At 37.7% G+C, this 72,089-nt stretch overlaps 2 protein-coding genes across 4 annotated transcripts; both read left to right on the plus strand.

The window, feature by feature from the left end:
- The first annotated feature begins 681 nt into the window (after positions 1-681).
- sbk2 (SH3 domain binding kinase family member 2) lies at positions 682-27,762 on the plus strand. 3 transcript variants are annotated; one of them, XM_031905378.1, is made up of 5 exons: positions 682-787; positions 13,469-13,645; positions 14,022-14,072; positions 23,545-23,696; positions 25,384-27,762. In XM_031905378.1, exons 2-5 carry the CDS (start codon positions 13,480-13,482, stop codon positions 25,945-25,947), a joined length of 933 nt encoding a protein of 310 aa, XP_031761238.1. In that variant the 5' UTR covers positions 682-787; positions 13,469-13,479; the 3' UTR covers positions 25,948-27,762. The 3 variants fall into 3 exon arrangements, with proteins under 3 accessions (XP_031761238.1, XP_002938316.1, XP_031761239.1); XM_002938270.4 differs by lacking the exons at positions 23,545-23,696; positions 25,384-27,762 and adding an exon at positions 15,912-18,290 and having other exon boundaries at positions 14,022-14,224; XM_031905379.1 differs by lacking the exons at positions 682-787; positions 23,545-23,696; positions 25,384-27,762 and adding exons at positions 10,874-11,794; positions 15,912-18,290 and having other exon boundaries at positions 14,022-14,224.
- Positions 27,763-67,604: 39,842 nt separating this feature from the next.
- On the plus strand, positions 67,605-70,771 carry LOC100494342 (P2X purinoceptor 7). Its single transcript, XM_002938277.4, has 3 exons — positions 67,605-67,854; positions 69,501-69,704; positions 70,436-70,771. The coding sequence occupies exons 1-3, from the start codon at positions 67,784-67,786 to the stop codon at positions 70,566-70,568; spliced, it is 408 nt and encodes a 135-aa protein (XP_002938323.1). The 5' UTR covers positions 67,605-67,783; the 3' UTR covers positions 70,569-70,771.
- The last annotated feature ends 1,318 nt before the right edge of the window (positions 70,772-72,089 follow it).

Genomic DNA, 72,089 nt, shown 5'->3' on the forward strand with positions numbered 1-72,089 from the left:
ACACTTGCACCCCTTAATAATATCTGGAAAATTAAAAGTAAAAGTCCTTTTGTTCTAGACTAGGACTCTAACCTAGACTGGTCAGATACTGATTTGCCAACTGAAACCACATTCTGCTATTTAGAAAGTAAAATAGATGCATGCTGCAAACTAAAAAGATTTATATGCAGCTATCTGAATTAGTTGCAAAGTAAGCATTCCTTATGGATGTATTATTATGTATTTTGTATAGGGCAACGGTGCACGGCAAGTTTTTTTTACCACCCCCCACTCAAGCACATGGCATTTTTGGCCCCAGTGGGAAATCAACTGAAAACTCAGCAATGTAACTGCTGAAATGAAATTGGATTCCTATTGTATAACTGCTTCATTTATAAAAGGTGTGGCCCCTGACAAAACTGCTAACAGTTACATGCCTCCAGTCAGTCCCATTACTTTTTCCATCTAGTGGGACATATGTTTATGGACGCTCTGACCGTATGTAGGCATGATTTTTAAAATTTTTATTCACCAGCTCCTATAGCATATAAGTGAATATGCTCCATGCATGCAATGGCCTGTTCGGCATCCACACAGTTAAAGTGGCATGCGAAGGAACTGAAAAACAGGGTCTCATCAAATCATGGGTAAAAAGAGGTGGGGCTGGTCAGTAGCCTCACTCCCTGGGTAAAGCTGGCAGCAGACCAGAATGCACACTTTAGAAAGATAGATTGAAGTCACTGTGAGGACCAGACACACAAGAGCACAAGCCAAGTCACAGCACAGCCTTTGAACCCCAGGAAAAGAGGTGAGAGAGGTGACTGCATACACAAACATACACACATATAGTGAGAGCGACAGGGAGATACTACACAGCATGCTTTCATTTCATTTCACAAGTACATGCAGGTGTTTCTGAGAAGACGCAAAAAGCTAATAGCATAACATGTGACATGGCGTAGTAGCATTATTGCAACAGGTACTGAGCTGCCGTGTTAAAGAAAGCACGTTATTGCCTACCGAAAATGAGGATAGTGCCAATGATTTATGCATCTGACAGTGTGAATTAAAATTACAGTTTATGTCTTTCACAATGTGCAGCAGGAATTAAGGAACGTGTAAAAATAATCAAGAGCTGTTTCTGGCATTCTGTTGCAAAGTGCAATTTAAAAAAAAAACAAAAAACATTATTTCAAATAGTAAATGTTTCTTTATCTTAATGAATATTATGATTGATAATATGAATGAGTTTTACTGCTTGCAATGCTATAATATGTAATGTGTGCATATTGTATGAAAACCACAGTAAAACGTGTATAGTTTTTTGATGTTAGTAAAAGTTTAATTTTAAATAGAAATAGTGTGAAAGGAAACATTGTGTCAGCTGCAGATCAGCATTCGTGGCTTTCCAGCAATCCCGGCGTGACAACCAAGGAAAAAATATTGTTTCAGAGAATGTGCATGAGTGTATATTCTAACACCTGTTTATCAGTGTGCCTTGCGTTTGTGTAAACACAAATTAAATGTCACTTAGGGCTCATTCACATCAGGGTTTTAGCTGTGTGTTACCCTAAGGAGGCCATCTGCACCTGCAGTATATATATCCATCTGAAAGAGCCCTTAAGACATTTAGTAATATTTAATTATTAATTTAATGGATGCAATGATAGTTTACTAAAATATTTTGCATAGTAAATGATCAAAAGTAGTTTTATTTGCCTGTGTAAAATGCATTGATAAGTGTATTTTGGACAGAAAAGCCACTTTTTATTTGTATCTCTGTTTTGTTACATATCAGAAAAAGCATAACTGTTGTTGTATTTTTATTTGTATCCCTGTTTTGTTACATATCAGAAAAAGCATATGTAAAGTTGTTAATGTCATTAATGGCAAACATGTTCTGTCACATTTCAAGAAGAGACACCATTTTGTACGTCATGGAGGAGAGAGAGGTGATTTAGATTAAACCTATTTAATATGTAATTGGAGTAATTTACAGAAAAAAAGCTGTTTAGAGCAAGGTGGAATTTTTGAAAAGAAGTAAAGTCTGGAACAAGATGCAGTCATTTGAAAGAGACAGGAAGTGCAAAAGCAGAGCCTGCAGGGCAGAGAGGCCAACACAGGAAGTGCTCAGTGACACAGTGAGAGGGCATGAACCTAACTCTAAGCAACAATAACACATAGAATAGCCAACAGTGCATTGTAAAGTACATCATTCTTTTCACCATGATTGCAAAAAATTGATACACAGATTTACCTCATCTTGTTCATGATGATATCTATATATACATTTCTTAGTTTAGCTGTGGAAATGTGGGTATGAAGCAGAAATCAAATCCAGTCAGACTGAAAATGCAGCTATGTATTTTAATTTTTTAGCTCCATTTAGTTTCCCACATTTGCACTCTGTGGCATCTTTTTTAATAAAATAATACAATTGTGTTTCCTACCTTGATTTTTTACCCCAAATGAGCTCAATTTGCTCTTTCCATTACTCCTCCTATTAGTTATGTAATTACACTTCATTTTTTAGTATCATATTTGGAAAATGAAGTATATTTTATTCCAAGACTGAAATACTGACTTACTGATCTACAGTAACCTCTGCCATATGAGGCTCCATAGCACTGCTTGAAAAGCTGGACAGCACCATTGGCTTTCATTTGTTATTTGTCATTGAACAGCTCTGTATAATACTGAATCATGTTCTTTTCAGAAATAACTGAGTGCCTGGTATGCCATTATGTTGTACTGTAGTTGATACCACAATGGAAATTCTATTCATGGAACATTCCACTGATAAGTTTGCTTTTGTACTAACCCTTTAACCAATGCGCTTTTCCAAAACAATATATATACCCTTTCTCCATCAATGGGCCAATCTGCTGGTTGTAGTTTTACTATATCAGCATATTGCTAATATAGAAATAGTCCAATCTTTGCTCTTCATCAGTTTAAAGAATCATTTCCCTAATCTGAAAGCTGAGTAAATTTAATTTAGCTATTAATGGTTAACTAAATTAACACTGAAATTACTGCCAGCAAGTGTTAATTAAAGAAATTTAAAAAACATTGCCCTTGTCCAGTTCTTATGGATTCTAATGCACGGTAGCTTTTGTCAGCCAATAATAAATAGGGGGATCTGTCACCAACACATAAAAATCTGTATAAAAAAAAAGAAGCAAAATAAACATAAAACCCCAAATCTTTTATTAAAACATAAATACCTGTTATAAATGTATTCAAAAATTGCAGCTGTCAGTCATATTTCAGGAAATTACCTTCATTTTCCATTCAGCACTTACTAGATATCATTGCATTGATGTATCCTGTACATGGGCATGGGCATCAGGTGCCAGATTGTGGAGCATAAACAAGACTTTGGGATGATGCAAAGCTTGTCTTAATAACAGTGTTTACAAAATGGCAGCTGCCTGCTTGCTGTGATTGTGTACTTACAAGACTAAGGGGAACAAGATTTATATAATTTATGTAGGGTAAGTAAAGTTTATTTTGCTCAACTAACATGATAAAAAAAAGGCCAAAAGCACATAGTACAGCAAGGTAGATAAAATAAGCAAATACCAATAAAAACATTGTTAGAATTGGGAAAAATTGAATATGGGAGATTAAGATTAACTTAACATGATGTTAACATTTCTGTAAGAAATACAAAGCCTCTAATTATCAATAGTGACTACCTGGTCCAGTGTTCTACTTGTGCTCTAATTTTTAAGAAACAGTGAAAGCTCCTCCTGCTTTAAGATATGATATTATTCACTAGTAGTGACCAGAAGTCATTAATTTCCTTTTTGGTTTAGTTTAAGGATTCCATAAGGCAGACATCACTTTAGAACTTTCTCCATTCATTTTGGAATTAACATTACCCTTAACAGGCATTAAACTTGTTATTAACCTTGTTTGTTTAAATAATACAGCAATTCTTGGATTTTTACATTCTTTATATGTTATTATTGCAGACTTAAATTATATAAACATATGGAACAAGGTAATCCCACCCCAAATAAATGTCTGAAACAGTCACCCTTGAAATTGTCAGTGCAACTATATGGCAGTGGGTGCAGAAGGTCATTAGGAGTATGCGTATACTTGACTGTATCTATTTTTGAACCTTATGCTTCCTTCCCTACAGAAATGCATTTACACATTAGGAAACATACCAGACAAATTAACAGATAAAGAAAATTTAATTTTAATTGCTGTTAAATTTTACCATTGCTTAAAATGTTGTGCAGGGGGAAAATGCACACTTTTTCATTGTACAAACTATAAACTCAGTACCCTCATAAACTCGTAGGAACCATCTTCTAGGGCAAAAAGAGATTCATTTATGTATAAAATATGGTGGTGAAATACGCCTAAAACTGAGCAATAAGTGCAGCAACATATTTGGTCAAATATAACCCGGATGATCATATATGGTGTTATGGAGGTTAAGTTAATATGGGCATGGTGCTATTTTTACACCACATGGTTCCACCCCCTCGAAAAACACAGTTGCACATGACGTTTAAGTGCTTTAATGAAATTTAATAGATGACAGGACTAAGGAACAAAAATACCTAATGGCACTTGTCTATCATTATTAGTGTGTAAGTGTTAGCGATGACCCAAGCTCATGCAAAAAACAAGGCTCGAGAGAATATTGATATATTCCATTTCCGCATTTACATCCACTTTTCAGGTCTCTTCAAATGTATTAATTAATGCTTCCAGTAGTCTGCTGCTGACACAATAGAACTGCCTTGTGGGCCCATTACCCAAGTAATGCGTTTTCTACCGTGTTATGTAGCTGCTTTTTTTGGGATTAGCCGCCTGTATGTCTAAAATGAGGCAAAACACACTTAGGGCTGTGGCACACGGGGAGATTAGTCACCCATGACAAATCTCCCTTGTCACGGGCGACTAATCTCCCCGAAATGCCATCCCACCAGTGAAAATGTAAGTCGCAATGGCATACGCGGCCACCGTGATTTCCCGAAATCGCGGAAGTTTCCTCTCAAGGCAACTTTCGCGATTTCGGGAAATTGCAGCACCGCGTATGCCATTCCACCAGCAATTTAAATTTTCACCGGTGGGATGGCATTTCGGGGAGATTAGTCACCTGCGACAAGGGAGATTTGTCGCGGGCGACTAATCTCCCCGTGTGCCGCAGCCCTTATATGTATAGATGTTAGATACATAAACAAAAAAGAGATGACAGTGTTTTATATATACATATAGAAATGCATTTCCATATCAAAGAGCACACAGGCATAAGCAATATATGCAACGATACAAACAATTTAATTATTGGCTTAAGATTAAAAAATAACACAGCCTGTGATATTTTGCCTTTGGAGAATTTACTCTTACTTTGTGCAAACTATACATGCAGTGATAGGAAGCATGAATTAACAGTTTAAGTTCTTGGAAAGTAAGATTATTAATATCCTCTTCCTTAAAATAACCGGTTTTCTGTGATATGATTCCTCATTATCTGTCCCCAAGTATTAGGTCTCCTTTGCTTTACACAGATTGCTTGGATACAAAGTCGAGTGCATTTATATGTTTAGGACACTTGGTTTGTACATACCATTATAATTATGTGCAAACATATCTTTTAAAGTACTAGCAGCTGCTAGACTGTCAGATGATTGCTATTGCAAGTCTGTCATTCATTGTTGCACTATGGGAAAAAAAACTTCTTATGGTAAGTGTCAATACACACTTTCCTTGTGGTTTAGTAATAAGTTGTAAAATGTGCATTTATGCCCCCAGAGTTTTTAGAAGTAAAGTACTTTCCTTTTAACTTTGAAACGATAAAAAACACAGTCAGGCCACCTGCTTAATGTTTTATTCTCTCTATTTGTCAGCAACTTTAAAGTGAGAATATGGTTTGCAATAAGATATTCACAATGTGTACATTATTAGTAATAAAAAAATTTTATAGCAATATGTATAACGCAAACAAAATCTGTTTAGCAATATTACCATACCAGTATAAAGCTTATACTATGACAGGAGGTAATGTATTATTCTTAGGTCAAGTGAGGTTTGTAATTTTGTTTACAGTATATTTATACATTATTAATATAAATTATTTACTTTTAAATGAAAGCTCCACTATGTGCTAAACAACGATAGTGGTACAAAAATGCACAACCTTAACGATTTTTCCTGTGTCCTAATTATTTTGCCTTTGTGCAAATTTAAGATATACTTTGTGAGCACATTACAACTTAACCAAAAAAGATTGTGTGATTTGATGTATGACAGTGAATATAATAAAATGTCTTAATGAAATGAGTTCTTTTGAGCACAAAATATTATGACGCCTTCAAGCTGGTCTTAACATACACAAATTAGCTGTATAATAAAATGCACAATGAACATTTTTTTGCATTGTGGAATGCAAAGTTAATTCGGTTTATATCTGTTATTACACAGAGACCATAGTCTCTTAAATGTAAAAGCAACAGTTACTGAATCTTTTATTGCTCCTAACTATCTTAAATATATATTATCCAGCATCCTGGTGATAACATCTCCATGTTTTTCATGCTAAAATAGCAAATAGATCTTAGTTGAATCTTTTATTGCTCCTAAGTATCTTTAATACATATTATCCAGCAACCTGGTGATAGCATCTCCATGTTTTTTTATGGTAAAATAAAGGATACAATTGGCAATGCGACTTTTTGGGAAAGCACCAATAAGGTGTTTAAAAGCATAAAACTTTAATTTGACCTTTGATAACACCTGGATTTCATTATCACAGCCCAGTTTTCAAAAAGGTTCCCTAGACAATTAGGGCAGATTTATGAACATGTGACATTAGAGCTCAGTACAGTAAAATTCCACTGTTCTCTATTCATTTTTATGAGATTTTTTGAGGCATATTTAACAAATGGTAAACTCAGACTTTCACCCATTGATACATCATCATATACGCATCTACACACAGAGCGTTGGTTGTGCTGACCGGCAATCACAGCTTCCGCCTGCATCTAGCTAAACAGAGAGGAGATCTGAAAATGCCCATGTTTCTATCCACTGCCACTCCGTGTAGCTACACGCAGGGAGAAGCTGTGATGTCAATACAGCTATACAGAGAGGCAGAAGGTAGAGGATTCGCTTCTCTTAGCCTCCAGGAAACAAATAGAGAGGGCAGTGGAATGTTACTGTGGGGAGCTCTAATTTCACACTTTGATAAAACTACCCCATAGTGTTATAAGAGCTGTTAATATCAAAGTACACTCAAACATTCTTTTTCTTGGTGTAAAACTGTCTATTAATCTAATAAAGTGTTACACCTTGTAGTCCCATTAGAGAGATATTATCACCCTTTGCCCATTCGCAGGCTGTCAAATGTCATACAATCACATTTTAACTAAATAAAGCATCTAGACTTACAGGTCACTAACGAAACAAAAGGATGGATACACGAAGGTTAAAAGATATACTGAAAGCATATTGTTCCCAACAGGTGTGTTTTATGCATCAAGCTGTTAACATCACATACATAAAAGGCTGGGCTTGTGTGTAACAGACCTCTGTGACTTTGAGAGCAGGTTGGTTAATGAGGCATGTTTAGCAGGAGCTGCAGTGACAAACACTGCTCATATTTAGATTTCACGAGGATTTGTGGCTAACGTGATGCTGGCATGTGCAGTGAAGCTGAACGAAGACACCATGAATTAGATGGAAACTGTAAGGCAGTTGAACTAATACATTACATTCAGTTCCCAATTTTATGGTTTACAAATGTTCTAAAGAGTTCAGCAATTGAAGCAATATAACATGTCTAAATGTAGCTTACTTATGGTTACCCATACAATAAATGGTGAGAAAGATAATAAAATTATATGTACATTGGAGGAGAAGATGAAGTGACAAAAGAATTGCCATTTATTGTGTAAAAGTATTTGTAACCCACATTTAAGAGTGATAAATTACACTAAAAATTGGCTAAACAGTCCAGTCATTAAATTAGGGATAGTAATATAAATATGAGCTTGTTTATGCAATATATTTTTTATAGAGACCTACATTGTTTGGTATAGTTTTCCCTTTAACATATAAACTGTTTGAAGACACTGTGCTAAGAGTGAGGCATGGCAATGGTCCCTTTAAAATTCATGGTATACATATTAAAAGAGGCATGTACATATAATCTAATATTTAGTTGCAATACTTAGCCTTACACACACCAGACAGACATTAGCCCCTTTTCCCATAAAAACGTCCACATAACTAAACAAATGTCATCTAACTGCCCATAAAAGTATTTTACATAGGCATTCCTGCATGCTATTCTGCTCATAAAATCAGACAGTTTAATTGTTGTTGTAGATGACTGTTTGAGATTTGCAGTGGGACACTTTCCATTTACCAGCTGGATTCTGTTTTGTCAGAGATATCAGATTTACAGTTTTCACAGCAATTAAGTCACTATTTTAGATATGCATTCTGTGGCCTGTTAACTGTGTAATTCTGTTAAGGCAAAGAAAAAGGAATCCCTAGAGCTGGAGAAAGCTGGCTAGAAGTGTGCATGACGGCGAGGAAAAAGGAATAGGTGGTCTGGAAAGTCTATGAGCTCACTTTAGATAGATGAGGAGCAGAACATTTGTGTGGACAGATAAGATGTCAGCTCAGCGGGGGAACAGTAGCACAGATGAAGCTGTTATGAACTACTGCTTTATAAGACTCTTAATAAAGTGGTAATGGAGGGAAAAGGAATGCAGCTCAGTTATTCTCAGGATGACCTTGGTATCATGTTTTGTGTTTTCTTGCTGCCGATGTCAACGCTCATTAAGTTTATATATGTTTTTCACTCCAGATGATGGTTTGTGTGTGAGACCAAAAGTCAAGTAATAAACATTTCTTTTTTTTTTAATTGACTTTTTTGTTTGGCAATTCTATAAGCAATGGATGGGTCAATGCACCCACAGCAAAGATGGGACCCAGTAGTGCACCAAGCATGGCGCCTTAGATTAATGGTATTAAATTTGCTAGAAAAATTAGGTTTATCATTATCAGCTGATATTGGACGATTGGAAAACAAAATTTCTTTCAAAACACTGATGCATGTGAAATCATAAGTAAAGTGTGTACAATACCATCAAACAGAAGGGCCCATTTACCAGCAAGTACATTTATCTGTGTTTTTGCAGCATAATAGCAGTCACAAGGAGGTGATCAGAAAACATTTAGGTCTAAATCCTGCTATCTATGTATAATGTCCTCTAATATACAATACAGTCCTCTAATGCAATGTCACCTTGAAAGAAAGAAAGAAAGTTTCTATTAGAAAGTGCTGTGCAGAAACCTCTTGCTGGTGTTATTTAAGTCCTTGACATGTCTTTTCTTGCCTGTTAGCAGTCATACTGACTTGCTGCTCTTACTGCAGTTGGAAACAAAATCTGGCAAATCACGAGGACCTCTTCTTCATTTTAAAGGGCGAGGTGTCTGCCAACAAGAAATAAAGAGCCCAAATGATTCCCATCCTAAATGTTGTAAATAGAATGTGTTAATTACTTGTTACCAAATATTTGCTTCTTTAGTGGCAAGTGGGATAATAATTACCAGTGACGGACATTATTTTCCAATCACACAATTTACTGAAGTTGCTTTACCTGTGAGCTCATTGAGCTGCTAATGACTCCTGTAGCACTATCTGCTCTGGCATTGTAATTTACAGTGACCACTACCTAGCTGGTAAATAAAAAATGAGATTTAAGAAAACTCATACTGGAGAATAACACTTGTTATTACAATGTGAATGTCATCACATTTATTAACACTTTCCTGACAGTCAAGGAAGTTGTTTTCAAGTCCAAAGTCCATATGAGCTCTAAATGGCATGGTTTTGCTCCCCTTTGCTGATGCTTGGGGCAGGGTATTATGAGTAATGTATCAGTGTTTGCAGATGACACAAAACTCTGCAGACCAGTCAATTCTATCCAGGATGTGACATCCTTGCAGCAGGATCTTGACCAACTGGCAATCTGGGCAGCTAAGTGGCAGATGAGATTTAATGTGGATAAATGTAAGGCCATGCACCTGGGATGTAAAAATATGCAAGCCACTTATACCCTTAATGGGACTGCACTAGGCAAATCCATAATGGAGAAGGACCTTGGAGTCCTTGTAGATAATAAACTTGGCTGTAGCAAGCAATGCCAGGCAGCAGCTGCAAGGGCAAACAAGGTTTTGAGCTGTATTAAAAGGGGTATAGATTCACGGGAGGAGGGGCTTATTCTTCCCCTTTACAGAGCGCTGGTAAGGCCCCATCTAGAATATGCTGTCCAGTTCTGGTCTCCAGTGCTCAAACGGGACATTATTGAGTTAGAGAGGGCCCAGAGAAGGGCAACAAAGCTGGTAAAGGGTATGGAAAGTCTCAGTTATGAGGAAAGACTGGCCAAGTTAGGTCTGTTTACACTGGAGAAGAGGCGCTTAAGAGGTGACATGATAACTATGTATAAATATATAAGGGGATCATATAATAACCTTTCTAATGTTTTATTTACCAGTAGGTCCTTCCAACGGACACGAGGGCACCCACTCTGTTTAGAAGAAGGGAGGTTCCATTTAAATATTCGGAAAGGATTTTTTCTGTGAGAGCTGTGAAGTTGTGGAATTCCCTCCCCGAATCAGTCGTGCTGGCTGATACATTATATAACTTTAAGAAGGGGCTGGATGGATTCTTAGCAAGTGAGGGAATACAGGGTTATGGGAGATAGCTCTTAGTACTAGTTGATCCAGGGACTGGTCCGATTGCCATCTTGGAGTCAGGAAGGAATTTTTTCCCCTCTGCGGCAAATTAGAGAGGCTTCAGATGGGGTTTTTTGCCTTCCTCTGGATCAACTAGTAGTTAGGCAGGTTATATATAGGCATTATGGTTGAACGTGATGGACGTATGTCTTTTTTCAACCCAACTTACTATGTTACTATGTTCTGCACATGTGGAAGGAGCAGTAGTAAATGGCTTCACATGTTTTTATTGCAGCAATAGTCTCAGGGAGAAGTAGGTTGGTCAAAATACCTGACCTAGCATTTTATCTGAATGTATGGGAAATGATCTCTTTGCTACATGATCCACCAATTGAGTATCAGCAGATTAAATTTTCAAATATTTGATTATCTGCAATCATAGGATCACAGGGTGGTTTATCAAGAAATGGACCTGGCATATATGACAAGATGGTAAGGGACAAACTGCCCACCAAATCTAATATATGGCCAGCTTTTAGAGAGTCAGGCAAACAAGAGTTTTAAAAGAAAGGAAGAGGGTAGATGATAACATGCAGACTCTGGCAGATTAGCACACCACAGGGAGAGTGGGAAACTGAAATAATAATAAAATACAATCAAGGAAATGTACGGAAATATAACATAATCCGGTGCCCTTACTGAAACTGTGCTTCATTCCTCACATTGCTGAATGTGTCAGTAATGTAATTACAACTTGTCCAATTGGTGTCCATGTACAGCGAACAAATATGTGGAACGAATAATGCATGTGAACTTAAAGGGCTCAAGTGTACTTCAGTAGGGCTATCGGATTTCTCTGCGTATAATGCCCTGAAACCAATCTGTGAGATTTTTAGCTCTCTATGCAATAAACACACTGTAAAACAAAGTTTTCCTTAAGACCTGTATCCTTTAGACAATTTAGCACATGAAAATGGAATGTGCCAACGTAAATATTTCCCGTTACAAGGAGAAAAAAAATAAATCCATAATCCCACTGCAAAGGCGATGTCGCCCCTCTCTCACGCTGAGCATGTGACGTTCTATAGTGGTCACTGAGGTACGACTCTGTAGCCAATATTTTCCTTGTTAGATTGTTAGTTCAGCTAATTATATCAGAATGCTTTGCAATAAGGGTGGAAAATAAAACTGCAAAAGAACAAGTATAACAGAATGCATGAGATGCTGCTGCAGTATAGGTATGGGACCTGTAATCCAGAATTTTCAGGACCTGGAGTCTTCCAGATAATGGGTCGTTCTGTAATTTGGATCTCCATAGTTTGTATACTAAAGTATAATTTAAACATGAAATAAACCCAATAGGATTGTTTCTCCTCCAATAAGGATTAATAATATCTTAGTTGGGATCAAGTACAAGGTACTGTTTTATTATTACAGAGAAAAAATAAACTTGTAAAAAAATGTAATTATCTGAATGGAGTCTATGGGAGATGGGCTTTGTACAGGCTTCCTGTAATTTGGAGCTTTCTGGATAATGGGTTTCTAGAAAACAGATCCCATACCTGGAGATCTGAAGCTAAATGCAGGACCAGAAGCCTTGTCCGTATCGCTTTACTAGGATAGAGCAGCCAGTGCTAGAATAGAAAATGCAATGTTTTGCCTACAACATCTCCCTTCACTCCACTACTCTAATTACTTACTGCAAAGATCTTTTGACAGTCCCTGGCTGCACTACTGCGAGACCATCATCGCTGCTCCAAGTACTGGACAGCAGGAGAGCAGTGTGCAGGGTAGTTTCCACCCGAGGTTAGCCTTAGTGAGAAGCAAACACATGAAACAACCCCGCACACTGCCAGAACCAAGAGCAGCACTGATTTGAAGTAGTTCAGCTGTCTAAAGATTTGTGTGCTCAATGAAAGGGGGAATTGCAGGCAAAAGATTGCATTTTTTATAAAAATTGTGCAGATTTTTTAATGAATGTATATCTAAGTTTTGTCTTTACATCCTCTTTAACATTTCATTTTCTAGAACTAGTACCATAACAGTGTTGTGACTAGGATTACCCCCTAGAACAGTGATCCCCAACCAGTGGCTCATGAGTAACATGTTGTTCGACAACTCTTTGGATGTTGCTCCCAGTGGCTTTAAAGCAGGTGCTTATTTTTGAATTTCTGGATAGGAGACAAGCTTTGATTGCATAAAAACCCAATGTAATTGCCAAACAGAGCCTTCTGTGGGCTTACAGTCAACATAGGGGTTATCAAATAGCCAATTATAGCTCTCATTAGCACCCCCAGGAACATTTTTCATGTTTGTGTTGCTCTCCAAAACCTTTTCCATTGGAATGTGGCTCACAGGTATATAAGGTTGGGGATCCCTGCTCTTGGAAGACATGAGACATGACATATCTTATAAATAATTCTACATAATAAGATCTATGCAATATGTTCCTATTTCATTGAATGATTTGGCTACGTATGGGATCTTATGACCAGCTAAAATTTAAATTTAACACTGATGAATGAAAAGAACAAAATGTGCTGCACACTGTATGCTCAGTGTGTTTTATTCGGGGATAGAAGGATTTTGACGATGTAAGAACTTTGCCTGCCAGGAAGTGTATGTGAAGGCAAGAGACTGACACAATTATTATATTGCCATTGCAGTAAAATCTATATTACTATTCATACAAACTCTATAAATGCACATATTGATGGATTATAGATGTTTGAATAATGCCAATGGTAATACCATCTGTCCTGTGTGTTACTAGGTCATATCACTATGAATCTTAACAGTGGTCTTGAAGCAGCCAATATGCTGGATGAGATGATGCAACTGACTGCCCAAACGCTGACCAGTATGGAGGTGTCGGATAACTACAAAGTCATAAAAGAGCTAGGAAGGGGGAAATATGGACAGGTGATATTGGTGATCCATCGCCAGAGAGGTAACATCCAAACAAACAGATACTGAGGCAGGGCCTAAAAGCAATGACCCAATGGTTAAAGTTCATCTCATGTTCCAAAGTAAGAAAGACTACTAGCATGGTGCTATTCAGTTCTCTGTGTTAAAGGTCTAGAAAGCAGTTTAATGTTCATACCCAAATGATCAAACCATTTAAAATGATAACTCTATTAGGTGCTAAGCTGTTTATTAACCACTGCACAGTGAATGTACTACTATTAAATGAAGGTAAAATGAAACATTTCTATAAAACACGAAAATGTAAAAGAAAATTTGTATGTAAATGTAATTGCCTATTTCTGAGAGACTTGTATATTTTCTTTTTTTTTTTAACAAATAACTCTATTATTTTCTTTAAGGAACACCAATGGCTCTGAAGCTTCTTCCAAAGATGCACACCAAAAAGCAAAATTTCCTCTATGAATACTGTGTTGCGCTAACCCTCTCAGCCCACACAAACATCATTGGCATGTTCGGAATTGCATTTGAGTCTGCAGAACATTATGGGTTTCTGTATGAAGCTGCTCTGCAGAGGGATCTGATCTCCATTATTAAACCCAGAGTAAGAATCACTACATATATATATATATACAGGTGTGGAACCTCTTATTCAAAAACGCTCGGGAATCTGGGGTTTTCCGGAGAAGGGGTCTTTCCGTAATTTGGATCCCAATCCCTTGTCTACTAAAAATTATTAAAACATTAAATACACAAAACTGGATGGTTTTGCCACCAATAAGGATTAATTACGGTATATATTAGTTTGGATCATAACAGGTTTCCAGGTAACAGATCACATACCTGTACTGCATGTATAACATACAGTTATTTAAATAACATTTTATTCTAGGGTTGACATGGTCATCCCGTGATCATACATCTTAAATCTTACAAGGGGTAATTATAGGTGACTGCAATGTTTATATTCACAAATAAAAAAGAATCATGTACATGATCTAAGTAGCTTGGTATTAGATCCTAAAGACTAAGCACCATTGATGGTATGTTGGTGTATTATATAAACCATGCCATACACACATCCAGCATGCTGAAGTACACTTAGGGACCTATTTATTATGCTGTGTAAAAATTTGTTACACATTGCCAGCCTTTGCTGTGTAAAAATAAAATTGGAATCATTTTTTTACATGTTTTTTTCTTCCACTGGAACAGCGTAAAACCTGGCGTTCGGATGGCAAACTTTGCCATTTATTTTACACTATTTTTTCATTTAATTTCATTTTACACAGCATAATACATAGGCCCCTTAGGCTTCTATGGTCACTAGACAGGCACCATTCGGTATCACTACTATTATTAATGTTTGTAGTGTTTGTATGGGTATGCAGTTCATGCAGTTATAATATGCAGTTAAACCTTGCATTGAAGCTATGGACAATGGAAAGAGTCACAAAGAGCTCAAGGTATCAGATGATTTACCCTCACTTTCAACACAATTCATGATCAGAGACTTTGTAACACTCATGAAGCAATCTGCAGCTTGCTTCCCAAGCAATAAGCTAAGAAGAAAACAGGTATACAGTGAAACCTCAATTTTACATATCTTGATTTTAAGTTTTCCTGCATTTTACACCATTGTTTTGTGGTCCCACTACTACAGATATGGGACCTTTCTGTAATTCATATCTCCTAAAGTCCATTAAAAAAACGATTTAAACAGTGATCAAACCAATTAGGATTGTTTTGCCTCTAATAAGGATTAATAATTTCTTAGTTGGGATCAAGTACAAGGTACTGTTTTATTACTACAGGGAAAAAGGAAATCATTTTTAAAAATGTGAATTATTTGATTAAAATGGAGTCTATGGGAGATGGCCTTTCTGTAATTCAGAACTTTCTGGATAATGGGATTCCGGATAAGGGGTCTGATACCTGTATATAACACATAATAAACTTCCCTGATTTTACATTTTCCCGGATTTTGCACCATTTTTTCTGGTTCCCTAAAAAACTTAAAGTGGGGGTTCTACTGTATATACCCAGAAAACTGCATGGGACGTGGTTTGTTAGTTATAAGTCTTAGGTAAGTATAATAATAAAGTAACCTGAATGATTATGGGGATGCTGCAGCCTTACTATTTACTATTTTTTTGTGGGGGATTTATATATAATTTAAGTTCTCTAATTATAAGAAATGCTTCTTTTAAATAAGAAGGTCTTGTAATCTGTTGGATTTGTCTTTGTAGTACAATAAACTGTACATATATAGATTTTTTTCTTCCCCATAGGAAGGAGTACCTGAACAAGCAGGCAAGCAATGTACTAAGCAACTGGTCAGTGCCCTTGAATTCATTCATAGCAGAGGACTGGTCTATCGAGATGTTAAACCAGAGAATGTGCTACTCTTTGGCCGGGACTGCCAGCGCATCAAGCTCACAGACTTCGGTTTAACTCGACCCCGAGGCACAATGCTGAAACTGGTATCAGGAATTATCCCTTATACTGCACCCGAACTAAGTAACACCAGGAATGGGGAAGGAATGCCCATAGATTTTGCTCTTGATTCTTGGGCTTTTGGGGTTCTTCTCTTCTGTCTCATGACAGGATATTTTCCTTGGGAGAAAACACTTCCTTCTGACCCATTCTTTGAAGACTATGTGGTGTGGCAAGAAACAGGCAGCAGCGAAGACTTATCCCGTCATTGGAAGAAACTGACTGCAGAGTCTATGGACATGCTCAGCAAGTTAATGGCTCTGAATCCATCTGAAAGAAGCCCTGTCAACAAGGCCTTAAAATATTTGGACTCTCCATGGAGAGTTGACAACTGGAGAGCAATAGAAGGACTGGATTGATGGCTGTCCGTACCTTCACATTAAATACAATAGGAACTCCTTGAAACATATATGCATTAATTAAGGGCTATTGTAGTTCATTGTAGTCCAAGTAAAAGGAGTTTTAGTTTCCCAATTTTACCGGATTACTTTTCCTTAACTAGCTGTTTCTTTGGCAGTCATTCCTACCAATTTACAGCATTCTAGTCAGTCACACTTAAACCTAGCACTGGCCAAATCAGTCATACTGGGAATCAAACATAACTGTCTCAAAATCTAATTGTGTTATTTCTCATATTTAATAAGGATTTCAGTACAGATTGTGCAGTAGAAGGTAGGTCTTGTTAAGTTGCCACTGGGTTTTTCATGTTAGCAGCACAGTATATTAAACATGCAATCTTTTAGAAAACAGAAAAACTCATTTAACTGCATACAAAGCATATTAACTGGCCAAAGAGGGCAGCTTTGTAGTTTTATGTTATAAGGTATTTTTTGGGTTATAGACAGGTGTTTATGGAAAATACAATGGGATCACTTGGTACAATCACCATTTGTACAGCAAGCACTTTCCGTCTTGTTTCTTAATACCTGTGTGAAGATATTCTTCAAAGTAGAATGAAGATCTAAAATGTATTTTATATATATATATTATATAGAATTGTGCAGTTATGTATTACTTCTTCTTGCGCTTGAGAATCCACATATTTTATTTTAGCCTACTGCTTCAGTTCCTCCTTTGTGAGAACTAACTTATACATTATCAGTTGAATGGGACTCATGTCTTGTTTCCATATGTAACAATTATAGTGCCTACTTAGCATAATGATACAGGAATGGAATCCGTTATCTGGAAACCTGTTATCCAAAAAGCTTAGAATTACGGGAAAGTCATCTCAGATTCCATTTTAATCAAATAATTCACATTTTTAGAAATTATTATCTTTTTTTAAAGATAAGGTATAGTAATAAGACACCTTATCTGTAAACCCCCAGGTCCCGGGCATTCTGGCTAACAGATCCCATACCTGTACTTATTTGACCAGAGAGGCTGTATAACTGGATTTGTTTTCTGCAACATTTACAGGGTACAATATTCAAAATATTCTTACCTAAATGACTTGTGCACATATGCCTATGTTTTGCATGAGTGTATATTGATCCAAACCAAAGATACCTGGGCAGCAATATATAATGGAATTCATGTCTTGCAATGTTAAAGGGTAAACGATAATTAACTCTGGCAGTGGGAGTCTGAAAATTAAGGGTTAAATTGTAAAGAAAAGCCTAGATAATAGTCAAGGAATACAATGGTTTTATTTAAGCATTGTTATGTTACCTGTTCCTGAAGCTTGCCATACATGCTTTGGCTGATATCAACCACACTGCTTGACCATCAGGGCATGTATAGCAGGTTCAACAGACCATCTTACAATTGTGTTGGATCTAGATCAGTGATATTCAACCTTTTTTACTTAAAAAAAGCATGTATGTAAAAAGCATTGGTGGAGTAAAACTGTGTCTCTGGGCTTCCAAAACTTACCTCCAAGCCAGAAATGTAAAAATGGGCACCTACTTTAAGGGCACTGGGAGCAACATAATAGGGGTAGTGGACAGCATGTTGCTCACAAGCCACTGGTTGGGGATCACTGATCTAGATGATCTGACATAGTTAGAGAGTGCATGGTGCATCAGCAGATAATGAACAGTATCCATACATATGTATGCCTATTTCTATGGTATTGATAAAGGACTTGATAAAGGGCCTAGGGCGGCAAAAAACGTTGCCCGTCATACATGTGTATGAGCTAAATAAACACACTTCTACACTTCTGTAAATTACTGGTGTGCTACGGGATTTTTTATATATATTTGTATGACAATGGTCATCTATATCCAAACAAGAGGTGGAACAGTATCTTTGTTGTAATCTTGCCTTGGACTACAATAGTTGCTAAAGGCCTAGTATAAAGGAGCCAGTGGTGGTCCTGACTCCTGCTTGGGTTCAATATAGGAATGCAAAACCAGTCTCTTTTTTGCTTACCCTTGTCTTTCCACTATTGTTAATTATGTTGCCTTTCAGCAATCTGCAAAAATATTTCAGTTCTTCAAATACCTACATACCATTGTTGTCACTGTTTACAGAGAAGCAGACGTCCATTTTGCACTGGTAATCTGATTATCTCACACGCAAGATTCATCCTGACCTATCTATCCACTCACATACAGACCCACACTGACCTATCTATCCACTCCCATACAGACCCATACTGACCTATCTATACACTCACATACAGACCCATACTGACCTATCCACTCACATACAGACCCACACTGACCTATCTATCCACTCACATACAGACCCACACTGACCTATCTATCCACTCACATACAGACCCACACTGACCTATCTATCCACTCACATACAGACCCATACTGACCTATCTATCCACTCACATACAGACCTATACTGACCTATCTATACACTCACATACAGACCCATACTGACCCATCTATACACTCACATACAGACCCATACTGACCTATCTATACACTCACATACAGACCCACACTGACCTATCTATACACTCACATACAGACCCACACTGACCTATCTATACACTCACATACAGACCCACACTGACCTATCTATCCACTCACATTCAGACCCATACTGACCTATCTATACACTCACATACAGACCCATACTGACCTATCTATACACTCACATAGAGACCCATACTGACCCATCTATACACTCACATACAGACCCATACTGACCCATCTATACACTCACATACAGACCCATACTGACCTATCTATACACTCACATACAGACCCATACTGACCTATCTATCCACTCACATACATAAACCCACACTGACCTATCTATACACTCACATACAGACCCACACTGACCTATCTATACACTCACACACAAACCTATACTGACCTATCTATACACTCACATACAGACCCATACTGACCCATCTATACACTCACATACAGACCCATACTGACCTATCTATCCACTCACATACAGACCCATACTGACCTATCTATCCACTCACATACAGACCCATACTGACCTATCTATCCACTCACATACAGACCCACACTGACCTATCTATACACTCACATACAGACCCATACTGACCTATCTATACACTCACATACAGACCCATACTGACCTATCTATACACTCACATACAGATCCACACTGACCTATCTATACACTCACATACAGACCCACACTGACCTATCTATACACTCACATACAGACCCATACTGACCTATCTATACACTCACATACAGACCCATACTGACCTATCTATACACTCACATACAGACCCATACTGACCTATACACTCACATACAGACCCACACTGACCTATCTATCCGCTCACATACAGACCCATACTGACCTATCTATACACTCACATACAGACCCACACTGACCTATCTATACACTCACATACAGATCCACACTGACCTATCTATACACTCACATACAGACCCACACTGACCTATCTATATACTCACATACAGACCCATACTGACCTATCTATACACTCACATACAGACCCATACTGACCTATCTATACACTCACACACAAACCTATACTGACCTATCTATACACACACATACATAAACCATATATACCAACATCAATACTAACTGTAGATTTTAGTATCACAATAGCCTTGGATACTATGCTTGTTCAGGAACTGATCCAAGCCCCTCTTATAGGCATTAACAGAATCTGCCATCAAAACATCACTCGGAAGAGCATTCCACAACCTCACTGAAAAACCACCTACCCTACTCTGATTTATCATGATTAAAACAACAGGCAAAAGTGTGTCCAGCACAAGCCCTATGTATTGCACTCATGTTGAACAAGTGATGTACAGATTTGAATGATTGTTTTGAGTTAATATGACAACTGCTCAGTAAATTGACAGCAACCTCCTACTTTTATTTTATATATTTTCTCAAATATTATGGACAGCTGAAAACCCCAAGCCTGATGCGCTATACAAACCTAGGATTTCTCTCAAAAATTAGGCCATAGATCATAGTTGTCTTGTAATAAAAGTGAATATATCAGGCACAAAATAAATATCTAACGTGATATCTTATATACTGTGATATGCAATAGTGAATTTGCGCTACAACGTGCAGTGTTATTCTAGGGTAACTTTGCCATAAAATATTTATTGTGCCAATAGCAGTAGCGTAATGTTCCCAATCAAAAAGTGAAAAAAAAAAAATAGCTGAGGCTAACATTACTAACACAACATTGATAAAACAGGTCTATGAATTAACATCTAGTTCAGGACAGATGATAGGCACATGGAGTACGCTCGGAGGATTATATTCAGCTCTACAGATATATATATAAATCTCAAGCACCCAGATATTTCATTGTAAAACACTGCCAAGGATTCGTTATTGCTCTGTGTCGGATAACAGATGTATGTCTCACTTTGAGAATAGAGGTGCATTAACATTTTTAATTTTGGGTACCATTTGGGTACTGTTTTTCCATGTAGATTAAAAAAAACCAAAAAAAAAATAGCTGAGCAGTGAAATTTTAATCAATTTATTCCCTGGTACACAACCAACATGGGCTGGGTGTGTCCCTTCCAGGTATTTTTATGGCACCCTGCCTGCCTCTGCAGCATAGACTACAGTGTATGACATGACTTTGATATAATATGGATGTAAAATAAGAAACGGGACTCAAGACAGATCAACCAGGGAAGGCCCTTGCAAGTTAATTGCGAACGGGCAACATTTCAGTGCACTGAAGCCCCTTTATCAAGCTTAATAAAGGGGCTTCAGTGCTCCGAAATGTTGCACGTTCCCAATAAACTTGCAAGGGCTTGCCTGCTTGATCTGCCTTGAGTGCCGTTGCTTATTTTACGTTTGGACTGTTTGGGAGGGTGCCGATCCCTCCAGAATTCACCGTTTGGAGTGCCAGGGTGTGCGGGTAAGATTCCTTTTTTACATTGATATAATCTGGCCCACACAGTATGGCACCTTATTGGCCAACTACATGGGACATTTTAAACCGCACTGAACCAGACAATTTGCACTGATTATGAAGTTAATAACCAATGGCAGAACATATATCTGTACAACACAAATACATGCTTTCAAAATAAATGAAACTGTGTTAAAAATAGTAGTAAATTCTAATGTTTTATTAGTTAGGGGTTTTTGGATCCTTGCAGAATATTATGTATAACATGTAGTGTGTAGATTTTGAATGTGCACTTATTTATTAAAAAACGAGATCATGTAATAACATGAAGTAAAAACAATTGGAAATCACATTCTAACCATCATTTTAAGTCTGCCATATTTCAAATTGATAGAATTGAAAAATTGATTGATTTTTGCTTATGCAATTTCCATTGACTTCTACATGAACTTGCAAGCTTTTAGATGCCAAATTTATATACAGGCATGGGATCTGTTATCCAGAAACCCTTTACCCAGAAAGCTCCAAATTACAGGAAGGCCATCTATCAAAGACTCAATTTTACTATAGTTATTACTTTAATCAAATAATTCACATGATTAAAAATGATTTCCCTTTTCTCTGTAATAATAGCTATTTGGAACAGCTGAATTTTCATCACTGCACAAACATTTCAGCCCAAGAATATTCATCACACCAACCTGCAAACCCAAAGTTAGGCCTTCATTTCAACAATTTCGGTAAAAAGAATAGGGACCTGCGTACCTATAAACCGATAACAACATCTCATATTCAATTTGGAGAACTGTGTGCTGAAATTATCAGTGAAGCTTTCTGTTGCAATATTTGTGAAAAATTTGTAATTACATCACAATAAGTTATACTGGTTTACCGGCTTTCCTGATCAGTTTAACAAAATAATGTGTCTGCCTTAGTCAGAAGGTCCCTGTTCCATAGACAACACAAATTAAATTTGTATCAGACCTGTAAAGAGCTCTACGGATAAAGGGGTGCCAAAATCCAAGAGAAACCAATTCATTAAAACTCCACTAGATCAAACAAGGGGACCTAAAGTAGACGGTATCTTATAGATATAGATGACTAATTATAGCCACAAGTTAAATATTTGGGATCATACATTATTAACAACTCTGTTTTTTTCAGAAAGACCCAACATGTGACACTTGACCAGGGATCCCCAATGATTTTTACCCGTGAGCAACATTCATATGTAAAAAGACTTGGGGAGCAACACAACCATAAAATATGTTCCTGGGGGTGCCAAATAAGGGCTGTTATTGGCTATTTGGTAGCCCCTATGGGGACTGGCAGCCTAGAGGAGGCTCTGTTTAGCAATACACCTGGTTTTTATGCAACCAAAACTTGCCCAAAAGCCAGGAATTCAAAAATAATCATCTGCTTTGAGGCCACTGGGAGCAACTTCCATTGGGGTGGAGAGCAACAGGAGCCTATGATTAAGTGCCCTTATGGAACGAAACACGTAAGGCTTCTGTTTGTAAATTTTATGTTTGGATCAAATAAAATGTAAACTTTTTATGAAGACTACAAGCTGCTTTTCCTGATTTTTTTGATGATCCGTGGATACCAGAGTGCCTGCCTGCTGTCTCTTTTTCTACTAGTAACATGTTGCTCACGAGCCACTGGTTGGGGATCACTGCACTAGACCCTGACAGTTTTGTGGTTACATGTGTTGTTGAGTCTTTATATTCTAATATATTTCCGTTGAAGAGGAGTACCTATAATAAGGACACAAATACTTTCTTGTTGGATCTACTACTTTTTCCTTTACCATAACTATTAAGTCTTTGATAATACTGTACTACAGACCTTAGTACAACAAAAAGCGGCAAATGTGCCTCTTACACAAATCTATTTTTGGATGGTGGGAGAGAAGTAATTTTCTTGTGGGATCTTTTATTTTACACATCTTACATAGATTTATTGATGATATATTTTTTGTTTGCAACCGCTCTAGATCACTGTGCCTGGATTGTTTTGGGATTTTGAATAAAAATTATTGTCATAAGACAATGAAGGAATTTTGGAAAAACAGCTTTTGTATAAAGATAAAAATTTCATAAATTTCCTCTATGAATACTGTGTTGCGCTAACCCTCTCAGCCCACACAAACATCATTGGCATGTTCGGAATTGCATTTGAGTCTGCAGAACATTATGGGTTTCTGTATGAAGCTGCTCTGCAGAGGGATCTGATCTCCATTATTAAACCCAGAGTAAGAATCACTACATATATATATATATACAGGTGTGGAACCTCTTATTCAAAAACGCTCGGGAATCTGGGGTTTTCCGGAGAAGGGGTCTTTCCGTAATTTGGATCCCAATCCCTTGTCTACTAAAAATTATTAAAACATTAAATACACAAAACTGGATGGTTTTGCCACCAATAAGGATTAATTACGGTATATATTAGTTTGGATCATAACAGGTTTCCAGGTAACAGATCACATACCTGTACTGCATGTATAACATACAGTTATTTAAATAACATTTTATTCTAGGGTTGACATGGTCATCCCGTGATCATACATCTTAAATCTTACAAGGGGTAATTATAGGTGACTGCAATGTTTATATTCACAAATAAAAAAGAATCATGTACATGATCTAAGTAGCTTGGTATTAGATCCTAAAGACTAAGCACCATTGATGGTATGTTGGTGTATTATATAAACCATGCCATACACACATCCAGCATGCTGAAGTACACTTAGGGACCTATTTATTATGCTGTGTAAAAATTTGTTACACATTGCCAGCCTTTGCTGTGTAAAAATAAAATTGGAATCATTTTTTTACATGTTTTTTTCTTCCACTGGAACAGCGTAAAACCTGGCGTTCGGATGGCAAACTTTGCCATTTATTTTACACTATTTTTTCATTTAATTTCATTTTACACAGCATAATACATAGGCCCCTTAGGCTTCTATGGTCACTAGACAGGCACCATTCGGTATCACTACTATTATTAATGTTTGTAGTGTTTGTATGGGTATGCAGTTCATGCAGTTATAATATGCAGTTAAACCTTGCATTGAAGCTATGGACAATGGAAAGAGTCACAAAGAGCTCAAGGTATCAGATGATTTACCCTCACTTTCAACACAATTCATGATCAGAGACTTTGTAACACTCATGAAGCAATCTGCAGCTTGCTTCCCAAGCAATAAGCTAAGAAGAAAACAGGTATACAGTGAAACCTCAATTTTACATATCTTGATTTTAAGTTTTCCTGCATTTTACACCATTGTTTTGTGGTCCCACTACTACAGATATGGGACCTTTCTGTAATTCATATCTCCTAAAGTCCATTAAAAAAACGATTTAAACAGTGATCAAACCAATTAGGATTGTTTTGCCTCTAATAAGGATTAATAATTTCTTAGTTGGGATCAAGTACAAGGTACTGTTTTATTACTACAGGGAAAAAGGAAATCATTTTTAAAAATGTGAATTATTTGATTAAAATGGAGTCTATGGGAGATGGCCTTTCTGTAATTCAGAACTTTCTGGATAATGGGATTCCGGATAAGGGGTCTGATACCTGTATATAACACATAATAAACTTCCCTGATTTTACATTTTCCCGGATTTTGCACCATTTTTTCTGGTTCCCTAAAAAACTTAAAGTGGGGGTTCTACTGTATATACCCAGAAAACTGCATGGGACGTGGTTTGTTAGTTATAAGTCTTAGGTAAGTATAATAATAAAGTAACCTGAATGATTATGGGGATGCTGCAGCCTTACTATTTACTATTTTTTTGTGGGGGATTTATATATAATTTAAGTTCTCTAATTATAAGAAATGCTTCTTTTAAATAAGAAGGTCTTGTAATCTGTTGGATTTGTCTTTGTAGTACAATAAACTGTACATATATAGATTTTTTTCTTCCCCATAGGAAGGAGTACCTGAACAAGCAGGCAAGCAATGTACTAAGCAACTGGTCAGTGCCCTTGAATTCATTCATAGCAGAGGACTGGTCTATCGAGATGTTAAACCAGAGAATGTGCTACTCTTTGGCCGGGACTGCCAGCGCATCAAGCTCACAGACTTCGGTTTAACTCGACCCCGAGGCACAATGCTGAAACTGGTATCAGGAATTATCCCTTATACTGCACCCGAACTAAGTAACACCAGGAATGGGGAAGGAATGCCCATAGATTTTGCTCTTGATTCTTGGGCTTTTGGGGTTCTTCTCTTCTGTCTCATGACAGGATATTTTCCTTGGGAGAAAACACTTCCTTCTGACCCATTCTTTGAAGACTATGTGGTGTGGCAAGAAACAGGCAGCAGCGAAGACTTATCCCGTCATTGGAAGAAACTGACTGCAGAGTCTATGGACATGCTCAGCAAGTTAATGGCTCTGAATCCATCTGAAAGAAGCCCTGTCAACAAGGCCTTAAAATATTTGGACTCTCCATGGAGAGTTGACAACTGGAGAGCAATAGAAGGACTGGATTGATGGCTGTCCGTACCTTCACATTAAATACAATAGGAACTCCTTGAAACATATATGCATTAATTAAGGGCTATTGTAGTTCATTGTAGTCCAAGTAAAAGGAGTTTTAGTTTCCCAATTTTACCGGATTACTTTTCCTTAACTAGCTGTTTCTTTGGCAGTCATTCCTACCAATTTACAGCATTCTAGTCAGTCACACTTAAACCTAGCACTGGCCAAATCAGTCATACTGGGAATCAAACATAACTGTCTCAAAATCTAATTGTGTTATTTCTCATATTTAATAAGGATTTCAGTACAGATTGTGCAGTAGAAGGTAGGTCTTGTTAAGTTGCCACTGGGTTTTTCATGTTAGCAGCACAGTATATTAAACATGCAATCTTTTAGAAAACAGAAAAACTCATTTAACTGCATACAAAGCATATTAACTGGCCAAAGAGGGCAGCTTTGTAGTTTTATGTTATAAGGTATTTTTTGGGTTATAGACAGGTGTTTATGGAAAATACAATGGGATCACTTGGTACAATCACCATTTGTACAGCAAGCACTTTCCGTCTTGTTTCTTAATACCTGTGTGAAGATATTCTTCAAAGTAGAATGAAGATCTAAAATGTATTTTATATATATATATTATATAGAATTGTGCAGTTATGTATTACTTCTTCTTGCGCTTGAGAATCCACATATTTTATTTTAGCCTACTGCTTCAGTTCCTCCTTTGTGAGAACTAACTTATACATTATCAGTTGAATGGGACTCATGTCTTGTTTCCATATGTAACAATTATAGTGCCTACTTAGCATAATGATACAGGAATGGAATCCGTTATCTGGAAACCTGTTATCCAAAAAGCTTAGAATTACGGGAAAGTCATCTCAGATTCCATTTTAATCAAATAATTCACATTTTTAGAAATTATTATCTTTTTTTAAAGATAAGGTATAGTAATAAGACACCTTATCTGTAAACCCCCAGGTCCCGGGCATTCTGGCTAACAGATCCCATACCTGTACTTATTTGACCAGAGAGGCTGTATAACTGGATTTGTTTTCTGCAACATTTACAGGGTACAATATTCAAAATATTCTTACCTAAATGACTTGTGCACATATGCCTATGTTTTGCATGAGTGTATATTGATCCAAACCAAAGATACCTGGGCAGCAATATATAATGGAATTCATGTCTTGCAATGTTAAAGGGTAAACGATAATTAACTCTGGCAGTGGGAGTCTGAAAATTAAGGGTTAAATTGTAAAGAAAAGCCTAGATAATAGTCAAGGAATACAATGGTTTTATTTAAGCATTGTTATGTTACCTGTTCCTGAAGCTTGCCATACATGCTTTGGCTGATATCAACCACACTGCTTGACCATCAGGGCATGTATAGCAGGTTCAACAGACCATCTTACAATTGTGTTGGATCTAGATCAGTGATATTCAACCTTTTTTACTTAAAAAAAGCATGTATGTAAAAAGCATTGGTGGAGTAAAACTGTGTCTCTGGGCTTCCAAAACTTACCTCCAAGCCAGAAATGTAAAAATGGGCACCTACTTTAAGGGCACTGGGAGCAACATAATAGGGGTAGTGGACAGCATGTTGCTCACAAGCCACTGGTTGGGGATCACTGATCTAGATGATCTGACATAGTTAGAGAGTGCATGGTGCATCAGCAGATAATGAACAGTATCCATACATATGTATGCCTATTTCTATGGTATTGATAAAGGACTTGATAAAGGGCCTAGGGCGGCAAAAAACGTTGCCCGTCATACATGTGTATGAGCTAAATAAACACACTTCTACACTTCTGTAAATTACTGGTGTGCTACGGGATTTTTTATATATATTTGTATGACAATGGTCATCTATATCCAAACAAGAGGTGGAACAGTATCTTTGTTGTAATCTTGCCTTGGACTACAATAGTTGCTAAAGGCCTAGTATAAAGGAGCCAGTGGTGGTCCTGACTCCTGCTTGGGTTCAATATAGGAATGCAAAACCAGTCTCTTTTTTGCTTACCCTTGTCTTTCCACTATTGTTAATTATGTTGCCTTTCAGCAATCTGCAAAAATATTTCAGTTCTTCAAATACCTACATACCATTGTTGTCACTGTTTACAGAGAAGCAGACGTCCATTTTGCACTGGTAATCTGATTATCTCACACGCAAGATTCATCCTGACCTATCTATCCACTCACATACAGACCCACACTGACCTATCTATCCACTCCCATACAGACCCATACTGACCTATCTATACACTCACATACAGACCCATACTGACCTATCCACTCACATACAGACCCACACTGACCTATCTATCCACTCACATACAGACCCACACTGACCTATCTATCCACTCACATACAGACCCACACTGACCTATCTATCCACTCACATACAGACCCATACTGACCTATCTATCCACTCACATACAGACCTATACTGACCTATCTATACACTCACATACAGACCCATACTGACCCATCTATACACTCACATACAGACCCATACTGACCTATCTATACACTCACATACAGACCCACACTGACCTATCTATACACTCACATACAGACCCACACTGACCTATCTATACACTCACATACAGACCCACACTGACCTATCTATCCACTCACATTCAGACCCATACTGACCTATCTATACACTCACATACAGACCCATACTGACCTATCTATACACTCACATAGAGACCCATACTGACCCATCTATACACTCACATACAGACCCATACTGACCCATCTATACACTCACATACAGACCCATACTGACCTATCTATACACTCACATACAGACCCATACTGACCTATCTATCCACTCACATACATAAACCCACACTGACCTATCTATACACTCACATACAGACCCACACTGACCTATCTATACACTCACACACAAACCTATACTGACCTATCTATACACTCACATACAGACCCATACTGACCCATCTATACACTCACATACAGACCCATACTGACCTATCTATCCACTCACATACAGACCCATACTGACCTATCTATCCACTCACATACAGACCCATACTGACCTATCTATCCACTCACATACAGACCCACACTGACCTATCTATACACTCACATACAGACCCATACTGACCTATCTATACACTCACATACAGACCCATACTGACCTATCTATACACTCACATACAGATCCACACTGACCTATCTATACACTCACATACAGACCCACACTGACCTATCTATACACTCACATACAGACCCATACTGACCTATCTATACACTCACATACAGACCCATACTGACCTATCTATACACTCACATACAGACCCATACTGACCTATACACTCACATACAGACCCACACTGACCTATCTATCCGCTCACATACAGACCCATACTGACCTATCTATACACTCACATACAGACCCACACTGACCTATCTATACACTCACATACAGATCCACACTGACCTATCTATACACTCACATACAGACCCACACTGACCTATCTATATACTCACATACAGACCCATACTGACCTATCTATACACTCACATACAGACCCATACTGACCTATCTATACACTCACACACAAACCTATACTGACCTATCTATACACACACATACATAAACCATATATACCAACATCAATACTAACTGTAGATTTTAGTATCACAATAGCCTTGGATACTATGCTTGTTCAGGAACTGATCCAAGCCCCTCTTATAGGCATTAACAGAATCTGCCATCAAAACATCACTCGGAAGAGCATTCCACAACCTCACTGAAAAACCACCTACCCTACTCTGATTTATCATGATTAAAACAACAGGCAAAAGTGTGTCCAGCACAAGCCCTATGTATTGCACTCATGTTGAACAAGTGATGTACAGATTTGAATGATTGTTTTGAGTTAATATGACAACTGCTCAGTAAATTGACAGCAACCTCCTACTTTTATTTTATATATTTTCTCAAATATTATGGACAGCTGAAAACCCCAAGCCTGATGCGCTATACAAACCTAGGATTTCTCTCAAAAATTAGGCCATAGATCATAGTTGTCTTGTAATAAAAGTGAATATATCAGGCACAAAATAAATATCTAACGTGATATCTTATATACTGTGATATGCAATAGTGAATTTGCGCTACAACGTGCAGTGTTATTCTAGGGTAACTTTGCCATAAAATATTTATTGTGCCAATAGCAGTAGCGTAATGTTCCCAATCAAAAAGTGAAAAAAAAAAAATAGCTGAGGCTAACATTACTAACACAACATTGATAAAACAGGTCTATGAATTAACATCTAGTTCAGGACAGATGATAGGCACATGGAGTACGCTCGGAGGATTATATTCAGCTCTACAGATATATATATAAATCTCAAGCACCCAGATATTTCATTGTAAAACACTGCCAAGGATTCGTTATTGCTCTGTGTCGGATAACAGATGTATGTCTCACTTTGAGAATAGAGGTGCATTAACATTTTTAATTTTGGGTACCATTTGGGTACTGTTTTTCCATGTAGATTAAAAAAAACCAAAAAAAAAATAGCTGAGCAGTGAAATTTTAATCAATTTATTCCCTGGTACACAACCAACATGGGCTGGGTGTGTCCCTTCCAGGTATTTTTATGGCACCCTGCCTGCCTCTGCAGCATAGACTACAGTGTATGACATGACTTTGATATAATATGGATGTAAAATAAGAAACGGGACTCAAGACAGATCAACCAGGGAAGGCCCTTGCAAGTTAATTGCGAACGGGCAACATTTCAGTGCACTGAAGCCCCTTTATCAAGCTTAATAAAGGGGCTTCAGTGCTCCGAAATGTTGCACGTTCCCAATAAACTTGCAAGGGCTTGCCTGCTTGATCTGCCTTGAGTGCCGTTGCTTATTTTACGTTTGGACTGTTTGGGAGGGTGCCGATCCCTCCAGAATTCACCGTTTGGAGTGCCAGGGTGTGCGGGTAAGATTCCTTTTTTACATTGATATAATCTGGCCCACACAGTATGGCACCTTATTGGCCAACTACATGGGACATTTTAAACCGCACTGAACCAGACAATTTGCACTGATTATGAAGTTAATAACCAATGGCAGAACATATATCTGTACAACACAAATACATGCTTTCAAAATAAATGAAACTGTGTTAAAAATAGTAGTAAATTCTAATGTTTTATTAGTTAGGGGTTTTTGGATCCTTGCAGAATATTATGTATAACATGTAGTGTGTAGATTTTGAATGTGCACTTATTTATTAAAAAACGAGATCATGTAATAACATGAAGTAAAAACAATTGGAAATCACATTCTAACCATCATTTTAAGTCTGCCATATTTCAAATTGATAGAATTGAAAAATTGATTGATTTTTGCTTATGCAATTTCCATTGACTTCTACATGAACTTGCAAGCTTTTAGATGCCAAATTTATATACAGGCATGGGATCTGTTATCCAGAAACCCTTTACCCAGAAAGCTCCAAATTACAGGAAGGCCATCTATCAAAGACTCAATTTTACTATAGTTATTACTTTAATCAAATAATTCACATGATTAAAAATGATTTCCCTTTTCTCTGTAATAATAGCTATTTGGAACAGCTGAATTTTCATCACTGCACAAACATTTCAGCCCAAGAATATTCATCACACCAACCTGCAAACCCAAAGTTAGGCCTTCATTTCAACAATTTCGGTAAAAAGAATAGGGACCTGCGTACCTATAAACCGATAACAACATCTCATATTCAATTTGGAGAACTGTGTGCTGAAATTATCAGTGAAGCTTTCTGTTGCAATATTTGTGAAAAATTTGTAATTACATCACAATAAGTTATACTGGTTTACCGGCTTTCCTGATCAGTTTAACAAAATAATGTGTCTGCCTTAGTCAGAAGGTCCCTGTTCCATAGACAACACAAATTAAATTTGTATCAGACCTGTAAAGAGCTCTACGGATAAAGGGGTGCCAAAATCCAAGAGAAACCAATTCATTAAAACTCCACTAGATCAAACAAGGGGACCTAAAGTAGACGGTATCTTATAGATATAGATGACTAATTATAGCCACAAGTTAAATATTTGGGATCATACATTATTAACAACTCTGTTTTTTTCAGAAAGACCCAACATGTGACACTTGACCAGGGATCCCCAATGATTTTTACCCGTGAGCAACATTCATATGTAAAAAGACTTGGGGAGCAACACAACCATAAAATATGTTCCTGGGGGTGCCAAATAAGGGCTGTTATTGGCTATTTGGTAGCCCCTATGGGGACTGGCAGCCTAGAGGAGGCTCTGTTTAGCAATACACCTGGTTTTTATGCAACCAAAACTTGCCCAAAAGCCAGGAATTCAAAAATAATCATCTGCTTTGAGGCCACTGGGAGCAACTTCCATTGGGGTGGAGAGCAACAGGAGCCTATGATTAAGTGCCCTTATGGAACGAAACACGTAAGGCTTCTGTTTGTAAATTTTATGTTTGGATCAAATAAAATGTAAACTTTTTATGAAGACTACAAGCTGCTTTTCCTGATTTTTTTGATGATCCGTGGATACCAGAGTGCCTGCCTGCTGTCTCTTTTTCTACTAGTAACATGTTGCTCACGAGCCACTGGTTGGGGATCACTGCACTAGACCCTGACAGTTTTGTGGTTACATGTGTTGTTGAGTCTTTATATTCTAATATATTTCCGTTGAAGAGGAGTACCTATAATAAGGACACAAATACTTTCTTGTTGGATCTACTACTTTTTCCTTTACCATAACTATTAAGTCTTTGATAATACTGTACTACAGACCTTAGTACAACAAAAAGCGGCAAATGTGCCTCTTACACAAATCTATTTTTGGATGGTGGGAGAGAAGTAATTTTCTTGTGGGATCTTTTATTTTACACATCTTACATAGATTTATTGATGATATATTTTTTGTTTGCAACCGCTCTAGATCACTGTGCCTGGATTGTTTTGGGATTTTGAATAAAAATTATTGTCATAAGACAATGAAGGAATTTTGGAAAAACAGCTTTTGTATAAAGATTTCTAATAGTCTAATGCACTTTACTAGCTTCCATCCAGCCTCTTTGAAAAAGAGTATTCCTACAGAGCAGTACCAATGTATTTGGAAGAACTGTTCTACAGACTAGGCTTTTAAAAAACAAGCATGGCATTTGAAAAAAAATTGTAGAACAAACTTACAGCAAATCCTTCATTATTAAAGATTATCAGTGTGCTTAGACACACCAAGCAAGAGCAAAGAAGAGGTTCATATAATTACCAACTTTTATACATCAGTGGCCTGATAAAATAAAAATTGTTTGTTCCACTGGAATATTCTGACTATTGAAGATACGATTCTGCCTAGGAGCAAAATAGCAACAGGTAGAAGAAAATAAAACCCTCCTAGGATCTAATCCATGCGGAGACTGCTCTTTTTGCCCTTATTTCAGGAGTACCTACATACACTGTAAATGACAGTGAAAAACATCACCAATACAAACTATATATAGATTGTATGAACACAACAATTGTATTTACTTCCTTAATTGCTCATGGGCACTTTTTTATGTTGGAAAAAACAATACAACAATTAAGGCAGATACTTTCTAGCCATCATTCAAATATTAGGAATGCAGAAAGGAAAGGCAATCTCCTTAATGAAATGAGTAATTATCAGATACTATAATACTGGAAATATCTCTGGAGCAAAGTGTGATGCAGTTTAGAAGAATATTAGAATATCAACACCCTTAATTGCACTTGCTTCCCCATCAAAAGATTTTCAGTATTTACATGATTTTATTTAGAGTTTCTTTATATATCTGATAAAGGAATAAGCTATATTTATCTGCACTGGTTTTCAAGTCAACAACTCTCTGAACGTCTTTCTCAGAGAATGTCAACTTAATTAATGCTTACTGACCACCCCAGGCCCCCTCCAAAGGCCATTTATCCCCATTTCAAACCACTCCAATGGGGAGTCCCACAACTTCACTTATCTCTGTACCTGGCCAAAGAAATGCAGAGCTGCATTGTTGTCGGGAACAGCATGGGGTCTTCTAATTTGCTGTCATAGAGCATGTACAGTTGAAGACAGGTCTGGATAAGCTTGAAATGCAAATGCTCTTTTGGTGAGCTTGTAGAGAAGAGGAGCCACAGCAGTGCAATATGGTGCCTGCCAAGCAAGACTTTTTAAGACAGGGATTGGTGCAGTTAGCAGACTACCCAGCGATATGGTTGGGAGGTACCAATCAGGGTTTTACTTTAATTACAAACATGTGCAGTCTCCTGTATTTATGTGTTTTACCCTGTATTTATTATTAGCTGTTAATATAGCATGGTGGGGTGATGGCACAATTCCCAATATTGAGCCTGGACTACTGCATTTTGAAGTGAAAATAACCAGGTGCCTATGAAAAAAGTTGTAAGGTTTGATATAATATCATATAATCATATATTCATGTAATTATATATTCATATATGCATGTATTTTGATACTTTGATACACTTTGATGCTTAGCATATCATACTCCATTTTAGAGATTTATCTCCATTTTGTAACAGCAACCAGCAAGGTTTGAACATCCCATAATAAGCTGTTTTTCCCAAATAGTACCCTTGCACAACTTGCACCTGACAAAATATAAACCTTGAGAAACAATTTAATCTTATCTGTGCACTAACACCTTTTCTACTCCTTGTGTCCTCCTTTAAATTCCTGTCCCGCATTAGCCATCCTTGAAGATAATGAGGTTCTACTCCATCTTTATTTTATAATGATTCCTTTGTCTCTGTACGTCTCTGTACGTACACCAGGGGTATAAATTCTATGATCACGTAAGAATAAACTGGACAAGTTTGAACTTCCATTGGAGCTGTGTCCTTCTTGTCCCCGTATACGCCTTTGTCCTGGTAGGAGGGCTCCCACGGATTACTAAATCTAAGATCGGCGGTCAGGGACCTTACAGAAGTCAACGGTGGTGAAGCTTGAGACATTTGACACTGACTCTAAGGTAATCACCCTGCACCATGTGTCCATGCCTTAGGGGCAGAATAGGTGCTAAAGCCATTGGAGGACTACAAAGCTTAGTCTCTTTTTGGATGTGCACATTGTACAGTAAACCTATATGGTTGGCATTATGTATCAAAGGTGTTAACTAATCAGCTCTGCAGCCCCTAATGCCTATATTTGTGACTGAAAACAGCATGTACAACACCCTCTAATATCTTGTACTTAATGCAGATATGAAGTTTCACCTTCTGAGCAAAAATATTACTCCCACTGGTCATATCTTCAAAAGATTTATTATTTGTTGTTTCAACGTGGCAGAAGCCCCTTCTAGAACCTGAGGTCTCGTATACCCCTTTTTCTCTCTGCTATATGTTCTGATGCTTTTCAGGACTTCCATGATTTTACACATCACGTTGTATAACATGTTATGGACAATTTAACCTACAGACTGATCAGACTACCAAGACATTTTGCTCACGTGGCTTTCCATGTCTCACTATGTCACTCCATTTAAAATCATTATCACATATTTTTCATGGAAATGAACACTGTTACATGTTGTGTCACTGAGTGTTATCATTGCAGTGATGCCCAAGTTTGCTCCATCTGTATACATTGCAAAGTCGTATATCTGTATAAGTTGCAAAGTTTCATATCAGAGAAGGGCACAATTTAGCTTTTATAACACTTGAAGGACGAAGAAATAGTTTGGTAAAAACACAGAAGCAACGAAAAAATGATGCAGCCATTTGTCTCCTTGCAAATGAAATTATGTCATAGTTACACAGACCCACCTGCTCAACGGCTTCCCCAAAGAATGTCCAGATGTCCAGCACACAGAACTGGAATAGTATGTTTCCTTCCACTGCTGTTGCTGTGAAATCAGCTTGCTTTGTTCCAAAAGCACAGTTGTGGTCAATCAATAAGAATAGCCTTTTAGAATGTCTTTCACCATAACCTACTCGTCATACCCTAGAAATGCTATTTGGGGCCAGATTTTACATAAGGGCATGAAGCATAGCATTACATTCGCTGCTACATATGCATGCAGCTGTCACAAGTATTTACATTGCAAAATATTACATGTGTATAGGGTTTGTAAATATTTTTAATTAACCCTGTTACTATAGATGCATCAAAGCAAATTGCATCTCAAGTTAGAAGTTCATTTAGCTGTGTTGTCCAGAAGATCCTCCAATAACAGGCTTCAACATTTTAAGGGAATGGAATTGTCTCACGTAATCACTGGATTCAGGTTTGGTTCACATAATAAAATATTAAACCATTACTGTACTTAAATGGCTTAGGAGAGAAAAGTAAAAATACGGAGCATTCTATGAGGTCTAACTCAGAAGTAGGCAAGTTTATACAAAGGACAGAGAAATCTTTGAAAAATTATTAAAATCCAAGGGGGTGAATTCTTCTTTTAGGGCATATATATATATACTGCAAGTGTAAAGTGGCAACAGAGAAAGCAGAAATGGAATATGATGAACTGATTGCTTCACTTCCCAATCCAAATATATAATTATATTAGCAGTAAAGAAATTGCAGTTGAAGTAGATTTTGATACACTAATACATAAACATTTGCTTTCAAAACTAAGCTATGTGGGTCTTGTAATGAAGTTTGTATATGAACAGAGAAATAACTAGCTAGCAAGCCACTTATAACATTATTGGGTCTACCTCGTGAAAGACCCAGGGCTACTTGTGGCCAATACATTTAGCTTTAGCATGCAACACTAGTCAGTAGAAGCAAGAGCAAGATGTTGTCCGTTTTAAAACAGCCACTTATGCTACAGGCCTAAAATTGCAGCATAAACTAGTAGGACCTATGTCACATTGGGTGATTTTCATTTTGCTATATTTCTCCTGCCTAAAGAGTGTAAGGCAGCCCCTGTAACCCAACAAATCTGTAAATATCCTGGATTAAAGGTAAAGTTACTTGCACCTAGCCTGCTGATATATACATTGTGTCACTTCACACATATTGGCAATTTAATTTGACTTGGAAAATGTTAATAAGGCACTGAAAAATAAGCAAGTTAAAAGATAATAAAATAAACTTTCTGGAGTGGAGAGAATACATAGTCAGTGAAGTTTATTCCATGAAGTTTAAGATTCCCTTTAGTGTCACTATTAAAGATTTATAAAGCTCCAAAATATGACAAAGTGTATATAGGATATGTATAGATATTATACAACTATTAAGAGGGAGAAATCAGAAATCAGCTTATCAGAGCTTATAATGTAAACTGAGAAAAGGATCGGGGACAAGTTGTGGGTTAGTCCAAATCAGCAGTGAGATTGTGGCACTGTGTATTGCACTTAGCAGGTGGCAGTGACTCGCAGGGTATCATGAAGGAATGCTGGGCTAGATCAGGGTAAGCTGCACTAAAGAAATGGGTCTAAAGAGATAATTCGAAGGCTGGAAGATTGGCAGAAAGTCTGATGGAACGTAAAGGACAGGGAACTCCAGCGAAAGTGTCCAGCTCTAGCGAATTCTTGATTGTGTAAATGTGAAGAGGTAATAATGCATTAGAAATGCTTAAAAATGGTTTGAGGAGTACTTTGTATATAAGATTAAATGAATGTGAAGCTAGAATCTTTAGCCCTGAGCCATGGGATGCTGGTAGCTGTAATTCAAAATACAGCAGGTAGGCAGCAGCATCTAAGGCAAATGGCAAATCTTAATTATAAAGATTATTTAAACATTTTTACAGTTTTATGTTATTTTGTGGTATTAATTTCTGATATATATACCACCAATAAGTTGATATTATTGATATTACTTTTTCATTACTTTTTTCGTGCCCTCACAAGGGTGTTGACATGACAGAGACGACATAATCCCAACAGAGAATTTGCACACATTCTATTCTAATCAACACGCTGGTTATAGAGACTTCAGTTCTTTTGCTAATATAGAGGTTTCTATGAGGTGTAGACTGCCAGTCACATGACAAAATCAGTTCCAGTGTCTTCAGATGGTATGCATTCCATTTTATCTGCACATACTCAGCACTGCTCAATACGGAGGCCTCTTGCCAAGGACAGGGTGAGTGAAAGTTGAGGTTTCCCAATTTAGTTTATGGGCCGAGCTTCCGAAGAGCCGAGTGTAATGTGTTGATCTAGTCGACTTTATTTGCATTTCTTTGCAATAAGAGAAAGCTATTGAACTCATGGTTTCCATATGTTTTGAAGACATGCCAGAAACTATTTTTATAAATAAATTAATCATCATTCTCTTAGGAGTTTACCGAAGGTGAATGGATGTGATGGATGGTGACGTGAGGCTTTATATAGCCATGATATTCTTCATATATTTAATGACCCTGCAAGACAGAGCAGATCCATAGTAAAATCTATTAGCAAATGTTCATGCACATTCCAAAGACATTTAGAGCTGCGATTTTGCCTGGTCAACATAAAGCATAATATTATAAATATACTGTGTGTGGTTTTGTTTAGCCTACTAGTACCAGACTTATTGGAACACTTTACCTAGAAATAGGCTGTATACACAGGAAAGTACAATTTATTTGAGTATTACATTTAAAAAAAAAAAACAATATGGATGAAGCTTCATTAAAGGGGAATTCCACCCAAACACAACTTAAGCTTTTTAAAGTAAAATTTAAAAGTAAATATAATAAATAATATGCAGCCTTTTAATGATTGTTAATGTAATAATATGGCTTGGAAAAATTAACTAAACTGCTGATCTGGCTGACTACTTAGACACTCCAATAAAATGTAACATTAGTCAACTGACCCCAAGCCTGCATCCTCCAAATCCCACAATTCCCTGCACACGTGATGTCAATAAGGAAAGGAACCTGGATAAGTTGTTACAATTTCTAACACCAATGTTTTAGTCTCTCCTTCCCTGCCAGGATTTGAAATGGTGCAGAAAGAGAAGAACTGTTTTGCAGCATAAAAAATGGTATTTATTCATATTTGTTGAAGGAACAGATAACAATGATGGTATATTGATATGGTTTTCTGTATTAAGTGGGGTCTTCAGTTCGGAAGCCAGAGTCCTCCTTTAATAACTGCTGTACGTTTGTGATAAAGCTGCAGTACCCTTGCCCTTACCCTGCTTGCCCTTCCATTATCTGCTTTGATACCATTATCTTCCCGATCTGCAATAGATACCTCCAACAGCCGTCACCCAACACAAATGCAGGGTTACTGTCAAAGGAACAGGAGCTGATCCCTTGTGAGAGTGGGATTCGAAAGAAGAGATGACCAAACTGATGAAGGCAGAACTGCTGTTCCAGAAAGCTTCTGAACATGGGAAATCATACAACAACCCTATGGGAACACCCTACCACTTTTGTTTCATGGCTTTTCAATTTAAAAACAAGTTTTAATTGTAATTTTAATCATTACATTTATTTTAATTATCATATATCCCATTCATGTTTTATAATAATGATGCTTACTGAAATGAGACTAATTGCAGAGCAAATGATCCTGCAGATACTCTAAGCATAACTACATATTTTGTACTTTTAGCAGTATTGCAGTGTCTTCATTGAGGGCAGAAGTTTTGCGCGACATATCATGCAAAAGACATTAAGGATAAATATATTCATTAAAAGTGAGCGAGTGGCTTACAGAAGCTGTGAGTATTGAACATTATGCTCTAGGGAAAATCAAGATTAGAATCAGTTGCATGGATGCTGTCAGCAGGTAGCGCCAATTAAAATAACATGCGCATGGTGCACACATCCTGACACTGCAGTTTATATCACGTATGGCTCCCAGAATAGACATGAATCAATTCAGATACACTGTTTAGGTCTTCGTGGCAGGCTGAAACCAATTCAGGGTTGTAATGAACTCCTACAAGCAGCTGTTGGTGTGCTGTCATTGAGAAGAAGCTCGTATTTGTATACACACTGGCACTTAACAAGGTTTTCTTGCCTGGCATGGCTCCCGGTACAGTTAAAGGGCATCTCTTTAGCGCTAAATCCATCATGTTCTTGGGACATTACATAAGGTCCCTGCAAGAGGCAATGAGTGGGTGGAGGAGCAAGAGGGCGATCAACAGACAAGGCTTACCTGTGACATTCTGTGTAGCAATATAATCCGAGTGCTACTAGTACGGGCACAGCCGTGTAAATCATTGTAAACCCCAGCGGGCTAAATCTGTTTACAAAGGATTGATTGACATGGTTAGTATGAGGTCATGTATTTATGTGCCATTATTTCTACAGTTTCATAAATGCATGTGGCAATTTTAATATGCAACTAAAAAAAACTATTTACAAAGGATTACTTTAACTGCTTTGCTTAATTTATAAAGGGAAATCTAGAACAATAGTTTTATTACATTACTCCTACTGTTTAGGGTCAGGTCAACTTGTCAAATCAAGGCTTAAAGGAGAATGCAAGTCAAAATGTAAAAAGCATGCTGCCCAATAGTCCTCCTATTGTTTAGTAAAAACGCCACACTTTTGGCTCACCTAATCACATATTTACTCAGTCACACTTACTTCACATTTGTTTTCTTGAACAGGCAGCCATCTTTAAAAAGGTATTCTCCCTTCCTTTCCCTCCTTGCTTCATACTGCTCATGTGTTTCATTCCCCCCCCCCCCCAGCAGATCTGCTTCTGATTGGCTGGTGGGTATGTGTAGCTCAGAACAGGAGACAGGATCAAGTTACACACATGCTCAGAGAATAGGAAGGCTGCTGCTGGCACCTACAAGAAGGGGAGAGAGATTTCAGTGATGTCACTGTAGGCTTCACACTGCTGTAGGCTGCCAGCACCATATCTCAGAGAAGCAAGCAGGGATCTGGGAATTTAGATATGCAGTAAGTACTTAAAAAGAATGCCTTTAGACTTACTTTTAATTTATATTAACCTTTCCTTGTCCTTTAAGTTAAATAAAATAACATGATAGCAAACTCTACAATGGCACTGAAAACAACATGCATTGGTGCTTTCAAGCTTTATGCCATTATCTTCCCCGAGAAGTGTTTCTCCCTACACCACCACACCTTATCCATGATATCTCATTTGCAGGGTTCTACTGGAAAATTAGATTGCTGTATTGAAACAATACTACTGAAGGAAAGAAATACATGAACCATAGGGACTTTGTCATCTTTGAAATATGCTACAAAAGCTGTACAACCAAAAAGCAAAGTTGTCTATTTGACAGTCAATGGTCCACCGACGACGTGTTTTCCATCAGTGGGTGAGGTGTAGAACCAGGAGACAAGGTATGAAGGAGGAAAGTTGAAATAAATGCTCATTTATTAAACTAGTGATAAATACATTGATAAACAAAGGCATACTGCACCACGCAAAATGTGATATAAAACAAAGTATGAAAAAATCCTGCAAAGAATGTAGAAATGAAAAAAAGATGCTAATATGAAAGGAAAAACTAAGTATAAATAGGTAATTGATCATAGAGGAAGCAGACGGGTTGATTTCAAGCTCTTCAGGCTTGGCCAGATAATGAAAAGGTTTTTTTTCTTGACAAAATGTCTTAATTTAACGCCTTCTGTGTATTTATATTCCATATCCAAATATCTACGTGTCACCTAGGCTTCTTCATATCTAGAACTGAATAACAGTAGTATTGTCAACTGTGGATCAAGACCCATTGGACATGAGATGTTCTCTCTTAGACACTGGCTTTGTTTATGGTCATCAAATTGCACTGACCTATGGGTGAAAAGCCACGCCAGTAGATATGTTCTGGGATTTATTTCTTACTTCAGTATGTGGCAGGATTAATTGTTACTCAAGACACTTCAAAGAATATGTTACAGGATATGTCTGTTGAAGGAACTTCGACACTGCCTGACGGTAACCAAACAGTGACAGATATTGAATAAGTAGTAGTGCCAAGGAGCCACACAAGCATAACAAGCATATGTTTCTGCACTAATTAGTTGGCCCAAACACAAATGATTGTATACATGTCTCTGTACTTGCAATCTAAGGCTATTACAGGAATATCTATCTAGTAAAAGAGAATTTCCAAAAACTTTTGCTTTAAAAGTCATGTGGTTTTGAGAATTTTCTTTGGTAAATGAGCCCATTAGTTTTGCCTTTTCATTAACTTTTAATATGTTATAGCTAGCTTTCATATGGCGGTCACTGACCCCAGCAGACAAAAACATATTGCTCTCTGGGGCTACAATTTAATTGTTATTTTTTATTACTTGTCTTCCTATTCAGTCATTCACCTATTCATTTCTCAGTCTCTTTTCCTGCCTGGTTGCTATAGTAAATAAGACCCTGGCAACCAGATAGCTGCTGTAATACCAAATTGGACAGCAACCGAACATAAAGCTGAAAAAACTGAAAAACCACATTGCAAATTGTCTCTGAATATTAATATATACATGATACAAAAAGTTAATTTAAAGGTGAACCAGCCCTTTAAATGCACTTTATATTATATTATCTAATACTTAATATAACATGATAATAAAGTAGACAATGCTACATATGTAATAATAGGCACTAAGTTTTCCCAGTAGCAGTAACCCATAGCAACCAATAAGATGTTTTCTTTTAAACAGGTGACTGGTAAATTCTACCTGCTGATTGTTTGCTATTGGTTGCTGTTCCTGGGAAAAACTTTTATTACATAACCCCTGTAGTATGTGATCACATACTTTCTAAATCTAGTGGAGTGCTGGAGTAGAAATTCCTTAATGCCTTAATTGCCAAATGGAAGCTACTGTGGTAAAGGCAATAGGGTTGATTCACTAAAGTGCAATAAGCGTTATCGCATGCTTTTTTGGGTTAAAATTGACGCGGAAAAACCCAGCGATTCGCTAAAGTATTATCGCATGCGTTAAATAGCGTGCAACCAAATGCGTTAATTTTATCGCATTGCGGTAATTCTCGCGCAGAAATAATACTAACACATGATTCACAAACACTTAGACGCGCTAAATATTGCATTTGTCTGTGCGAAAATTAACACCTACTTGAGGCAGGCGGTAATTATAGAAAAGTACAGTTCATGAGCTTTTGGCAACACAATATGAACTTTGCAGTGGGATTTATTCAAGTCTGTGTTGGCCCTAGAGTGATGCAGCCTCCAGTTTGCAGGGAAATGGTCATTTTCAAAAAAAGTAGTTTTCCGAACATAATGGTGTGTATGGTTAATATGGCGTGCGCACGATAATTAGTGTTAGTTAGCGCGCGCGACAAGTAGCGTGCTGTGTTAATTAGTGCGCGTTGTGTCGAATACCGCACGAAAATAGTCTTCACGACTTAAATAACGCAAACAGCATCGCGTCTAAATTAAAAATATACTATTAGTGAATTGTGCGTTAAGACGCGAAAAATAAGACACAATAAAAAGTTTAACGCATGCTATAAATAGCGCTCGTTTTATCGACCCTAATATCAACCCTAATATCTGTAAAGAATGGGCCATAATAATGCACATTTTGAGGCCAAGTACACCACTACCAGGAGGCATCTACCTATGCTGCAAAAGGGAGCCATGGCCACACAAAATAAAAATAGTTAAATTGTAAAAATAGTTCTTCTGATTGAGATGAAATGGATGGGAATGGTGGATAAAGTTGGTATATCCCAATGTAACTCTACTAGATAGGGAGATCATTTCTCCTATGTCTTTAAGGACATGACATTTAATATTTATAACTCTGTATATGAATGTTTGTTTAGTGAAACAGTTGCCCACTTGTTTGTACACTTGTGTAATACATACACACATTCCCTATTACTCCTTGTACAGACAAGGGTTCCCATTACCCTGATGCTCGACACAGGCTCCAAACTACCAGAGAATATTTAATAGAACTACTTAGCAAAGAGCCACTTGTTAAAGAGCTCATCAGGTATTAAAGGGATCCATGCTTCATTGCTGGGAGGGAGCTATTTACTGCACTAAACCTACAGTTAGTGAATTCCATATCAGCCTATGTCTTAACCAGTGTTGCAATATTAAATTGCAATGGAAAAATGCAATCCTCACCAGTTGTGCTAATGATTAAGAAACATTGTTGGTGTTTGATGGAGGACTCTGTGAAGTTAATAAGGCAGTTGTTACTGACAGTCACCCCTTGCCATACAGAGGAAGTATTTACAGAACTCAGAATTATTTTCTACCCTGGATGCTTACTTGCCGACTATCAAGTGTTGCTGCATGAGGAAAGCAAAGATCTCACTTCATTTATCACCCATGACAGTTTATTTTGATTCTAGCATGTACCATATGGACAAACTATTTGTTTACAAAGACTAATGTCTTCTTTCCTCTATGACATACGTTATGTCCAGTGCTACTTGGATGATATAATTGTCTATGGCTCAACTGTGGATCTTTAGGATGAGCACCTAAAAACTAAATTTCACTGAATGCATTTCTGTCATTTCCAGGACATATAGTATCCCAATATGTACTGCTGCCTGACCCTGATCATGTCAAAGCTGTTGTACAAGCCCTTCTTCTTTCTGACTTCTTTAGGCATTTGTGCATTGTATTCCAAGTTTATTTCCAATTTATACCTCAGTTGTGGAACCAGTGATAACACTACTACATGGAACTTTAAGTTTGACTCGGTAAGAGACTGCACAGCACAGCTTTGAAACAATATAGAAGAACTAGGGCAAGCGTTGTTCAATCCTGTACTACCTACCTACTTCTGACATGCCTCGCTATAGCATTGGTTCCATTCTTGCACAGTTCAAGGCAGCTTATAAAGAGAAATGTGGCATTTGCATCCAAGTTCCCCTAGGCAGGACAGAAGTATTCCATTAGAAAAAGGAGCTCTAGTATGTGTTTGGGCAGAAAAATGGTTTCTGTTCATAGTAGTTTATAATACATGCTTGCATTTGGATTAAAGTCAGTATTGGAGTGTGCAACTCTTTGTGGATAATATAAATTCACTTTCTATTACTGAATTGTATTGATCAGTTAAATATTATTAAGGTACCCCTGTGAGGGTTCCTTAGTGTTGAACAATTTAAAATGTCGAATAGAACTGATTTGAATTCACTTTCCAAAGTAACCACAATCAACCCACAATCAACATCTTTGATGTCCTCTAACTGACAGACGCTGGCGGCCGGCCCAAGATTCTGCTGGTAGCTCCGTAATGTGATAATGAAGTACTAAATGGGTCTCTGTTACACAACAGTTAACCTCTCGAGGACACACAAAATAGCATTAAGTGACTATAAATGAATGTTATATCTTGACGCACAAATATACGGAAATGCATTGAAAAATTGATAAGGATTATAACAAAGCAATGGCTAATAGATATTTTATATGACACAGTATATACACAACAACATACAATGTTGTGCTGTCAGCTTCCAAACAAACTGAAGTATTAGTGGCATATAAGCTGGTGTGTGAGGTGCAGAAGCCCCCAAACCCACAGCATAGGGAAGGAATTGGCAATAATGAAATCATAGGGTTACAATAATAACACATTTCTGTAGGAAGAACTCACAAGTTCCCTTGCATTACCAATATACAGTAGTTTGTACTTAATATAAATAGTTGTCAAACTTATGATTATCACTAGTTATTATGTTAGATATGTAAAGTAACTCATACAAGTTTATACAATAACTAAGAAATTCATTTTGTTTTATTCCCCTCCTGGTTACCAAAAATCAAAAGAGGAGGAAAAAGAAAAAGAGAGGTAAATAATAATAAGAAGCACATTTCTTCTTATTATTATTTAAATCACAAGAAACAGAAAAAAATTTAACTGGATATCATGTCTAAAAAGAATTTGAACCTAGACTCCATATGACAGGGTCGTGGTACCATTATGCTTGTGGGGCTTTATCAGAAACTGGAAAACTTCCATAAGGAATGGATGGTGAACAAGAGAGGGACATTCTGCAACAAAACCTGTCAGAAAGCTACAACTGTCTGAAGCTTAGGCCTTCATTAGAAGATCCCAAGTACAAGGCAAAGGTGACTGCAAGCAAGAATAAAATCATACCCAAATATTGTAAAAACCACTACATTCTTACCCCAAATAGTTGCCCTGTGGCACTAACATCACAACATGACAGACAAATCTCATTTTCTGCTGGATGATTTGTGAAGACCTCTAAAGTTACCTTCTCAACAGCTGCCCAGAGCACACTGAGTACGTGCAGTGTCACAGACTTAGAACAAAATCCAAAATGGCAGGCTTCTGAGACTTTCAAAACATAATTACTGTTATAGAGCTCCTGAACCTTTAGGCTGGTGTTCAAAATATAAAATATGGCATTTCTACCCATATTGTTTTTTTACAGTTTAGTTCTCCTTTGTGTTTTGAAAAAATATCAAATGAAAAAAATTGCATGTAGGATGTGTTATTCAGTAAAAGGAGAGGTTTTGAATCCTATTGCAAGGGACTGTATTTCTCTTATATGGGTATATTTTATTATAATAACTGTAAGAAATGACAAATGGGCATGGGCAAAAATCAATTTATCGGTCATTAGAAAGGATAGAATAAATGCAAAAGGACATGAAAGCAGAATACGAGTGGAATTGAGCATATTGCTTGCTGCAAGCAGATCCTTGTTATATCTCTGGAAAGCCAAGTGCTTCTATTTTGGAGGGCAGAATTGTTACTAGATGTACTGTTACACAACACAAAGTTAAAAAAAACACACACACAGACACAGAAGTTTGTGCCTGGCTGACACACCTGTATGTCTGCTCCTCAGTGTGTATCTATGCTTTGCACAATGTTTGTTTATTGCCATCTGTTGGTCTCTACGTGGGTGAGTTAATCTTGTTTACGGGGCTTCTGTATACCTATGTGTGTGGGAGGAAAGGGGCTCGCTGCCCAGTAGCTTGAAGGAGATCTTAGCTGCCCTGGGCGGGAGGTGCAGATGGACAACTTGCCTTTAATCACAACCCGTTCATGTTTTAGACTTTAAATAGCTTTACCACCATGTTAACCACTTAAGCGATAATAGCCATGTGTCTTGTGTCCCAAGAATTTGTCTGTCCCTGCCTGTTTGTGATAGACATAAGCTTTTCATGGGAGCATGATCCCTAGATTATGTGAGATAGATTTCCAGCTGAGAGAGAGGACATATGAGAATAGTGCACTCGAAGCATTTCCCCCGTGTCCGTTTACACAGCACATCTATTCATCAGTTTCTAATGTATCCTACGGCAAGTAACACCCACCCAGCAAAACATAGTCTGCCACTACAAACAATATTACAGTGATAAGGTCAGCCCTCCTTCATACCCACAGTATTTACCAATGGCAGGCAACAATACTTTGTTGTTAAACTAAAATTGCAGAAAGAAATTGGCTGCTGCTTAGATACCTGGCTTTCCCAGTCAGGGAAGGTTCTATCGTGGTGGTGATACAACCTTCTTCAGTGTTTTTAATGAAAGCTGGTGGAAATGAGGGAAGACGTACAGGAGCACACAATTACAATGTAGGCCAATAGACCTAGTTGGAAATTGTCAAGTAAAGGTTAATCACCATACCCTAATTGGGGCTTAATTACCTTAGAGGTAGCTTCTGCCTGCTAAGAAAACCTGACCAAGTGACCATCAGTTTGTTAGATCCCTTTATGCCATGCTTTTGATAAGGCTTCCATCATTATATTCGCTCACAGATTTGCTGCATCCGGTTGGACATCACTTCAACTGAACTTGAGATGCTGATAACATTATTTAGAGCAGTGATCCCCAACCAGTGGCTCATAACATATTGCTCACCAACAAGCCCACCCACCCCCCCCCCCCCCCCCCCGATGTTGCTCCCAGTGGCCTCAAAATAGGTGCCCAAACTGGCTTGGAGGCAAGTTTTGGAAGCATAGAGAATCAGTGTTACCCCAAGCAGAGCCTCCTGCAAGCCAGCAGCCCACATGGGGCTACCAAAACAGCCAATCAAAGGGCTTATTTGACATCTCCAAAGAACTTTTTTCGAGTCCCAAGTAAAAAAAAGGTTGAGGATCCCTATTTAGAGAGTGGGACTTCCTGTGGAAATTTAAATGAGATTTCCTGTTCCTTATTCTACAGCACCTGATTAGCACAATCAAATACAAACCTTGCAATTTTAAAAATCAGCAAAAGTGCCTCAGGATGCATAGTCACACAGTTAATTTGGGTTATAAAAGACAATAGTACAAGGTACTGGTTAGGCTCAGTAGCTCACCTTTAAGATAACTTTTAGTAAGTTATAGGATGGCCAATTCTGAGCAACTTTTTTTTCTGTTCTAAAAACACAGCATTCCTTTAATGTCTGTATTAATATAGTATGAGTACAGTAATAGAACCATTAATAGTGTAATTTAATATAATGAAAATGTATGACAATAAACACTCCATTTTAATGAAATAATTCAATTTTTTAAAAACTATTTCCTTTTTTTTCTAATAATATTAAAACAGTATCTTGTCCTTTTTGGTGGCAAAACAATCCTATTGGGTTTAAATTATTTTTTAGTAGACTCAAGGTATGGAGATACAAATTCCGTAAAGATCCATTATCTGGAAAACCAGCGTACCAAATCTCCAATTGATATTAATATTTTAGGGCACATGTTATCCTGTTTGTCTTTCTACATACTCTTAATCAGAGTTTAGTAAATGGGCCCCTTATACTCCTTGCCTTGCTATATTCAGGTTTTATTTCTGGTGTCAGTATCTCTTTAATGACATTGTTGTGGTAACGAAAGAAATATATATTAGATATATATATTAAAATATATATTTAGATGTTTTCTTTTCATAGATAAAATCTCCTTTATTATTCTCTAGAAACAACCAAAACAAATTAGCAAGGAAATTATTAGGGGAAGCATAAATATATCATAAAATGGGGATGGGATTCGTTTACTTTTAAAGGAATAGCGTCATCTACAGTATATAGGTTGAAGTTTTCTCTAAACAGAGGCAAGCTCATTTCTTTTTGTTATAACATTTTTTTATTCTTCCCCAGAAACAACCAAATTAAACTATAGAAGAAATTATAGTGGTAATAAGAGAAATATTTGAGATAATAATTCAATAAAATGTGAATCTTTTGTTTGATTAATCTGGTTTGTCTATTTGCTTGTTTCTTGCTGTTATAAAACATTTTTTATTCTACCCTAGAAGCCAGACTAAAGAACAAACTATTGAAGAAATTATTGTGGGAAGGAGAGAAATATAAAATAATTCAATAAAGTAAAACCTTTTTTGTAACGTTTAAAGGCATAGTGCTATCTATATACTTAGAAGTTCTCTTTTATGGAGGCAGGTTTGATTTATCTCATTAATTTTGATTCTAGTTTTCCTATTTGCCCCTTTCTTATTCCTTTCCAGGAACAACTAGATGAAAAGATGGAAGAAGATATTGTAGTTAAACTATAATACTTTTAAAGGGATAGTGTCATCTATATACAGGTATGGGACCTATTAACCAGAATGCTCAGGACCTGGGATTTTCCGGATAAAGGATCTTTCCATACTGTGGATCTCCGTGCCCTAGATCAACTAAAAATCATTTTAATATTAATTAAACTAAGTAGGGTTGTTTTGCCTCCAATAAGGATTAATCATATCTTAGCTGGGATCAAGTTCATGCTACTGTTTTATTATTACAGCGAAAAAGGAAATCCATTTTTAAAATGTAAGTTTTTGCTTAAAATGGAGTATGTGGGAGATGGCATTCCTGTAATTCGAAGCTTTCTGGATAAAAGGTTTCCAGATAATGGAACCCATACCTGTATTTATACGTTTTAAAAGAGAAAAACTCACTCCTTTTTGTGATAAACTTAGTTTTTTGCTTACACAAATTCACCAACATGGCTTCATTCAGAGTGCTCATCAATGAAGAAATGCTAGCTCCGACAAGACGAGAGGAGGCTGAGGAAAACGTTGCTTGCACATTAGAGGGAGCGGAGAGTAGCCTGGCAGATACCCTGATGCACACTCGGCCAGCTACGAAAAGAAAGGCTCCGGGACCCACCAGCAAACCAGCCACACTTTTCACCTTAAGAAAAAAATTGTGCAGAGTGTTGCTGTCAAGAAGACCACTGCGAAGCACCAACAGTGGCAACTGGCCATCCATGTCCCCTCCGCGCTGCATATGCCAGAAGGACAACGCAGAATAAGGTATGTGCAACCCCATTAATTCAGGTGTAGGATCCGATTCACTCGCTCCAACTCAGGATGACCCCACCCCCTCTACCAACAAACACAAGACAGGGATCAGCCATCAGTATTCAAGCAGTGACAGGGAATACAGAAGGAGGGGAGCCACAGAACCAAAAGGAGCCCCAGGCTCTTCTAGAGTTGGGTAAATTAGACCATCTTATTCCCGGCTTGAAAGATTTTCTAAATGCAAACTTGCAATTCCATACACCATAAGGCAGCAAAGAATAGGTGCGACAGAATCTGTATACAAGGATGTATTTTCATGGAAATGTTGCCCCATTAGGCTTACATCTACGGAGATTATGTTGATTTATTATCATTGCTCCTATCATCTAAGAATTTAAGTCAAACACGGGGGATACGGGGAAGGATACGCGGGAAGGGGGATTTGCGCAAACCAGTTGCTCAGACCTTTTCTAATTGGCTTCAAGCCTTTGGTATTTTTGCCAACATATTATATGGAAAATATCCAGAACTACTGCCAGGTCTTTTTAAACACATTGAGATTATCCTTGATGCTTAGAGGAGTTATGGTGGCATAGCTTGGTTCATATATGATGATAAATTCCAGCAGAAAAAGTCTGCTACCAAATGTTTACCCTGGGGCACCAAGGATATTGACTGGATGGGGATGCGAGTACCCAAACCACAAACCACATTTCATGTACCATTTGTTCAGGTCAACACCCAGCATTTCATTGCATTAAAAAATTCCCAGCCACAACAAAATTGAGTCATAAAGAGCAAGTTGCAAAATCAGAGAATGCAAGTGAAAGTAGTAGAAATGTTACCGTACCTAAAGCTTTATCCCAACCAACAGAAAGCCACGTTAATATTTGAAGGCTTTTATATAGGCTTCTGGATCCAATCTGATGACATTAAATTCTTTCCATTTATTTTTGATAACATCAGTTTATCACCATCTGCAAGTGGCCATGAAAAGGATAAATAAGGAAATCATTTGAATAGAATTGCTGGCCCCTTTACAGAATTACCATTTCCTAACATTTCACCTTTAGGGTTGGTTCCTAACAAAAAGCCAGGTGCATTTAGACTGATTCACCATTTATCTTATCCAAAAGGTTTGTCAGTTAATGATGGGTTTGACCCAGAAGACGCAAATTTTGATAAAGCAGTAGATCTTCTGAAGCACACTGGCAAAGGTTCCTTATTAGCAAGGACTGACATGGAGGTAGCATTCTGTATTTTACCAATTCATGAGTCACCTTCATGGTTTTCATTTCCAGGGCTATTTTTATTATGATAAATGCCTGCCCATGGGTTGTTCCTTGTCACGTAGCTATTTTAAAAATTTTGCTACATTTGACTAAACACTATTTAGATGATTTTTTGTGTATTGGTCCCCCAGATATAAATACTTGTAAAACATTGTTGGAGACATTCATGCTAATAGCTAATACTTTTGGAATACCTTTTGCCGCAAGATAAAACAGTGTGGCCAACTACAGTTATACACGTCCTTGGTATATAGATAGAGTAGGCATGGTATTTAGACTCCCACAAGAAAAAATCCAACTGCTGTTTTTCATTAGGTCTTAAAGTGGCAAAGAAAGTCAAACATTTACAGTTACTCATAGGCCACCTTAAGATCACTACGAAAGTAATACCTATGGGAAGGGCATTTAAAAGACTTATTGCCCTTACAGCAGGGGCCCTTAACCGCCGGGCCACGGACCAGTAGCGGGCCGTGGGCTGCTTTGTTCTGGGCCGCCTCTAATCCCAGCTGTGGTGTTGCGAGAGAAGTGATGGGCACATAAAGGCGCAGATAAACGTGTTGTGCGTATTGAGGCAAATGCACGTGGTACGTAAATAATGACCTGGATCGTGTGACGTGCGCAATAGATGGCTGACATTGCGACGCACCATATTACACTACTATATGTGACAGCATCAAAGGTGGTCTGCTTCATATTCATCATATTGGGGGTTTGTGTCCCACTGTGAGATCTCCCATCAGCTTAACTGTCTGCACGCTCTGCTAGGGCTAGCTAGGCAAAGAGATATTTGCCCTGTGCCAGGTGCACCCTGCATCACTACTGACACAAAAATGAGTAAACAAATGTCACTGCTGAGCTTCTTTGAAAAGGGGGAAAGACCCAATAAAGAGACAGCAGAAGACTCCAAGACTGCCCCATCCCCCATAAAAAAGCTACATTTAAAAGAAAGTACCAAGACTCTAACTTAAAATATGGGTTCATTGCAACAGGTGATTTACATTCTCCATTCCCGCTCTGTATAATATGTGGTGAATGGCTATCCAATGAAGCAATGAAACCTTCAAAACTGCTTTGTCACATGGAGACCAAGCACCCTGCATTAAAAGACAAGCCTTTGGAGTTTTTCAAAAGAAAAAAAAGTGAACATGAAGGACAGAAGCAATTATTGAAGGCCACCACTTCGAGATTACGGAGTAGACTGGACATAAGGAACACACTTCGGGTGTCACTTTCTCCCATCAACCCAAAATGGCCTAGTTGCAGGGAAACAAGCCCAGGTCTCCCACTGATTATGGTAAGTTGTGTGTAATATATCAAAATGTAATAATAATAGGAATAACGTGCATAATATCAAATAATTACATTTATATTCTATGTGTAATAATTATATACTGTGCACTGATTCGATTGTGTTTTATTATGCGCCTGGAATTGGGAATTAATATAAAGGAATTGACTTTGTTACTTAAATAACCAAAAAAGACTTGGGAAACATACAATACAAGCTGGGCTTTATGGCAGGCTAGTTACTGGGACATACCTAGACATTATTCTGACAAGGACAGAATGATTGTTCTTATGATGAAGCTGCACCACAAAGATTATTCAGTGGCAGCAATCAAAAAATATTTAGCAGACGTTTCTTTTTTCCTCAGGCTGTTTGGTAAGTCTATGTCCAGTTCAGGCTTATTTAGCATATAAGACGAAGTGAGGATAAATCAGCAGGCTCTTAAAAATTCAATTTACTCAATTGCTAAAAATGCCTACAAAAAGATCTGGCATGGTGCTCAGAGATTATGCAACCCATTCTTTTAGAATTAGTGCTGCACCACAATTGTCATTACTTGAATGGTACAATGAAGATATCGTGGCATTGGGCAGATGGAAATCTGAAAGGTTTAAATCTTATTTTAGACCAGGTATGGTGGATGAAACTTAAATTGGGTTTTCTCTTTCAGATTAACAGATCATCATGTTTATTTTAGCACATTCGTACATTTACGGGGCCAAGAGGAGAGCTGCAGGGAGAAATTACAGTATCAATCTTCAGTTGGAAGTTAAAATTCAGTGGATGGGTTTACGAGGAGCAAAATGGAATGACTTACTACCTTTACTGTCACAAATGATATCAAAATACGGACCACCACATATTGTTTTGATTAACTTAGGAGGTAATGACCTAGGGAAGCAAAACACTGATCAGATCAATTAAAAGGGATTTGGCGTTGATACATTTTCATTACCTGGTATTTTGATTCTATGGTCTGAGATTATTTCTCGACTATGCCATATATCATATATAAAATAGGATAAAATTGGGACATATGGAATAGGGCAGATATAAGGAGACAGCATAAGGAAAGGGGAAGAGATAAGGCAAGAACATATGTGCAGAGTCAGAGAAACATTAAAGCCATAATGACACATGAGAAGTGCATATAAGAGAGGTTAAGGACAAGGTACACAATAATGAACAGAATACAAGAGAAGTAGAAAAATAGAATGGAAAACAGAACACAGGAAAAACACAGAATGAGGTGAATGATGCAAGTGGAAGTGGTTTGAGGGGCGGTGCAGTGGGAAGTAGGAAGACACAGTGGAAATCAATGTATTTTAACAAAATGAGGCCTATAAAAACACAACTGCTTTAAGCTGAAAAAACCTAACCTCAACCCTTTTACACCAAATGCAATAAACAATCCTGGAAAACCCTGCACTTTTTTTTGTCTTTTTTTTGTTTTGCTACCAATATGGATTCATGCAGCTTATTTACCATCAGGTGCAAGGTACTGTTTTATAATTACACAGAAAAATAAAATAATTTTTTGAAGGTGTGGAATTATGGGAGATGCCTTTCTGTAATGCAAAGCTTTCCAGATAATGGGTTTCCAGATAAAGAATCCCAACTGTTGGTCAATTTATTCTCTAATTCAAAGCAAACCTGCCTGTAACCAAGCAATGACCTAATAAACTAATAACCAGTGCGAGTTCTGGCATTCAATTCCCATGTAGTTCTGGAAAAAGTAATATGTGCCATCCAACCAAACTGCGATTACACAGACAAGTCTGTAACTGTAGTGTTCAGTTACCAGTAACATGTTTAAATGAAATGTTCTAAAAAGTGATGAAAAGCAATGATAATGCCGGCATTCACCAACAAGGTTTCAGATTTCAATAAATAATCCAGTCCATGCACCATCTGCCATACTAATGAGTGCCAGGCCCAAACACTGAAGGTAGAAATACAGAAGCAAAAATAGAATGGGAGCAAGGGGCAGAAAGGAGTGGGATAATATAATATATTCACCAAATCCAGAATTCAATCCAAAATTTGGCATAATTCCAGCACTTTAAATCTGGCCAAATTTTAGCGTTTAGCCAAACTGAATCCTAACTCTTAAATCACTGCAAATCTCTGAAAAAGTGAAAGTGACTTTTTTGTTTTAAAGGAGATGGAAAGGTAAAAACTAAGTAAGCTTTATCAGAAAGGTCACAGAAACACAGGATTTTGTGTCTCCTTTGTGTAAACACGTACATCGATATCGGACTTCCTTGCTCAGAAAAATCCTTAATTCCCGGGGCCTGAGAGTGCACATCTCTCTCCTCTTTCCCTTCTCCAGCTCCCCTCCCATAAGAATTCATAAGGATTCACTCCCCCTCCCATCAGAATGTGTGAGCTGAGCTACAAGCAGCTAGAGCTGCAGCAGGAAGCTACTGAGACCGGCAGCTGCAATCTTAAACAAATGGAGGGAGATTCTGGGGCTCTTTACTCAAGTATGATTATGGTTTTTGCTCAATAAATATTGTGTTCTAGGTGGCACTAATGAAGTAAATCTATTGGCAGTAAAATGCCGAAATGACTTTCTTCTCCTTTAATGCAACATTTTCTGGATTCCTTTTTAAGAATTAAATATGCAAATTAGGGTTCCTATTTAGTATAGCAGAATCCTTTGTAGAGCATTCGGCATTCAGTTAAATCTAAAAAATTTGGGATTTGGTGTATTCCTACCAGATATATATATATGTTATAAAGATGTATTTTCCCTTTCTAGCAATCACTTTTAGCAGTGTTTATACATAGTAGAGAGGGACTGGCCTTGGGTCAGGAAGGATTATTCCTACTAAGGCAGGTTGGAAAGGCTTCAGTTTTTAGCCTTTCTCAACTCCCCCCAATGGTGCTGGCAATCTGCTGCTTCACCCCTTACCATTGCCACTGGAAGGTCAGGGTTACTGTTCATTATTTTCCCGCCCAATCAAAATGGCAGTAATAGTCTACAGGACCACTTGCATTAACTTTTGTTTTGTTAACGTTTTACATGATAATACAGAGTCACAGTCATTGGCTCTATCTTTTTTAAAATTCTGGGTTTGGGTTTAAATTGTATCCAAAGTCTTATAATGGTTGGATCTAGTTTCTTGCCTTTAAATACACTGTCAAACTATTTGCCAGTAAGCCACACTCAGTGGAAGAATGCACCGTGTTTGCATTCCATCACCCCTACAACCGCAACGCAACATTGCTCTTTGTAAAACAGCATAGCTTGGAGTCCTGTTTGGGTAATTCTGCCAATTAACAGAACGTTTGCCTTTCCAGGGAGCTTTCCAGAAAAGAGTGCTTTTTTCCTACCTAATTGACATGTGATACACAGTTGAGGCAGCTGCAAAGCATAGGGCTTTAAACATCACAGGCAGAAAGCCTGTTAATAGAAATGCTAATTCCTATTTTTCAGTTCGGGATGTGGATTCCCCAGCAAATTAACCATAAGCTGAACCCCACTGTTAATTTTTTGTACTTAATTATTATATAACATTGCTAACTTGTAGCGTGTACCCTTAGGGGCACATTTACTTACTCACGAACAGGCCGAATCCGTCCGATTGTGTTTTTTTCGCAATGATCGGTATTTGGCGATTTTTCGGAAAATTGTCGCGACTTTTTCATTCCGAATGTTGCGCAAAATGTTGCGATTTTTTCGTAGCGTTACTATTTGCGCGAAAAGTCGCGACTTTTTCGCAGCTTTCGTGCCGAGTACGAAAGATTCGGATTCATTCAAGCTTCAGTATGGTGACTTTTCTTGGGCCAGGTTGGAGCTGCAGGGTGCCATTGAGTCCTATGGGAGGCTTCCAAAATCATGCTGATTTCGCCCGCCGCTTACGAGCGCTCAATACGAAAAAGTCGCGACAAGATACGAGCGAATCGTAATGGCTACGAAAAACTCGCGTTTTTTCGCACAAATCTTATTGGTAACGAAAAAGTCGCGTCAATTTCCGAAAAGTCGTAAAGGCGACGAAAAAAACGCAAAAAATACGAAAAAGTCGCAAAATGTTCGTTTTCCAATCAGAATTTTTCCAATTCGGATTCAGATTCGTGGGTTAGTAAATGTGGCTTAGTCTTTCTTCTTCAAAAACCTTGAAACACTGGCATCAAAATGCACATACGCATTACTCTTAATTCAGATTTTACTCTACTGCCCAGCCGGAAGGGATCTCTGGGATAGACATGTAGATGGTGGCCCATTGCTCACTAGAAATGAACTGTGGTCTGAAGTGTTTTTCAAAAAAGTTAAGCGCTGGCCTAAGGTCAGCCATTATAAACACTGTGTGGTGCCAAACAAATGACACCCCTTAGTGATTAAAGAAAAAGTATACTCCCAGAATGAATACTTAACCAACAGATTTTTATCATATCCGGTTTATAACATATTAAGTGGCCTATTAAAGAATCTTAGCAAACCGAGAATATATATATTAGTAAATATTGCCCTTTTATATCTTTTCCTTTGAGCCACCATTTTGTGATGCTATGTGTGCTCCCTCAGAGATCACCTTAGTACTTCAAATGGCAGTTTTCTATTTCGGATTACCCAACGGCACATACTAAAGGTGGCCACAAAGGGTCCCACTTTCTGCTTACCAACCAAGGAATCCACTAGCTAAGTGATACTACATGATTTACCCTTAGCATGTGAATGTATGCAAGGAGGAATGTCAGTTTCTATCCCTATGCAATCCCCTTGACATCACTACACACAGAGGCATGGGAAGAAATTCTAATAATTTACTTTTTGTAATCCCTGTTGTGCACGTGAGCCTATTGGAAGCCTAGGCCTGGAATGGAAGAGTTAACATTTTTGTTGCTCCAGGGAGAGATTGCTGGTAACTTTACTGGGCGAGGGTAGCATGCCAAAAGTTTAATGGCTTCCCATGAGCCAAGAAACTAACCTCTTTTAGTTTCAACATGGAGTTTGGCACATGGCCCCAGATTTATGACATCACGTTCAAAAGGCACAGCTGAAACACAAATATAACATTTGAAAACAGACAAAGACCATTTGGATCCTCCAGTTATGCTGAAACTGTTCATTTAAATGCTATTGACAAAAATACTATGCTAATATACTTGAAATTATGAATAGCATGCGCGTGCAAAGTACATTGGTCACAAGTGCTAGGGACCCCTACAAGGAACACATGGCATTGCACTTTAGTTTAGTGGTTATTTATGAACACTGTTTAAATTCACTTTTTCCCATTGATTGACATAAAATCACACACAGTGCGTTACACATTAAATTGGCCAGCTTTATATAGGATCCCCAATAGCCACATTCATACCAAAGAACTGCTAGAAATCCAATTTGTTTCACATACATCCAATATTAAAAATCCAGTTATTATCCTTTAATATGAAATTATCAATATAGATTCACATTAGGAGATTTTTTTTTATACCTGTATTATCTGGTAGAAGTGTAATGAGCTGTATTCTCTTTTGATAGCCTAACTGATTCCCATTGCAGGAACATGGGGGACTGTTGACCCAACTTTGCCATCGGCCTTTATTATTATTATTATTATTATTATTTTTTTTTTTGATAGTTTTTTATTAGTTATTTGTCTCTTTTTTCTGCCTCTTTCTAGCTTTAAGATGAGGGTCACTGACCATAGCATACAAAAAACTATTGCTTTGTGAGGCTACAGTTTTATTGTTATTGCTACATTTTATCTTATTTTCTATTCAGTCACTTGCCTATTCATACTCCGGTCTGTCATTTAAATCACAGCCTGGTTGCAAGGGTTAATAAAACCAAACAGAAAGCTAAATAACTAAAAACCACAAAAAGTTAAAAAAAATGAAGACCAATTGCAAATTGTCTCTCAACATCAATATCTATATCACTTTCTCAATGCAGGCTATTCAATTGTGCTTTTTTGGGAACCACATGCTGAATTCTGAATGTCCTAAGGTTTACAATATATGGGGTAAAGCAGCATTGCAAGGTGCACTATTGGAGCAATGTAGAGCAAAGCTGGTGGCTAATCAGCCTGTGCAAATGACCACCCCACACTCATCTTAATGCCTTTCCTTGTATCTGCCTATATAAAGCCGCACTTCAATGTAAACCTTCATTCTGTATACTGTTTCTCTTTTTTGGTGCGAAATATAATTACTTTTGCCCATGGGGTCCCTTTAGGCCTCAGGGGACCACATCAAGCATTACATACAGAAGTTACCATGAAGGGAAGCCAAGGAGATTTCACTCATTGTATATTGCAGATATAAACATTTAAGCAGTGTAACCAAAGCCACTTGTCAAGTATTAAAATAAAATGCTTTTTATGCCATGATATGCACTTACAGAGAACATTTATTTTATTTATACATAAATGTGATTTACGGTACATGCCCTGTATATATACTAGCAACAACCTGGTGCTCAGTTCAAAGCTCTCAACTGTCATTATTGCATGTTCCTCAGCCTTCTACCAGAGCAGTCCGGTCCTTACCAGCAAAGAGTTGAACTGAGGATACAGAAGTGTTGCTCTAAGCAGAAGGGAACTTGGTGCGTGGGTTCTGAGACGCCCATCTATAATCCATTGGCATCATTCATTTCTAGAAGAGAAGTGAAGGGGAAAGAGATTTTCACTAAATCACACGCAGCGCTATATCTTGCAGTTCCAGTACTGTTAATATCTATATAGCGTTGCACTCCTATGGTCTTATTTATCAATTTTCGAGTTTGTGGATTTCATTTTGTTTTCCCAAATCAAATACACATGCATTTCGAATAGTCGCTTATTTAATAATAAAAAATCATTTGAATAAAAAAAAATCAGACACCTTGAATTTTTGGCGCCGCGTATGCCATCTCACCGGCGATTTACGACTAATCTCCCCGTCTGTTACAGCCCTTCATGCTAACAGATCCAAAGGGGCATAGAAAAATGGGGGTTGTGGGAGCACTCCAAAGTAAAACATACTGAAGTCAAGGCAGGCAGCACAGGTTCAGCAATGGTAGTCGAGGCAGAGTCGCAGCGATAGGCTGGGTCACAACAAGTCAATCAGAGTAACTGGAAAGGAGACCAAAACTACCAAGCAACTAATCCAGGTACCTTGGCGTTTCTTAAATGATACAACTAAGCTAAGCAGGCACAAAGCATGCTGACATTTGTGTTTGCTCGCTGCATGCCCAAAGAAGCCAGCCAAAAAGGAGCATGAGGTTTAATTATGTTAAATGCTCCAAGCCTCAAATGGGTTACTATTATTACTATAGGAATGTATATACTGCTTTTCAGTAAATATACAATGATCCAAACTGAGCATCAAGGATCATGGTCTTAATTCTGACAGAAGCCAGTTATGAATGAGGAAAATGTTTAATGATCAAATGCTAACACAACATCAAATTCTTAAACCTAAGGGATAAAGGGCATCTGTAGTTTTGAAATCTTATGTGATGCTATTAAAGCTTAAAAAGACACTGACACCAGAAATTAAACCTTTTTAGCATCTATCATACCATCGTCTTTGCAAGTATTTCCCCCATGCTTTGACATTACCTATCTGATCCCCATGTTCCTCTATGAGGGGGCGGCCATATTTGTGCTGCAGAAGTCTGTTAGTGAAAGTCTGACAGGCTGATAAAGGACAGTCAGGTTGGCAAAACAGTCAGGCTTAGGAACTTCAAGTAACAATATTTGCTTACAAAAATGGACTTGTCAGCGAAAAACGTTCAAAATATCCTATAGGTAGCGTTAAGGGGCAAATATGTGAGAATTCATAAGAACTCACTCATGTTCTATTTATTTCTGTGGGGTTTTTAAATGTGTATTTATCACTGGGAGAAAGTGAGAGTTCACCATTTGATAAATATTCTTCTCTCCTTCTCTGACCACATTAACACCACTGTCAAAACCTGTCACTTTTTATTACGCAATATTGCCAAAATCTGTCCCTTTCTTTCTACTGCAACAGCTAGGCTGCTCATGCATGCTCTCATCCTATCCTGACTTAACTACTGTAACCTGCTACTAACTGGCCTCCCTAACTCCCATCTTTCCCCCCTACAGTCTATATTAAACACTGCTGCCAGAATTCTCCTCCTCTCATCCAGGAGGCTTCCCATTAAAGAATATCTTACAAACTCCTTCTCTTAACCTTCAAAGCCCTCCATTCCTCTGCTCCTCACTACATCTCTTCCCTTGTGTCTCCGTACGTTCCTGGCCGACTCCTCCGTTCCTCACAGAGCAATCGTTTGGTTGCGCCCCCCACTACTACTGCTGTTTGCCGCCTTAAACTTTTCTGCCTTGCTGCCCCTTACATTTGGAATGCCCTCCCTGATTTCCTCTGGAGAGAATACTCCCTCAGTCTTTTTAAAACCAAACTTAAAGACTACCTTTTGCAGCACTCACCCAGCACCTGACCAGGGAACTAGCACTTATATTGTAATGTCACCCAGTGTGACCTACAGCACTTATATTTGCCTATTTGTGTCTGTAAGTTACCCTCCCATATAGATTGTAAGCTCTACAGGGCAGGGACCTCCATCCTCTTGTGTCTTTTACTCTTATTGCAACTGTATCTTGTATTTATTTGTATTTATTGTTATACTTTGTATTGATCTATTATTATCTTTAACTCCTTGTTTGTATTAATGTATTCTACTGTACAGAGCTGCGTACATAAGTAGCGCTTCATAAAGCTATACATACATACATACTTCTAAAAATCCCATAGGAATGAATAGAACATAGGTGAGTTTTTATGTATTAAGCTGTAAACTCACATTTTGATAAATCTGTACCTTAATATTTTTTTTTATTTTTTTAGTGTCAGTATCACTTTAAGGAGAAGTAGACCTTGTCCTTGTTTATGGCACATATGGTGGAGAAGAAGCCAATATACAGCTTGTGGAAAGCTTCATCTGAATGACCTTCAACAGGGGCCTCTAATTCACTACCTCGGTAGAATGGTACTGAATCATGTATCTACTCATCTACAATTAAATGATCTTGAGCACTGAGTAGAAAGCAACTGATTGGGGCTTAGTCCTTGTACCCAAAGTTCATTTTCCAGATTTAGAAGCAGGTAATAAGAGAGGTCTGTATGAGCTTGCTAATCACACAAAACATAAAGGCAAATAGCATACAAGCAAAAGGTGTCCTGTCTGCAAGGGGATCTTGACAGATTGGTGGGTTGGCATCTAACAGGCAGATGTACAGAGATCCAATGTAGATGATTGCAAGGCTATGCATATGGGGAGTCTAAAAATAACCTCTGATTTATATCTTAACTGAAAGGATGTAGGGTAAATCCTTATTGAAGTAGGATGTTTTAAAGTAGCAGGGGATGGCATGCAGATGTTAATTTACAGCAGTCAGAGCCAGGTCAGCCTTTCTACTAAATTAGAAACGTAGAAGAATGTTTTACCCTTTAGCACAATTTGGATAGAACTCATACATGTACTATACAAGTGAATAGAAATTTACCTCTGGCAAACTGTAGGGCGCTCTATATATATACCCCATGTAATTGCCTTGCATTCTATCTACCTGAAAAACAGTACAATACAGTACAATGCACAATAGAACAGCTTTGGGCACAAATGTCAGTATTTGTCATAGAGCACCAACTAATGGCACACTCTGGGGCCGATTTATCACAATCTGAGTTTTGGTTTTTTTCACAATATAGGAAAAAACTCCATGAAAACAGAAATGTGACTATACTCAAGAATATTCTTAAAGAAATACTCTCATGGGAAAATATCTTTCTTTTAAAAATGCATCAGTTAATAGAGTTCCTCCAGCAGAATCCTGCTTTGAAATCCATTTTTCAAAAACACAAAAGATTTTTTTTATATTAAATTTGGAGATTTCACATGGGGCTAGCCATATTCTGCATTTCCCAGGGTGCCACAACCATATGACCTGTGCTCTGATAAACTTCAGTCACACTTTACTGCTGCGCTGCAATCAGCAGAACAATGGGAAGGGAGCAAGATAGAAGCTCCCAGTAGATATCAGAATAGCACTCAATAGTAAGAAATCCAAGTCCGGCTTGGGACTTCTCCAGTTACATGGGAGTAGGAGAAACAATAAGTTACCTGAAAGCAGTTCTAATGTGTAGCGCTGGCTCCTTCTGAAAGCTCAGACTCAGACACAATGCACTGAGATTACTAATATTACAGCTAAAAAAATACATTTGTTGGTACAAGAATAAAACTTTAAATGGTAGAGTGAATTATTTGCTATGTAAATAGTGTAATTTAGAAATAAAAAATATACCATAAAAATCATTACAGCATCCCTTTAAGACCCATGAATATTCTATATTTATTAAAGAAGAAAAACAACAACAGTTACCAGAAAAAAACTGGTGAGGTTAAATAGAAGTCAATGAGAGTTGTCTCTAATAACTTTATTATTTTTCATAGTTTATTAAAACATTCAAGTTTTTTTTCTAATTAAAAATGAATGGCACAATGGGATTCGCGCCAGTGCGCAACTTTTTTCTGAGACAAAACGCACTCAGAAATATTCTGTCTCATTTTTTTTCTTAAGCCAACGCTCAAGAAGAAAAGTTGCATAAATATTATTGTCCGTATTTTTTTCACTATCGAATTTTGATAAATCTGCCCCTCTGTGCCAGAAAGCAATATATAACATTTTGTTAACAGTAGTTTCTTGTAGTTTTTTCTTTTTTATTAACAATGTGATTTTCATGCTTTATTGCGAAGGTTCTAGCCATGTTTATAATACAGCGTTCAGACTGCCCATGCTGCCTGCCTTTGATGAATAGCAACCGCCTATCAGCACCCAGCAGGTGGTACAGGCAGTGACAAGTGTATTTCACTGGTGGAAATGTGTCAGCAAAGTAAAATACGGGTGTGCCATTTAGCCTTATAGCAAAACAACTGAGATAAGAAAGCTCAGCAATGCAAGGATACCCATAGGCAGTTTTAAAGTGAATTTCTATTTAAAAATGAATATATTTAGTAGGACAAAGCTGGCCAGGGCTAAGTAGAACCAACTAAAACAAAGGAAGTCGATTTTTAAAAAGGGGTTATTTTAATGCACAAACAGCTTTGCATATCATTGAAAAAGCAGAAACAATTCAACTCTTTCTAGTCAGTAGAGCGTTCACTCATAAATAAGACATTAGATATATGATTTACTGGGTCACTTTGACCATATGGTTTAACCAAGCTGCCAAAGGGGGTCACAGCAGAATATGTAACACTTGCATGAAAAGCTCCAAGACCCAGAATAGAGGCCTACTGTTCTGTATGGGGGAGTCACAGCTGTGTGAGCCATAACTCTTTTCTGCACATCCTCTGCACCAGAACACAAATGGACTTGTTCTTCCTTTACCTACTGCGTATCTGAGTCTAGGAGGAAAGCAGGCAACCCTTAGGCCAACGAGAGAAAGGCTAATCAGAAAAGACCAGATGGTATGGTATAAAACATACAGGGTAGGAAAATGTAGTAACATTGTTTCTGACCCAACCATGGCATTCCACTTGGCCAAACACATTTTATCAGTTACTTTGTTAATTAGAATGTTCTTGGAAGGGACCTGAAAGAATGTTTGTCTTCCCAGCACGAGAGCTTGAGGGATAACGGAAAGGTGGGACAGTCCCGCTAACTGCATGGCACGTCACATGGTTGGAATCAAATGCAACTAGTAGTGGTGTAATAAATAGTGTTTTGTTTGATGCTTGTCTAATAACCCATAGCAGCCAGTAAGCAGGTAGCACTGAGAAGTCAGCTGTTTGAAAGCAAATATATTGCTAGCTATGCATTCTTAGATGTGGGCAGACTTGTTATTATATCACCCCTATAGTATTTTAGTACATAGGCTGTGTTCACTATATACACATTTACTGTTATATTAGTTAAAGAAATACCGTTGTGGAAAAAACATGTTTTTTTTCAAAATGCATCAGTTAATAGAGCTTCTAGAGCTTTTTTTCAAAAACACAACATTTTTTTACACACCAATATTACAACTAGAAATACATTTGTTGGTTCAAGAATCAAACTTTAAATGGTAGAGTGAATTATTTGCTATGTAAACAGTGTAATTTATAAATAAAAAGTACGACATAAAAATCATGACAATATCCCTTTAACATAGTTATTACCATTTTATTCTTAGCCAACCTGCTATAGTGAAACCCCCAGCAGGTCAAGGGGGGTGTCTGATCCTGCAAATGCACTCTCTGTCCCACCCTATACCTGCTCATGTCTTTCATTTTATTTGGGTTTCTTGTGTTGGAATCTTTCTTTTTCTGAGCATGTTTAGTAGCGCTTGGGTGACACCTGGTGCCTGGTCTGGATACCGTTTGTCTGAGTATTTAGCCTATACAGAAACGTTTGTATGAAATACAGGTATGGGATATATTCTTATCCAGAATGTTAGGGACCTGGGGTTTTTCGGATAGGGGATGTTTCCGTAATTTGGATCTCCATACCTTAAGTCTGATAAAAAATGTTAAATAAACAGGATTGTTTTGCCTCCAATATAGATCAATTATATATTAGTTAAGATCAAGTACAAGGTACTGTTTTATTATTACAGAGAAAAGGGAGATCATTATAAGCAAATAATTCTAATTTTTAAAAATGTAGTCTATGGGAGATCACCTTCCTGTAATTCAGAGCTTTCTGGATAATGGGTTTCCATATAATGGATTCCATACCTGTAGACCAAAGGTATTTTCTTGCAAGACAAGAAAATATGGCAAATACAGTATATTTAGAAATGGCTCAGAAATATTAAAATGATAACCAATTACATTTTTAAATAGATTTGATAATACTGTTAATGTAGAACAGCTGAAGGTCTCCTGAACATGGAGGGATGCTGCTTTTATGTACAGAGTATTCTAAGCACACAACTGCCATATACATATTTTCATGCTCATGATGCTTCAGGCAGCAGCCTTACTATAGAGGAAGGAGACCCTGCAGTTGTGGGGGCCCAGGGGGACTGCTGATGCAAACTATCAGTAGGGGGCACACCCACATAAGAGTGGGCAAGGAGGAGGGCAGTGGTGGCTAGGTAACCTGTGTGGTGTGCACAGAGGGCTTCTCCAAATATTTATTTTGCGGGTGGGGGGGCAGCATGTTCTTGTTACACCACTGGCTTCAGGGCAATATTTTGAAAATAGACAGAATGCACACATTATACCTAATATTTGAAAAAAAAAAAAAAAATAGACAAAATTGCAGATCATGTGAGAGGTTGAAAAATCGAGCCAAAGCTGAAGGCAACTGCATTGAAGGTGGAGAGCTCCACCAGCACTAACTTCATCAATCACATTTCGGACACTTGGGCTTTCTTCTTCAGGACCTAGTGAAGAATCAACCTTAACAGGGACTTTTGTGGCTAGAATAGATGCTAGCACCTGGCATGGCTCAGCTTGAAGGTCGCATAAGAGGCCTAAGTAGGTTGCGGCTGGCAGAAAAGGATTAGAGTGAAGAAGAAAGGCCAAGGTTTGGGCAACAGGCCACACCTAGAAAACAAGTATGGTCATAAAGAGAAAACAATCACACAGGTATGGTCTGACAGGAAGGCTACACAATACCTTACTGGGTTGCAGGAGAAAATCTGAGGCATGGTTAAATTATTCCAGTAAGAATTTGTTAACAAATAAAACTAAAAATTGGACAGATATAACAAACTAACTAAGCAGATGTACCATACCAGGGGGTCGTGCTCCTAAGCTGTAGGATTTTGAGCAGTTAATTAATTTCTTCAGTTTTAAATGTGCATACAAAGATGAAGAATCTGAGATATTACACTGCTTTTTAGCATCAGACATACAAACTGCCTCATTGAAGGCTAGCTGGTCCAAAGGCAAGTTGTACAGTAGAAGATATTACATATACATCCTTATGTAGTGAAACTTGAGTGGAAACACAAGGGAAAGCTGTAACCGTCCAGTGAAAAAGTCTAACAAGATCTGAATTTTAATCCTTATAGGCCCATGAGGACTTATGAGGACCATTACTGACCCTCACTAAACACTTGTTGGCAATTGCTAGGAACATGATCCCGCGCAAAGGGAAATGAAAGGCCCTATTAATAGTGAGGATTGGGTTACAGAAGTAGAGGAAGTAACACATAAGGAGGAGGTTATCGCAAAAAAAAGGAAAGCAGATAAACATGATAAAATACGGAAACCTTGGTCTGAATTTTATAATAAGCTTTAATAACCAATTTTGGTGGATGTGAAAAGGAAACCAACATTATTAATAGTAATTAAAAGGAATGAGGCAGTTGGTTGTCTATACACAGTAAATAGATATCCAGACTTTAAACTGAGAAATATACCTCACTAGGGTAAGACTAACAGAACTGAATATATTTCTAGCCTTGTCTTCTCTTTTTCTTATACATGTATGGGATCCGTTATCTGAAAACCCGTTATCCAGAAAGCTACAAATTACGGAAAGGCCATCTTTCATAGACTCCATTATATATATAATCCTTATTGGAGGCAAAACAAGCCTATTGGGTTTATTCGATATTTAAATGATTTTTAGCAGACTTAAGGTATTACAGAAATTACAGAAAGATCCCTTATCCGCAAAACCCCAGGTCCCGAGCATTCTGGATAATAGGTCCCATACCTGTACTGTTTATTTCATTCATATCGTTTTCTTCTTTCCCTTTTCTCTTATTGATTGTAAATGTTTAATGTATTACATTACAAATTTCTTATTTTGCTTCTGCTATGGAAAATAATAATAAAATAAAGAATTTGTTAAAAAAGGTCAGAAACCAACCAGGAATAACATTGGACCCATTTATGGAAATGATCTGATCACAGAGCCCTTGTACAACAGTGACCAGCTTTTATCTTACAAGCTACCTGTAAGTGTTGCCTGTATTACCACTAGGGGGAGAAATATTAAGGAACATCGAAACTTTTTTTAAACATTTCTTTAAAATTGTTATTTCTTATAAACTCCTCCTCCAAAATCCCCTAAGTTAAGAGCGCTTGCTAGAAGAATAACATCTCAATTAATTCAGTGAAGTGAAAAACCCACAGTCAAACAAAGGAGAGAATAAATCATTCCAGGCTAGAAGCAAAACAAACACTAATTTGCTGAACAAAAAGCAGGGAGCTGCCGGAATGAACTATATTTACAACTCCACTGAGAGCGAAGAAGAGGATGACTATGATTATGAAGACTACTTTGGCAGGTAAAATAACATTGTTAACAATTTTTGAGATTTTTTTCACCTATTTTCAAAGAAGTCATTTTGCAGTGGGTTTGTTGACCATGAAAAGCGCAATACGCAGGCAGAAAAGGGAACTGCGCAGCAAAGGAACTGAATTTAGGAAACATGTAAACAAGTAGTTTCTACAACAACAGCTGGAGGGTCACAGGTCGAATATACTTGAGCTAAATACTAAATAATAATCTCAAATGAATAACTAATAAAGGCATGTATACTTTTTAGGTTTCAGGCTTTTTACATGGGGTATACTTAGTTCTGACCAGTCTAATGAAAAAAGATGACTGGATATGAACATAAATCTCCTCCATTTTGATTGCGCTTTGTAAATTGTGCTTGGACCCAATTATGCATTTCAAGAAATATAAGACATCACCGAAATGATTCTAATTGGGCAGTGCACCCCTGTGTGCAACATGAGTTGAATGGATATGGTTTGTGCTAAACACTGGTACATACTTTAGACAATTTGACTATCACTGCACAAATAACCAGAAGTCCATTACACAGGGGGAATATCTGTGGACTGTGAATTTAATTATCTACCTCACAAGGACAGAACATAGAGTAGCTTTAATCTCCTTGTTGGCACTGTTTAGCTCAAGAAATAAAATAGATAACATAGATTTTTGTCAATCTGCCATGATTTTTATGGGGGACTTTTAATTTCTAAATTACACTGTTTACATAGCAAATAATTCACTCTACCATTTAAAATGTTATTCTTGAACCAACAAATAGTGTGTAGGCAGCCATCTCAGTGCATTGGGCCTCAGTCTGAGCTTTCAGAAGGAGCCAGCACTACACATAAGAACTGCTTTCAGGTAACCTATTGTTTCTCCTACTCCCATGTAACTAGAGGAGTCCCAAGCAGGTCTTGGATTTCTTACTAGTGAGTGCTATTCTAAAACCTACTGGGAGCTGCTATCTTGCTCCCTTCCCATTGTTCTGCTGATTGGCTGCTGGGAGGGGGGTGATATCACAGTAAAGTGTGACTGAAGTTTATCAGAGCACAGGTCACATGCTTGTGGCACTCTGGGAAATTAAGAATATGGCTAGCCCCATGTGAAATTTCAGAATTCAATAGGAAAAAATCTGTTTGTGTTTTGAAAAATGGATTTCAACGCAGAATTCTGCTGGAGAAACTCTATTAACTGATGCATTTTCCCATGACAATATTCCTTTAATTACAATATAGAGAACTGTGTGGTTATCAACCAAACAATATTCCAAAAAAAAGATTCTAGAGGTTAATATCAACTAACACTCTCTCATTTTATTCATATATTAAAACATGTCTGGCCAGCTTACTAGTAAATATATCTACAAAATATTATAAACACAACAATTATTATTATTATTATTATTATTAATAAGGTATACATTTACAAAACAATGGGTGTGACTGTAAATGAATTGATGAACTCCAAGGAGATGCCCTCAACATTCATTCACCCCATGTAGGGTCTGCTTATCCTGATGTTCCAGCCTTGTTGGTAATGATATTGAAGCTGGGTTCTGGATGGAAATTCAGGGGATACAGAGCCAGATGATGGTTCTGGGTAAGGTACACGGGAATAGCAATGATTTGTCTATTGCTTATATTGTAGATGCTCATGTGGTAACTGCGTCTTTATAAGGGACCTTCATCGATGTCTGTGCTGCATAGACATACCAGAGATGCTGGAGAAAACAGAGAATGATTATGTGTCCTGTATAACTTTACACCCAGCATTCAATGCTGTTGTGCTTAATCCCTATGTACTGGAAACAGCTTTCTGTGGCTATCATCCAAACCATGACTTTGATTTTGAGTAAGTAGCTACACCCAACATACCAAAAGTTAGTTTGCATTTAAAGAACCAGTTGCATAAAGATATTAAAAGATTGTTTGACCGTTTGCAAGACTTTTTTTTATCATATAATTGTGATTGACTGCTTGCCCATGGTGTTTCCTGTTCAAGTGAATGGCAAGCGATCTGAGGCAAGTATCACCTTTTAGATGGAAGCCTCAAGTCGTTGTGATCTGAAGTGATCAGAGAATAGATACTGGGCCAAAGTTATGTAAAGCACTCTCTACATTTACTAGATTAATACATTCCGGTAGTTAAGGTGGCCATACACTAGTGATACTCTTCAGAATGTGAGTGATCGGCCATGACATGACAAACAGATGGGCCAGTATGAATGGCCAGTCACAGTACGGCCGCCTTTCTATGTTTCTGTATTGTTCAGGCCAACAAGCCCATGTTCATCTGCCTCTTACACAACCAACATGGTGCATCAGCAGATTACATTCTCAGACCTGTTCAACTGACAGGTATTCATTGTAAACGTGATTTTATCATTACTCGTATGACCAACTTTACTCTGTTTTTACTCTATTAACATGGACAAAAAAATATCAGTCTACAAACTGAGGTGCATGATATGTACCCTATATAATAAAGCAAAAGTGGGGTATAAAAAACAGCATACCCTACTCTAACTCTATATGGGTATTAGATTCCTTATTTCATTCATGTTTTTTGCTCTTCTCTTACAGCTATCGGTCTTACAGATACACTGCATATCGGCAGCTTGTGAGATGGTGTTGGGGTTTCCTTGGGAAGAACAAAAGGAAGTTGCTTCCATCATGTGCAATTGCCAAAATACGCAAAACCTTCCCCCGGTACTAATAAACTGGGCCTCATTCTCGAGGAGCTGTAATGAAAAGAAAAACCTCCTCAACTACTATCATTTTATTATTCAGCCTTCCAGCTTATCTAGATAAGTGCAAGCTTGCATGTCAATAGTGTATCCCACGGGAAGGGCCACAATGTATCAAGGACTTTCGCATTTTCTTTGTTGGTTTGAAATTAAAAAAAAAAAAAACACAACATTCCAGTGTAGGATTTGTTATTCAGTAAAATGAGAGCATTGGTTGAGAGCGTGAAAACTTTTGTATGGGATTGCAATGTGTCATCCATGTATATGAACCAACCCCATAAGTTTGGGTATTATCAGCAACAAAACTTTGTTGTGTTACAAACACAGATCAGAGCTTGTGTAATTGTGCATCGGTAATACAGCTTGCTCACAAACCAATTGCTACAGGTATAATTGCCTATTTGTGCAATACACAATTAGATCACTAGAATGTGTGAAGGGACAATTTTGGCTCGTTTTTGCAGTATCCATGTTCTGCTCTCTTGTATGTTGACACAAATATCAAATATGCCCAGTACATTATTCCTAAGAAACAAATCAGCAATTAGCTTTGCATGGTCTTCTGCTAGAATAAAGAAAGCAATTTTCTAACGTCCAATATGGGTTACGGCACTAGGGTAAATTAGCCCTGTGTTGTGAATGAGTCCTGTGTGTGTGTGTAACTGTGTTTAACCATTGCAAGCACGTTAGGGGGAACAATATTAGGAAAATTCTGCCAATGACTTCAAAGGGCTCTCGGGAAATAAAGCAAAGTGGTTTATTTCTCGCAGCCAGGAGACAAGCATATTAAAAACAGGCAAGTGATTGTCTGCAATGGTTGTCTGCTTTATACAGGATATGATAGACTTTTTATAGTCTCAGTACATGGTCTACACCCAGAGAACCCCCTTCTGTGGTTTATTGTGGGGGCAACTGGATTCTTAAACCCATTTATGTCCAGAAAGCCGGTTCTTTCCAAATGTCATAATGTCTGTTACTACAGGTCATATGGGCAGTTTTACTAATCCACGAATCCGAATCTCGAAAGGGAAAAAATCGTATTGGAAACGAAAATTTTGCGACTTTTTCGTCGCTGTCGTGATTTTTCGTATTTGTCGCGACTTTTTCGTCGCTGTCGCAACTTTATCGTATTTTGCACTAATATTTCGGCGCCGTCGCGATTTTTTCAAATTGAGCGATAGTAAAGAGCGGAAAAACCAATCCGATTTTTTTCGCGACGGCAACGAAAAAGTCTCGGAAAATACACAAAAAAGTTGCAACGCGGCGAAAAAAATTACGGGACATATGAAAAAGTCACGGCGGCAACGAAAAAGTCACAAAAATACCGATCATTGCGAAAAAACGCATTCGGACACCTTCAGACCGTTCGTGGATTAGTAAATCTCCCCCATAGTGTCTAAAGTTATGTTTGTTATTTTAAAAGCAGTCAGCAGAGGCTGAGAAAACAAGAAGTTACTTCTTACCACATTTCATAATATTTCAGCACATTA

This window comes from Xenopus tropicalis, chromosome 7 (genome assembly GCF_000004195.4).
Source record: "Xenopus tropicalis strain Nigerian chromosome 7, UCB_Xtro_10.0, whole genome shotgun sequence".
NCBI lineage: Eukaryota > Metazoa > Chordata > Amphibia > Anura > Pipidae > Xenopus > Xenopus tropicalis.

Bases quoted from the DNA above. Each gene is read 5' to 3' on its own strand.
- LOC100494342 (XM_002938277.4), top strand. From the start codon at position 67,784: ATGAACTATATTTACAACTCCACTGAGAGCGAAGAAGAGGATGACTAT. The intron at 67,855-69,500 runs GTAAAATAACAT...CTTATATTGTAG, and splicing joins TATGAAGACTACTTTGGCAG to ATGCTCATGTGGTAACTGCG. The intron at 69,705-70,435 runs GTAAGTAGCTAC...CTTCTCTTACAG, and splicing joins AACCATGACTTTGATTTTGA to CTATCGGTCTTACAGATACA.
- sbk2 (XM_031905378.1), top strand. From the start codon at position 13,480: ATGAATCTTAACAGTGGTCTTGAAGCAGCCAATATGCTGGATGAGATG. The intron at 14,073-23,544 runs ATTTCCTCTATG...AAAATTTCATAA, and splicing joins GATGCACACCAAAAAGCAAA to ATTTCCTCTATGAATACTGT. The intron at 23,697-25,383 runs GTAAGAATCACT...TCTTCCCCATAG, and splicing joins TCTCCATTATTAAACCCAGA to GAAGGAGTACCTGAACAAGC.